At 41.5% G+C, this 72089-nt stretch overlaps 2 protein-coding genes and 1 long non-coding RNA gene across 6 annotated transcripts; 2 read left to right on the top strand and 1 right to left on the bottom strand.

The window, feature by feature from the left end:
- The first annotated feature begins 11347 nt into the window (after positions 1-11347).
- On the top strand, positions 11348-12633 carry fdx1b (ferredoxin 1b). Its single transcript, XM_064979217.1, has 4 exons — positions 11348-11514; positions 11873-12000; positions 12158-12287; positions 12528-12633. Exons 1-4 carry the CDS (start codon positions 11348-11350, stop codon positions 12631-12633), a joined length of 531 nt encoding a protein of 176 aa, XP_064835289.1.
- A 2821-nt stretch (positions 12634-15454) lies between these two features.
- On the bottom strand, positions 15455-58698 carry LOC135550524 (rho GTPase-activating protein 20-like). Of its 4 annotated transcripts, XM_064981430.1 has the most exons (16): positions 58330-58698; positions 51571-51653; positions 46308-46397; positions 35243-35407; positions 34848-34997; positions 34709-34750; positions 34487-34571; positions 34214-34288; positions 33736-33802; positions 32257-32442; positions 25066-25238; positions 24735-24896; positions 24436-24545; positions 20629-20818; positions 18462-18576; positions 15455-18356 (listed from the first exon to the last, which is right to left on the bottom strand). In XM_064981430.1, exons 1-16 carry the CDS (start codon positions 58402-58404, stop codon positions 16738-16740), a joined length of 3387 nt encoding a protein of 1128 aa, XP_064837502.1. In that variant the 5' UTR covers positions 58405-58698; the 3' UTR covers positions 15455-16737. The 4 variants fall into 4 exon arrangements, with proteins under 4 accessions (XP_064837502.1, XP_064837505.1, XP_064837504.1 ...); XM_064981433.1 differs by lacking the exon at positions 51571-51653; XM_064981432.1 differs by lacking the exon at positions 46308-46397 and having other exon boundaries at positions 58330-58697.
- Positions 58699-64783: 6085 nt separating this feature from the next.
- LOC135550523 (uncharacterized) lies at positions 64784-67821 on the top strand. The gene is made up of 2 exons (XR_010457119.1): positions 64784-64912; positions 65275-67821. It is a non-coding gene; the product is annotated as an uncharacterized LOC135550523 (long non-coding RNA).
- Positions 67822-72089: the final 4268 nt, after the last annotated feature.

Genomic DNA, 72089 nt, shown 5'->3' with positions numbered 1-72089 from the left:
ACAAACATGGTCTCTTTTTTGCTTTCTTGAGTAAAGCAGCTCCGAAATGCAGGTATTTCAGCCTAGCTCAGTGCTTTCTGTGGTGGTGAGGCAGTCCGTGGAAAATACGGAGCGTAAGGGTTGGTAATGTTCTCTAGTTGTGCCGTGATTAGGTCAGTGTTCTGTCACTCATGGGGACACTGCATTTACGGGGATAGGTAAAAAAATTCACCTCCCTTGGGTGCTGCCATAGATTTACATGAGAAATTCCCATACAAGAAGGCTCAAGGTCATTGGCCACAGATAAAATGACGTCAAATCACGTTACATCTACTGTAGCTTTGATTGGACTGATCATGTCAACATCATACTTTCAAAATCTTAGCTAGCCAGCAAGTCATTATCATGAATCAAATTGACAATCTACTGTCAAATCCTTTTCAATCCTTGTCATATGACGAGAAATTACAGATAAAATGTATCAGTGCTCATCGGCCGTTTGACATAAACATTACACAACAAGTTGGAAATCGCAAATTCAGCAACGAGTGGTTTGGAAGGAATCAGTGGCTAACTGCAAGCGGGACAAAGCAATCACTAGCCTGCTATTCAGTGGAGTGGGTGTGTGGTCCAAATCTGAGTTTCCAAGCTTAAAAGGATTAACATTCCCATGCAACGCCTTGGGTCAGAAAAGGTTGAATACATTGGGCATGCTGTCAATCCAGGATGACTTCTGCAGCGTTCAAAACAACTGAAAATTCGGAACTGCGAAATCTCTGACTTCAATTAGCTCAAGACAACTGGGAAAATACGTTTTGAACGGTCATCCAACTTAGAATTCCAAGTCGCTTTCTAGAGCTCAGACCTGAAGATCACTGACGTCATGATTTGACCTTGTTTTTCATAGTTCCCAGTTGTCTTGAAAGCACCATAAATCTTGAGAATGTCAGACTTTGAAGACAAAGTTTGTGCACAAAGGACTGCCGCACCGCCTTCCTATTCAAGTGAACACAGCACAACAAGGTGAGTCCAAAAATATATTCTATTCTGCTGCATAAATTATGTAATATGCCAGGGAGATATGTATACATTAGCTAAGAAAGTAATACTAAGTGTATGTTGTGTAGTAAGCTGTTAGTAGCCCATGTGCCTCACCCTAATCATTTGTTCCATTTCCCTCTCCTACTGTTCTGACTTGGTGGTGCACATGTAGTCTATAGCCTGTTTTAGAGAAATGTAATCATTGAGAGCTTTTATTGTCTGCTTACATGACTCTTTTATTTATTCTACGGTTCTGACTTGGTGTAGATGGAGAATACTGTAGGAACGGCCCATGTTCTGAATTCTTTCGCTGTACATTTCAAAAGGGCTACACAAATAGTGATATTGCCTACGTCCTTCCTAGCTCGCTGATTAATGTCTTAATTGAAATTACGGATAGCCTCTTATCTGCTCATCATTCCCTTATGCCATGGAAGTACAGTGCATTCGGAAAGTATTCAGACTCCTTGATTTTTCCACATTTTGTTACGTTACAGCCTTATTCTAAAATGTATTAAACTGTTTTTTCTCTCTCATCAATCTACACACAATACTCCATAATGACAAAGCAAAATCAGCTTTTTAGGAATTTTAGCAAATGTATTAAAAATAAAACACTGAAATATCACATTTACATAAGTATCAGACCCTTTTTTCAGTACTTTGTTGAAGCACCTATGGCAGCAATTACAGCCTCGAGTTTTCTTGGGTATGACTCTACAAGCTTGGCACACCTGTATTTGGGGAGTTTCCCCCATTTTTCTCTGCAGATCCTCTCAAGCTCTGTCAGGTTGGATGGGGAGCGTCACTGCACAGTTATTTTCAGGTCTCTCCAGAGATGTTTGATTGGGTTCAAGTCCGGGCTCTGGCTGGCCACTCAAGTATATTTAGGGACTTGTCCCAATGCCTCTCCTGTGTTGTCTTGGCTATGTACTTTGGGTCGGTGTCCTGTTGAAGGTGAACCCTCGCCCCAGTCTGAGGTCCTGAGCGCTCTGGTGCAGGTTTTCATCAAGGATCTCTCTGTAATTTGCTCAATTCATCTTTCCCTCGATCCTGTCTAGTCTCCCAGTCCGTGCCACTGAAAAACATTCCCACAGCATGATGCTGCCTCCATCATGCTTCACCGTAGGGATGGTGCCAGGTTTCCTCCAGACGTGATGCTTGGCATTCAGGTCAAATAGTTCATTCTTGGTTTCATCAGACCAGAGAATGATGTTTCTCATGGTCTGAGAGTCCTTTAGGTGCATTTTGGCAAACTCCAAGTGGGCTGTCATGTGCCTTTTACTGAGGAGTGGCTTCTGTTTGGCCACTCTAGCATAAGGCCTGATAGGTGGAGTGCTGTAGAAATGGGTGTCCTTCTGGATGGCTCTCCCATCTCCTCAGAAGAACTCCGGAGCTCTGTCAGATTGACCATTGAGTTACTGGTCACCTCCCTGACTAAGGCCCTTGTCCTCCGATTCCTCAGTTTGGCCGGCGGCCAGCTCTAAGAGGAATCTTGGTGGTTCCAAACTTCTTCCATTTAAGAATGTTGGAGGCCACTGTGTTCTTGCGGACCTTCAATGTTGCAGATATTTTTGTAGGTACTCTTCCCAATCACAATCCTGTCTCGGAGCTCTACAAACAATTCCTTTGACCTCATGACTTGGTTTTTGCTCTGACATGCAGTGTCAACTGTGGGGCCTTATATAGACAGATGTGTGCCTTTCCAAATCATGTCCAAACAATTGAACTTACCACAGGTGAACTGCAATTAAGTTGTAGAAACATCTCAAGGGTGATCAATCGAAACAGGAGGCACCTGATCTCTATTTCGAGTCTCATAGCAAAGGGTCTGAATACTTACGTAAATAAGGTATTTCTGTTTTGTATTTTGAATAAATGTGTCAATATTTCTAAAACCCTGTTTTCGCTTGGTCATTATGTTGTACTGTGTGGAGATTCATGATGGAAAACAATTATTTGATCAATTTTAGAATAAGACTGTAACATAACAAATGTGGAAAAAGTCAAGGGGTCTGAATAATTTCCAAATAAGTGGCCGGTGATTTTAATATATTTTTTATTTATTAGGACCCCGATTAGCCGACGCCAATGGCGACAGCTAGTCTTACTGGGGTCCGACATAACGAAAAATACAATACAGACAAAATACTTTACAATTTACATACATTTAAAAACATTAACATGTAGTGTATTGTGTGTGCATCTATCAGTTACACCTTCAGTACATACACACGACAAGTAATAATCTATTAATTTATTCAGTGATGTTCTGCTTTCTTCTATGTGTTTATTCATTCACAACTAGGATGGGTAATACTTTATATTAGGATTGGTAATATTTTATACTAGGATGGGTAATACTTTATTTTAAGGCTACGTTATAAACCATTCATAAGGCATTTATAAATTGTGTGTTCATCATTTATTAATTATTACTCCCACATTAGTAAACCATTTACTAATGATTAGTAAAGTATTTTTGCAGTCCTTAATCTAAAGTGAGTGCTTTTTATATTTTATAAATGTTTTGATTGACCAGTGTAATTTCTCTCAAAAAGATGGGCATGCCATTGGTAGCCATTCCTGCAGTACCTCGTAAAAAGAATAAGCACACAACACATGCTGTTTAAGGAAAATACACACTGAGTATACAAAACATTAAGGACACCTGCTCATTCCATGACAGACTGACCAGGTGAGTCCAGGTGAACGCTATGATCCCTTATTGATGATTTTTAAGCCCCGAAACAACTGAGACATGGATTGTGCATGTGCACCATTCAGAGGGCGAATGGACAAGACAAAAGATTTGAGTGCCTTTCAACTGGGTATGGTAGTAGGTGCCACCGGTTTGTGTCAAGAACTGCAACGTTGCTGGGTTTTTCACGATCAACAGTTTCCCGTGTGTATCAAGAACGGTCCACCACCAAATGGACATCTGGCCAACTTGACACAACTGGAGACATGGAGTGAAAACGGACCAGCATCCCTGTGGAACGCTTTCGACACCTTGTGGCCCCTGGTCTTCTTGCACCAGTTCTGTGGGAAAATATGTTAGGCTTAGCTCAGAGATGAGTGCAGTTTGGCCACACACTTAGAAAGCAAGGTGCTATCTAGAACCTAAAAGGGTTATTTGGCTGTCCCCTTAGGATAACCCTTTGAAGAACCATTTTTGGTTCCAGGTAGAACCCTTTTTGGTTCCATGTAGAACCTTTCCATGGAGGGTTCTATCTGGAACCAAAAAACGAGTTCTCCTATGGGGACAGCTGAAGAACCTTTTTTAAACCCTTTTTTTCTAAGAGTGTAGGAAAAAACATAGACACAGATGTACTGCTAGTTCCTTAAAATGTTGGCTCTATATGTAATAGCAATGTACACTTAGGAGTGACAGACAGAGTGAGACAGACAGTATGACACAGTGTCAAAGAGTGACAACAGAAGAGCACAGGGAGAAGCACAGACAGATAGAGACAGAGTGACTGCAGAGAAGATGCAGAGACAGACTACACTACAGGGAGGCAACAGAGACACAGTTATAGTTGTGTTGTATCTCCAGCTGTGTTTTTACCTGTTGTATTTGTCTTAAAACAGGTGCTGGTCAAAAATAAGTGGTTAAAAAAGGAGGAGGACTATGTTTCACCGGTCCCTGGTACAGTAAAAGTTGATAAATGCTGTACTATAGTGTACTGCCTATGTTATGTGTCAGTAGCATTACTACCTGTGTGTTTAAGTAGCGTGGAGTTGGGGTTTTGGTTGAATCAATGGCAATGTGAAACCAATACAATGTAACATATTATCAAACTCTGATTTGAATTATAGCTCCAAACTATGTGTGAAAATGCCCTTAGAAGTGTCTGGACCAATTTCTGGTCCCAGTCCGTTCCTGTCTGCTTTCATTTTGGCCTGCATGTAAGAATGCCCTTGGAATAAACTGAACAAAAATATAAACGCAATGCAACAATTTCAAAGATTTGACTGAATTACTGTTCATATGAGGAAATCTGTCAATTTAAGTAAATTAATTAGGCCTTAATCTATGGATACAGATGTGTATCTGAAGGTCACAGATACCTTAAAAAATGACCTCACAATGGGCCTCAGGATCTCATTGCGGTATTTTTGTGCATTCAAATTGCCATTGATAAAATGCAATTGTGTTCATTGTCCGTAGTTTATGCCATACCATAACCCCACTGCCACCATGGGGCTCCCTGTTCACAACTTTGACATCAGCAAACCGCTCGTCCACACAACACCATACACGTGATCTGCAGTTGTGAGGCTGGTTGGATGTACTGTCAAATTCTCGAAACCTAATTGGAGACAGTTTATGGTAGAGAAATTAAATAATCTGGCAACAGCTCTGGTGGACTTTGCTGCAGTCAGCATACCAATTTGCACGCTCCCTCAAAATTTGAGACATCTGTGGCATTGTTTTGTGTGACAAAACTGCACATTTAAGCGTGGCCTTTTATTGCCCCCAGCACAAGGTGCACCTGTGTAATGATCATACGGTTTAATCAGCTTCTTGATATGCCACACCTGTCAGGTGGATGGATTATCTTGGCAAAGGAGAAATGTTCACTAACAAGGACGAAAACAAATTTGTACTCAACATTTGAGAGAAATAAGCTTTTTGTGCTTATGGAACATTTATGACATCTTTTATTTCAGCTCATGGAACATGGGACCAACACTTTACATGTTCAATTTAGTGTAGATGCAATATACTTCAAGGAATGCAACATCCTGCAGGGACACTAGAGGTCCTTGGTTGACCAATAATTGTATTCAAAACTTCAGAAAGTGTTTAATTGTCAGCACGCTGTGGAATCTTAGAAAAGTCTTCTCTTGTTTGCATGTAGGCTACCAGAATATGTTAAACCGCTAAATCAAATCCTGTTTTAACACTTGGACAGATGACTTGTTGACTTATGGTTCAGCTCAATATAATGATTTGTATTAATTAAGTGCAACCTCCTTTTCTTCCAGGAGTGGCCATATACATCATGCATCTAAAGTATTCTCACATCAAACCAAATAGGGAAACATATATTTTGGACACTATTTTCTGCAGCATAAAGAGATGTCTCCAGGCAAAATCTTTACGAAATATAAAATCGGTAACACTTTATATGAAGGGGGAATATATTACATAACACCTTTATGATACCAGTCATACCACTTTTAGGAATGTTGCAGTATAAATCGTAACAACCATCACAACTCATTTATTCAACATCATTCATATTTTTTTAATGTTTAAGTTCCCTTGAATTAAATTGTATTAATCCTTTGTACAACAAAAATGTGTATATTTACTGTCACAGTACCCAACCTCCTAACACACTATTAACTCAACAGGCTGGGAGAAGCACAGGGTTGGCCTAATAGCATAACCTTGTAGGTGTGAAATGCCTTGCTCAAGGCCACAAGGATGGTATGGAATGGCACCAGCCCTGGGTGTAGATCTTTTATATACATTAGCTAACTGGGCTTGATTGAGCTTGCTTGGCACAATGGATCAATTGATAAGTCCCGAAAGTGCAAACCCCACCCGCCCATCTGGCAATCCAGGCAGGCTCAAGCAAACGCTAAAAGTATTTGAAAGATTTCAAGTACTATTTGAACCAAGGTCTGGGTGGCAACAGAGCAATTATTTGCCATTGTATTGTGGTAGTATACAACCTTAGCTGAGAAACTGAAGACATACACTAGCTCCACAAACGAATGCCTAGCCCCTAGCTCAGCCGGCTAACACAGTCTTGTGGTACGCAGAAGACCTGAGCTTGAACCCACCTAGTCAGTAACCTAGCAACCATCTCATGTACCACCATCAACCAGGTTTTTTGTTGTTGTACTATAATGAAAAGGGACTTTTATTTTCAAAGACCGCTTATGAATTATGTTGAAAATATGTGTTATGAATGTTGCATGAATGATACTGCCACATTCATAAAGGTATCATGACTGGCTTTATAAAAATGTTGTGAATAACTTGTGGATACCCTTCATATAAAGTGTTATCATCAAAGCAACATAACACAAACGATGTACGTTTACTACTTCTTCAATGGATGGTAAACATCAGTATGTTGGGGGGGAAATGAAATATGACACATAGAGAATGTTGATTCAATTATGCATTTTTACCTGGTAGGATGAGAGTAGTTGATCCAGTGTTACAGACACTGGTATATGGGTGCATAAGATGTGTGCATAAGATCTGGACCCAGAAAGATACTCTCCTGTAGTTATTTTTTGTTTTGCAGTGAGTTGAATGGAAAAACATAACTGGAGATAATTTCTCAACATGCTGAAATACAGGGCTGTGTTATCTGATGTCTTGTCTTTGAAGGTTATTGCATTCAATATCCTGCATCACGGCCTGTTGTAGTTCCCCCCACAAATGTCAGTGAGTACATATAGTAGCACGTGCATATTTCCACACGTCATTGTGCATCACATAGACGCAGCTGTAATTTGTACGTAAATTATGTTTTGCTTATGCTGCCTCGTGTTGTTAACCTTTAGCAAAACCTGCTGTAATGAGTCTCCTATTTATGAGAGGGGAGAGGTGAAAAACATAAACATACTTCTATTAAAAGTCCATGCTATGCCAATTTATTAAAATCACCGCCTACAGTCCCACAAAGTCAAAATATAAAGACTGTACTCAACTATAATTACCTAATGAAGTGTAAAATCAATGTTTTGTTAGGATGTTGTTATCATTGAGCAAGTTTGTCAGGGATACTGAGAACTCCATAGACCTTGGTCATGAAGGACAGGGTTGCATGGTAACAAGGACACCAGTTGCCATCAATGATTTATTGTAACGGCGTTCTTCGTTTGTCGCAAGAAAGTCGGACCGAAATGCAGCGTGGTGGTTACTCATGTTTTTTAATGAATGAATCGCGGTACATGAAATAACTGATACAAAATACAAAATACAAAACAACAAAACGGAACGTGAAACCTAATTACAGCCTATCTGGTGAAACTACACAGAGACAGGAACAAAACCCTCACGAAATACACAGTGAAACACAGGCTACCTAAATACGGTTCCCCATCAGAGACAACAAGAATCACCTGACTCTGAACCGCCTCAGGCAGCCAAACCTAAACTAAACACACCCCTAATCAACCACAATCCCAATGCCTACAAAACCCCCAATACAACAACACAATAACATAAACCCATGTCACACCCTGGCCTGTCCAACTAATTAACTAAAACACAAAATACTAAGACCAAGGCGTGACATTTATATACAGTACCAGTCAAAAGTTAAGACACACCTACTCATTCAAGGGTTTTTCCTTATTTTGACTATTTTCTACATTGTAGAATAATAGTGAAGACGTCACAACTATGAAATAACACATATGGAATCATGTAGTAACCAAAAAAGTGTTAAACAAATCAAAATATATTACGTTAAGTAGCCACCCTTTGCCTTGATGACAGCTTTGCACACTCTTGACATTCTCTCAACCAGCTTCATGAGGTAGTTACTTGGAAGGCATTTCAATTAACAGCTGTGCCTTGATCAAAGTTAATTTGTGGAATTTCTTTCCTTTTTAATGCGTTTGAGCCAATCAGTGTGTTGTGACAAGGTAGGGGTGATATACAGAAGATAACCCTATTTGTTAAAAGACCAAGTCCATATCATCGCAAGAACAGCTCAAATAAGCAAAGAGAAATGACAGTCCATCATTTCTTTAAGATATGAAGGTCAGTCAATCCGGAACATTTCAAGAACTTTGAAAGTTTCTTCAAGTGCAGTCACAAAAACAAGCGCTATGATGAAACTGGCTCTCATGTGGACCGCCACAGGAAAGGAAGACCCAGAGTTACCTCTGCAGCAGAAGATAAGTTCATTAGAGTTACCAGCCTCAGAAATTGCAGCCCAATTAAATGCTTTGAGTTCAAGTAACAGACACATCTCAACATCACCTGCTCAGAGGAGACTGCATGAATCAGGCCTTCAAGGTCGAATTGCTGCAAAGAAACCACGACTAAAGGACACCAATAATAAAAAAAACTTGCTTGGGCCAAGAAATATAAGCAATGGACATTAGACCAGTGGAAATCTGTTGTTTGGTCTGATGAGTCCAAATTTGAGATTTTTGGTTCCACTGCAGTGTCTTTGTAAGTGAACAGAGGATCTCTACATGTGTGGTTCCCACCGTGAAGCATGGAGAAGGAGGTGTGATGGTGTGGGGGTGCTTTGCTGGTGACACTGTCTGTGATTTATTTAGAATTCAAGGCCCACTTAACCAGCATGGCTACCTCAGCATTCTGCAGTGATACATCATCCCATCTGGTTTGCGCTTAGTGGGAGTATCATTTGTTTTTCAACAGGACAATGACCCAAAACAGGGCTATTTGACCAAGAAGGAGACCAAAAAGGAGAGTGATGGAGTGCTGCATCAGATGACCTGGCCTCCACAATCATCTGACCTCAACCCAATTGAGATGGTTTGGGATGAGTTGGACCGTAGAGGGAAGGAAAAGAAGCCAGTGCTCAACATATGTGGGAACTCCTTCAAGACTGTTGGAAAATTATTCCAGGTGAAGCTAGTTGAGAGAATGCCAAGAGTGTGCAAAGCTGTCATCAAGGCAAAGAGTGGCTACCTTGAAGAATCTCAAATCTAAAATATATTTTGTTTGTTTAACACATTTTTGGTTACTACATGAATCTATGTGTTATTTCATAGTTTTAATGTGATAACTATTATTCTACAATGTAGAAAATAGTAAAAATAAAGAAAAACCCTTGAATGAATAAATGTGTCCAAACTTTTGACTGGTACTGTATATACTAGATGACTGTTAGGGTTTGAGGTTTTGAAGCCACTGCACCTCCATCTTGGCACTCCCCCACTATTGTAAATAATATTATAGAAATTAATTTATTAATAGCTACATTTGTTTTCAGGCACCTTTAATGCATACTTTAAAATGATATGCTAAACATACCAATAAAAAATGTAATATATTTAAAAAATATTTTCCTTAAAGTATGTTTTGAAACTACTAATGTTACTGTCCCCGTGACAACAAAAAATACTTAAATATATGAAATTTTGACCTTGAAAAATTTAATTGAAAAACTGTAGAATTCCATTCATTCCTATGGAGGACCGCTCCGGGCAATACCAATATGGCCGACCGGTGTTTCAAAGCCTCTCCATGGCCAAAACATAACATCAGCAATTCAGGGTTTGTATACATCATTGGTTGCCATGAAAACCTGTCCTTAGACAAAATGTATTGACACAATACTGCTCTCACATTGAGCATGACATGTTCATCCATTTACAAAGCAGTTGGCTTAGTGGAATAATTTTGTTGTTAGATATGCATTTTCTAAAATGATGTGGTCAGATTTGCTGTGAGCTCGTAAAGGTCCGAGACACCCTCAGTTTGAGGACCATAATAAAAAATGTCTTGACCTGGTAAGTTAAAGAACAATAAGGTAATTTGTTTAGTTGTTTGAGATTCTAGTTGCCTGTCCTGCCACGGTGTCCTTGCTCAAGGCACTTAACCCCTAAACTCCTCCAGGGGTGCTGCACTGTGGTTGACCCTATGGCTGACCCTGCTCCAACCTTTGTGTGGATGTGTGTATATTGTCTAGCCTTAACAAACATTAAGAGCTAAACCTGACCATTGTACAACCTAATGTGCACATAATGTACTTGTATATACATACCTGGAAGATGATATGTGGGCCAGTTTTCTGTGAGCTCCTGTGAAAATGTGTTCCCTCCAGCAACAAGAGTAGATGTTACATTTTTGTAAGACATTCTAAAACTTAAAGCAGGTTTGCAATGGCCACACATCATCATACAGACAGTAGTTGAGACAGATGTTCAACATCTTGTAGGTAATAAAGTCTTATAGGTTATCCATAAAGTCACATAACAGGTGGCTGCTCCAAATGCAATTAAATTAGTTTTATAACTAAGTTTTCTGGACAGAGATCGCATTATTTTTTTCAATGAAAAACAACAGCATATTCTTATGAGGAACAAATAGCTCTCATCAGAGGTCAAAATGGGCTAATTGTGTTTAAACAGTGTAGGAAGCCATTGAGGATGCATACTTGAAGATCTACGATGACCTTAGGGTTGATGAGATGTGTAATTCTTATAGATGTTAGCTAAACCATTCTCTGCCATCTGCAGAGCTGAGGTTAGGTTATCTATGCTAGGCCTTGGCCCTTCTTGTGGGCTGAGTTCTACTCAAGGCTGATGGTATTCACCAGAGGCCCCCTTTACCACTGAGTCCACAATCGACACGCCACAGGCCAACATGGCAAGGTGTTTGTATCTCGGCTCCTTCATTTTCACTAAGATGGTCAATACACCCCGTATCTCAATGGGAGTCAAAACTTGCCTCATTAAAACCTGGACCCCACACAGCCAAGCCAAAGCCATCACCATCCACTCGGCCATACACTCCGACTCTGAAAATAACAGGTAGGTGATTTGAAATTGCTTGTAGGACCATAACATTATCTGCTAAGGTTAGTTTATAGGTCTCTTGAAACCATATATTTTATAATCTGCTGTACATTTTAATTATGTATTCATACTGTTCTTTCTCTATTCTTACCCAGAGCCATATTATAGTGAGTACCTCTACAATGGGTGATAATATAATAACTGCTGATAAATGTTAATTCAGTTGGCTGAAGATTAAAATATTTTAATAGGTTTTGATACAATACATCCAGAAAGACCGCTAAATGTTCGAACTTTTCAAACATATTAAGATAAATGATATGTACTCTTTATCTGGAAAGTCATGGCTTATAACAAGTTTTGATTTTTACAGCTTGTCTGAGGAAAAAGTCATAATACACTTTATTAACCAAGATGGAATCAGAACCACCACTGCTGTTACTGAAGGACAGACCCTGTTGGATGTTGTTGTAAACAAAAACTTGGACATAAGTGGTTTTGGTACGTAAACAGGAAAAATAGACAAGTAAAATATGAATATCTTTAGCAAATATGTATCACTGTATGTTGCATTTACAGTATAAAAGCCATCTACTATCCAGGTGTCTTTAAGGATTTTCACATATGTCCCTTTATCGTCTCCTCTGTTGTTCTTCAGGTGCATGTGAGGGGACATTAGCATGCTCCACCTGTCATCTCATTTTTGACAAGACATTTTATGAGAAGATGGAACCAACGGTGGATGAGGAGATGGATATGCTAGATCTAGCTTACGGGGTTACCAAGACGTGAGTTTCATTTTGAAATGATAAAGTGTCCTTCGCTGTCCTTTGCTTGTGGAAATGTTATGATTTACATACGCAATCACAGCTCAATCAAAACAGTCACACACAATAAATGTTGATTTAATCCGGTCAAAACAGAAACAAGTGGTAGGGCCTCACTGCTGAACTGACATAGACACAACAAAGTGCAGGAAATTCGGTAATTCATCATCTGTCTGCCTCTAATCTGCTTCTGATTGACAGGTCCCGTCTTGGTTGCCAGGTGACAGTGCAGAAGTGGATGGATGGTATGACTGTCCAAGTGCCCCAAGAGGTGAGGGATGCTGTGGGATCTAAAGGCAGCCAGTGATCCTTCATGCAACCTGCTACACCTCTCACCTACTGTACCAAGTCTAATCATCATCATAATCAAACATCTCCAGAAACATATCACTCAGGACCACTCTGACATGTATTTACCCTTTGCCCTACCAATCAACTAACTTCTGTTGGAGAATCGGTTGTAGCAATTACATATTACCTGTACTTAGCATACAAAATGACCTAAAGTGACATGCATTATAAATAGTAAGTTATTAAATGTTACAAACATTGCCTGTAGTTCAATGACATGTCACCTGGCATGCTGGCTTTATAAAAGGAAACCATTGGAAATATGGAAGCACATTAAAGTGGACCATCTTTATTCAGCAGTTCTCTGCAAAGTGCCTTCAGAAAGTATTCACACTCCTTGACTTTTTCCTAAATGTGTTGTGTTACAGCCTGAATTTAAAATTGATTAAATTGAGATGTTATGTCACTGGCCTACACCCAATTCCCCAGAATGTCAAAGTGGCATTGTGTTTTTTAAATTTAAATTTATACAAATTAATATATTTTTAAAAAGTGAAATGAATCAATATGTACTTCAAATCCTTTGTTATGGCAAGCCTAAATAAGTTCAGGAGTAAACATTTGCTTACCAAGTCACATAATAAGTAGCATGGACTCACTCTGTGTAAAATAATAGTGTTTAACATGATTTTTGAATCACTACCTCATCTTTGTACCCCACACATACAATTATCTGGAAGGTCCCTCAGTCGAGCAGTGAATTTCAAACACAGATTCCCACCCAAAAAAACAGGGAGGTTTTTGAATGCCTCACATTCTATTAGTAGATGGGTAAAAAAAAAGCAGACATTGAATATCATTTTGAGTATGGTGAAGTTATTAATTACACTGGTGTATCAATACACCCGGTTGCTACAAAGAAACACACGTCATTCCTAACTCAGTTGCCGGAGAGGAAGGAAACTGCTCAGGGATTTCACCATGGGGTCAATTGTGACTTTAAAACAATTAGAGAGTTTAATGGCTGTGATAGGAGAAAACTGAGGATGGATGAATAACATTCTAGTTACTCAACAAAACTAACATAATTGACAAAGAGAAAGGAAGTAAGCTTGTACAGAATAAAAAATATCCAAAATATGCATTCTGTTTGCGACAAGTTCTAAAGTAATACTGTAAAACATGTGGCAAAGCAATTAGGTAAATGTGATATTTCTGTATTTCATCTTCAATAAATGTTCAAAAATTAAAATATGCTTTCACTTTGTTATTATGGTGTATTGTGTGTAGATGGGTGAGAATTATTATAATTTTTAATTCCTTTTTAATTTAGGCTGTAACACAACAAAATGTGGACTAAGTCAAGGAGAATGAATACTTTCTGAAGGCACTTTCTAAACCACATAAAATTCCCTTTAAGTAATAATAATTGTAAATAACTGTGTTTTCATCCAATTACATTGTGTGAAATGTGACCCACTAATCTTTGTGCAAAACATTAAGTTGTTGCAATTAATAACCCTGCATATTTTAAATAGGATGTCTAGAAAGTTGGGACTGAGAAGGCATGGAAAAACACATGCAGAGAGTTTTGAGGGCAAACATGATTTATTATAGGTGGTGCAATAAACATAGGCATATACAGGTTTGTAGCAACTGATAATGTAATAACTGCCAATAATGTAATAGCGGCTAATAATGTAATACATGTTGCATTCATTATGTAATAAATTGCCAATAACCTAATAACGTTATATATCTAAAAAGCTTTTATTACATTATGCATTGATGAATACATTATGGAGTGGGTAAAAGCTTTTTCATTAATAGTGTAATAACTTTAACCAATAATGTAATAACAACTTTAAAAATAAATACTAAATCTATATTCACTCTTTTTCACGCATATCAAGTGTCATGTAATAGCTGACTACACACCAAACCACATTCCTGAGTCGTTATTTGATATTACTAAGGGAATGTAACCAGTGGGCTAATGTTGAAGAGCTCAAATTCATGTTTCTCAACAGACATAAACAGGCAGATCGTGGTATTTAAATCCTGACACACTTAGATATTGCAGATAATACAGTCCCAAAATGTTGTCATATCGACCAGAACATGTCAAATGAAGCTGTGAGAGTAACTTTGTATTAAAACATTTCTTGTACTGGTTGACCTGAAAAAGAAAAATGTGTAACACTTCCATATGTGGCTCATAAGGGGACTGTAAAGGTAAATACATTAAAGTAGTGGAAAAAAACACAGATTTCGGCCTTGGTCCAATGGGTTATGTGTGAGTGAGTGAGTGAGTGAGTGAGTGAGTGAGTGAGTGAGTGAATGAGTGAGTGAATCAGTCAGTCAGTCAGTCAGTCAGTCAGTCAGTCAGCCAGTCAGCCAGTCAGCCAGTCAGTCTGTCTGTGAGTGAATCAGTGAGTTTGTCTGTCTGTCTGACATGAGTTTGGTTCCATCTCCACTCTGAAAGACAAAGTAGCCTGGTCAATCCTGGGATAAGGAGGAGTGGATACTTATGTAAATAAGGTGTTTCTGATTTTATTTTTAATACATTTGCAAAAATGTCTAAAAAACTACTTTTGCTTTGTCATTATGGGGTATTTTGTGTAGATTGATGAGAATAAAATACAAATTGAATCCATTTTAAAATAAGGCTGTAACATAACAATACGTGGTAAAGTCAAGTGTTCTGAATACTTTCCGAAAGCACTGTATCAATGCATCTATCTATCTATATATATGGAACACCTTATGTACACTGTGTGTGTGTGTATATATATATGTCACGGTCGTCATATGGAGGAGACCAAGGCACAGCGTGGTAAGCGTACATACTTCTTTAATCAAAGAAAGAATACTGAACAAACTATACAAAACAACAAAACGAACCGTGAAGCTAATATGGCTAGTGCAGACAGGCAACTAAACATAGAATAAGAACCCACAAAATACCCAAGGAATATGGCTACCTAAATATGGTCCCCAATCAGGGACAACGATAAACAGCTGCCTCTGATTGAGAACCAATCGAGGCAACCATAGACATATAAACACCTAGACTTATATAAACCACTAAACATACAAAAAACCCTAGACAATACAACAACTAAACAATCCACCCTCGTCACACCCTGACCTAACCAAAATAATAAAGAAAACAAAGATAACTAAGGTCAGGGCTTGACAATATACACACACAGTGTACATAAGGTGCTCCATTTTACACATGCAAAATGGCACTGAACTTTTAAAAAACATATATATTTTTTTTTAACTCAATGCCGATTTATGTTGATATTCTTTTTTAACGATAAAAGTTAGAATCAGGAAAATGTGAACACCATGCAATCGCTTGACAGTATTTGGAACTCAGTTTGGATAATATTCCATCTCATGTATTTACATTTTTTACAGCTATTTTGTGTGTTAGCTGAACTATATTTTTTATAAGTGTTTGCTCGTATACAAATTGTGCATGTTATACCTAATTTGCCTCACATTTGTATTTTTTCCCTGACATATTATCCCTATCATCTTCTTGAACATGTCACAGTCCCTCCAGTAAACACACACATGACATTGAAGGCAAGATGTCTGGTCCTTATTCATAGCTTCAGCCATTTGCTATGCAAAAGCATTAAGCATCCCCATTCAGTTGGAGGAGGTGCTCTGTCTGAGTGGTTTGCATAAATGCCATTCATTTCCTCTAAGCAACAACCCACAGGACATTGCACAGACTGTTGAAATTGCTTATCAAGCTGACTAGTTTGACAAAATGAACTGCAAGTACTAACCCATTGAGTCTTTACCATCTGACACGGTCTTACTTCCTTGCTTAACTTTCATTACACATTCATCATACATTTATCTGCATTCATCACGAATCCTAATTCCTGCATTTAATCTGCACCATTCTTAATTTAGAATTTAGCAAGAAATATGTAGATATTTACACACAGAGGGAGGTAAAGTAATCCTTGATTATCTACATTCTGATAACCCACTATAAAAAACCAAGTGATGAGCATTTGTACAATCAGACAACTGATTCCTCACCGTGTCATAGCTTTGTGGCATTTTCTGTTGGTTCAGCCATTTTACTTTGCTACTGGAGTTTACTTACAAGTTTTTTTTCAATTGCTTTTGCATCCGAGTTGCCATTCTTGTTGTCACCTGAGCTGAAGTATTCTCTCACAGTGTTTCTGACAGTTGCTGGCAGTTTTATTCTTACAGTGTGGCTGATTGTGCTTGCAGTTTTGGCATTGGTTTTAGATGATGTCTGGGAGAGAGGGGTGCATCCACCACCCAACTGTTCAGGGACCACCTCACCACAGTCAATCTCTGTTTTAGTCTTTGCTCCTTTCTCCTTGTTGTTGACAGATTGTCTGATTGACACAGACTGAAGGACCAGTGGAGTGTTTTGACCATAGAACACTGTCTGGGGTATGTGGACCTGCACACTCTGACCGAGAAGTTCCTCGTTTTCCTTATGTTCTCTCCCTGTGTCAGACACCAGAGAGACGCCACACTCTTCCACAGATTGATCAGACTGTTTCTTCACCAGCATTCTGTTAGAGGAGGTGTAAAATGTAATTTTTGTCCTCTTCACCTCTTCTTTGTTGACTGCCTGGTTGTTTGTTTTTCTCAGCTGTATGTGTGTAATGGATATTTCTTTGGTCTGGCCTTTTGACTCTGATGTCTCAAACACTTTATCCTTCTGGCTCTGGTGCACCTGCTCCCCACTCCAATCAGATATACAAGTCTCACTGTCATCTGGTTGAGAGACAGGGCTTTGACTATTCTCACCTTTTAAACTATAGAGGCTTTGCGTACGCAACTGGTAGTCTTCTCTATTCTGAATGCTATTAGAACGGTAATGCTCCTTGTCTTCTTCTCTCTCATCATACTTATTATACAAGTCCAAAACCTCGGGTGCCTGAGCCACTGCCACTGGGAATGTCATGCTCCAGTCTTTTGGGAATTTCTTCGGGGTGTCTGGGGTGAGAGGGAGTAACCGTGCCGACGTGCCGAACAGGAAGGGTAGGGAGCTGGGCTCGTTGGGAGAGGACACAGAGTCAGAGCAGAAGGAAAAGGCACTGTCTATGGAGCTCAGAGAGGAGGCAGATGGTGAGGTGGCTGCGGAGGACAGGCTGGAGAAACTGGACCTGTTGGACATGGCCAGCCTCTGGGCAGGGTGCCAGAACCTAGAAGCTACCTGAGGGGACCTCCAGAATGCATACCTAGATCTGCTGCCACCTACCCTGGGGCTGCTGTCCCCCTTTAGTAGCCCCTTAGCGTGGGGTTTGTGTGTGTGTTGGGAGTGGTCTGCACAGCCACACATCACTGCTGCATCGCAGCTGGACTGACGGGCAACAGGAGTGTGAATCTGGCTTTGGGACCCTGACTGGGGAGAAGCCAGAGACACACTGGGTTCTGAGGAGCAGCGGGCTGAGCGAAGACTCTGGGTCCCCATCAGGGAGCATATAGACCCACTGGACAGTGAAGACATAAAGTCTAGATTTCCACAGCTATAAGCACTTTCCTCACTCACATATTGCTTTTTCAAGGAGTCAACCTCATTCAGAAGGCCCAAAATCTCTTTCTCCTCTTTCAAGACCAGTTTCCCTGGAGACAGGAATAAAGGTTCCCTGTTAGGAGAGTGAAGTCCTCCTTGCTTCTCCCAGTCCCAATCATCAGACAAGTAGAGCTGCTGGTAAGACTCCACTGAAAGAAAAAACACAAGAGGATCAAAGCGAGACCACATGGTTACTGTGAAAATGCAAAAAAAGAAAAGAAAATCAACCATATGTTATCTAACAAAGATCTCACCCATGACATCGTCTACAGTTCCTTGTTCACAATTTGTCTCAGTAAAAATGCACTCAACATCTTTACCAAAAATGGCCGGGGTGTTTTCAATGAGTAGCTGGATGAGAGCTGCAACCTGCAATGGAGACATGAAAACACATTGAGGCAGAAAGCGTTAACAAATAGGGGATACAGGAGATGAACATACACTATCTGCTCATGCTAACTACAACACCAGTGTCATTAATGGGGTCCAATGAAAATGACTTTCAATTCAGTGTATTATTCCAATTTACACAGAACATAAACAATTTATACAGTGAGCTCCAAAAGTATTGGACAACAAATATTTGTTGTTGTTTTGGCTTCAGATTTGAAATGATTAAATGATGAGGTTAAAGTGCAGACTGCCAGCTTTCATTTGAGTGTATTTTAATCCATATCGGGTGAACCGTTTAGAAATTAGAGCACTTTTGTAGATAGTCCCCCCATTTTAGAGGACCAAAGGTATTGGGACATATCTACATTATGTGCATTATTAAAGTAGTAGAATGTTACTTATTTGGTCCCATATTCATAGCACGCAATGACAACATCAACTTATGACTGTACAAACGTGTTGGATGCATTTGATGTTTGATTTGGTTGTGTTTCATATTATTTTGTGCCCAATAGAAATGAATGGTAAATAATGTATTGTGTCATTTTGGAGTCACTTTTCCGTAAATAAGAATATAATGTTTCTCAACACTTCTACACTTATGTGGATGCTACCATGATTATGGATAATCCTGAATGAATGGTGAATGATGAGTGAGAAAAGTTACTGAGGCATAAATATCATGTGATATTTGTGCATCTGTAACTTTCCCACTCATAATTGTTCACGATTCATTCAGGTTTATCCGTAATCATGGTAGCATCCACATAAGTGTAGAAGTGTTGAGAAACATTATATTCTTATTTACGGAAAAGTGACTCCAAAATGACACAATACATTATTTACCATTCATTTCTATTGGGCACAAAATAATATGAAACACAACCAAATCAAACATCAAATGCATCCAACACGTTTGTACAGTCACAAGCTCAATGCTTAATGCAATCATTGCGTACTAGGAATATGGGACAAAATACTTAACTTTTTACTACTTTAATACACAAGTGAATTTCTCCCAATACTTTTGGTCCCCTAAAATGGGGGACTATGTACAAAAAGTGATGTAATTTCTAAACGGTTCACCCGATATGGATGAAAATTCAAGCTGACAGTCTACTCTTTAATCCTTATAGTCCTCATATCCAAAGTGTTGGAGTACAGAGCCAAAACAACAACAAAATGGTCACTTTGATGTTTTAAGAACTCCTGAGAACTGTTTTTTTTTAATCTTTGTGATGTTTCACAGCAACACAAACGTCAAACAGTCATTCAATGTTCTGACGTTTAATTGGCATAAGAATCGCATTGGCCAAATTGTGTCGCAGACAAAAATGTACCAGTTAGACTTTTTTTGATCCTCTGCAAATTAAACTTAATTGATTTCTTAACCTTGACATCATGTTGCCTTTTAAAATGATTATTTTAGCAATAAGCTACTGAAGAGATGATGCCTATTCCAAAATGTGATGATGCCTATTCCAAAAGCTGCACCGAATACGAAACCACTGGACACACACTGGTTGAATCAAAGTTGTTTTCATTTCATTTCAATAAATGACATTGAACCAACATGGAATAAATGTTGAATTGACATCTGTGCTCAGTGGGAACTGACAATTTCAGCATATACTGTATACATTGAATTGTATATTTTGCATAATCATTATATTTTGCATTAATACATAAACTCAGCAATTCACTAGGGATTTATTACTGCATTTGTGTGTTTCATTGAAGCCTTAATAAAATATTATATATTTGACTATATTTATAAAATAGAATAATAGATAACATGCTCACTCTCATATTATTTTTCAGAAGTTGTCGGGTGCTAGATTCTCATAGTCCATAGCAATAGAGATGGTCTGCACACAATAAATAATCTTCAATAATTCATTTATTTATCTGTGTAAGAAATACAGAGAAATAATAGAATACATTAATTATTGAAGATTATTTATGGTGCTTATAAAATGTCAGTAGGGTACTATTGTTGTTGGGCAGGGGATCCCTAAGCAGATCTACCTTTTTAGTGGACTGACTCTCCTCCTCTGGCCCTTTGGGCACGGGCAGCCACAGCATGTTGGGAGCGATACAGAGAGACAGGTTCAAAGCGTTCATCTGGTTCTCCTGCGAGCTCTCCTGGATGTGATAAAGAATGGCGAACAGGTAGCGGAGCAAGGTAACATTATCCTCTGGAAGCTGGCTCAATAGCCTGAAGGGGACAGACAATGGAGTGCCATTAATACCCTAGCGGCTAATTGAGGCCAGTAATGTAGAGAGGAATGGGTGAGTGGCTGATGCAAACACCCTAGTGAATGTGTTCTGACGTTCATATACCATTCTTTAGTCTGTCTCTGTCTTTAGTAAATTCCACTTCTGCACAGTACATACAGTAAATTTACTTGGGGAAGAACACATCAATAAATATATCTCTTCATGTTGTTGAAGTTGCTCTAATGTGCCGAATGTGTGTTTTTCAAAGATATTAAGATAAAGAAACAGATATTGAATGACTTTGAAACAGGACATGAAGTGCTGAGAAGGCTATTGGAATTAAAAAACAAGCAATACAGTTCTGTGTGTTTTTCTAGATGCACAAAACGATTTAATGAATTTAGCTGAATTGCAAACCACTGCTCTTCTATTCTATTGAGGGCATTTAGCCTCTATTAAAGACAATTCTTTGATATGTCCTTTTTTTCACTTTTCTGCCAGTCACAGGTTTCAAGATTTAAATTATTGTGTGCATTCTGTTGTACAATTTTCAAAATTGTTCTGTTTCTGCTCACATCTATAGCTCAGTGTTACCCAAATGTTTCCTATCTATTTATTGGCAATTTATTACATTATCAGCATTATAAATGTAAAAATTATGAACCGCTATTACATTATTGGCAGTTATTTCATTATCGGTTGCTACATTATTGGCAGTTATTTCATTATCAGTTGCTACAAGATCTGAAAAGAGCAATTATTTCCCTCCCTGATTGTTACACAGTGATATGAAGGTTCACACCATATTGGATTCTTGTTAACAGTTGCTGTTCTTAGTGTTCTAGGATAAAACATGCATAAAAACAGACAATGATTAAAGTGGTGCAGTATACATGCATTATAAATAAAGGTTCAAATCCAGGCATGTCACATGATTGCACAAAACACAGGGTCCTAGTTATTACTGTATGTGTTTAAGACTGTTATACAGTGCATTCGGAAAGTACTCAGACCCCTTGACCTTTACCACATTTTGTGACGTTACAGCTGTATTCTAAAATTGATTAAATCATCCCCCCCCCCCTCAATCTTTACACAATACCCCATAACAAAAACATATTTTTAGAATTCTTTGCAAATGCATAACAGATAAAAAACTGAAATATCACATTTACATAAGTATTCTGACGCTTTACTCAGTACTTTGTTGAAGCACCTTTGGCAGCGATTACAGCCTTGAGTCTTCAGGGAAATGACGCTACAAACTTGGCACCACTGTATTTGGGGAGTTTCTCCCATTCTTCTCTGCAGATCCTCTCAAGCTCTGTTAGGTTGGATGGGGAGTGTCGCTGTACAGCTGTTTTCAGGTCTCTCCAGAGATGTTAGATCGGGTTCAAGTCCGGGCCCTGGCTGGGCTACTCAAGGACATTGGCTGGGCGGCCAGCTCTCGGAAGAGTCTTGGTAGTTCCAAACTTATTCCATTTTAGAATGATTCAATGCTGAAGACATTTCTTGGTACCGTTCCCCAGATCTGTGCCTCGACACAATCCTGTTTCTGAGCTCTACGAACAATTCCTTCGACCTCATGCCTTGGTTTGGCTTTGACATGCACGGTCAACTGTTGCACCTTATATAGACAAAGGTCTACCTTTCAAAATCATGTCCAATCAATTGAATTTACCACAACCAAGTTGAAGAAACAGCTCAAGGATAATTAATGGAAACAGGATGCACCTGAGCTCAATTTCGAGTCTCATAGCAAAGGGTCTGAATACTTATGTAAATAAGGTGTTTCTGTTTTATTTTTAATACATTTGCAAAATTGTCTAAACTATTTTTGCTTTGTCATTATGGGGTATTTTGTGTAGATTGATGAGAATAAAATACAAATTGAATCCATTTTAAAATAAGGCTGTAACATAACAATACGTGGAAAAGGCAAGTGTTCTGAATAGTTTCCAAAAGCACTGTATCAATGCATCTATCTATCTATATATATGGAACACCTTATGTACACTGTGTGTGTGTATATATATATATATATATATATATATATATATATGTCACGGTCGTCATATGGAGGAGACCAAGGCACAGCGTGGTAAGCGTACATACTTCTTTAATCAAAGAAAGAATACTGAACAAACTATACAAAACAACAAAACGAACCGTGAAGCTAATATGGCTAGTGCAGACAGGCAACTAAACATAGAATAAGAACCCACAAAATACCCAAGGAATATGGCTACCTAAATATGGTCCCCAATCAGAGACAATGATAAACAGCTACCTCTGATTGAGAACCAATCTAGGCAACCATAGACATATAAACCCCTAGACTTACAAAAAACCCTAGACAATACAAAAACTAAACAATCCACCCTCGTCACACCCTGACCTAACCAAAATAATAAAGAAAACAAAGATAACTAAGGTCAGGGCTTGACAATATACACACACACAGTGTACATAAGGTGCTCCATTTTACACATGCAAAATGGCACTGAACTTTTCAAAAACAACATAATATTTTTTTTTAACTCAATGCGATTTATGTTGTAATTCTTCTTTAACGATAAAAGTTAGAATCAGGAAAATGTGAACACCATGCAACCGCTTGACAGTATTTGGAACTCAGTTTGGATAATATTCCATCTCATGTTTTTACATTTTTTACAGCTATTTTGTGTGTTAGCTGAACTATATTTGTATTTGTATTTATTTATGTGTTTGCTCGTATACAAATTGTGCATTTAGCTTCTATTAAAGACTAGTCTTTGATATGTCCTTTTTTTCAGTTTTCTGCCATTCACAGGTTTCAAGATTTGAATTATTGTGTGCATTCTGTTGTACAATTTTCAATATTGTTCTGTTTCTGCTCATATCTATGGCTCAGCGTTACCCAAATGTTTCCTATCTATTTTTAAATTAATTTTTTACCCTGTTTTCTTCCCAATTTCATGGTATCCAATTGGTAGTTACAGTCTCGTCTCATCGCTGCAACTCCCGTATGGACTCGGGAGAGGCGAAGGTTGAGAGCTGTGCGTTCTCCGAACCACAACCAAGCCACACTGCTTCTTGATACAGTGCCCACTTAACCCGGAAGCCAGTCAAACTAATGTGTCGGAGGAAACACTGTGCACCTGGCGACCGTGTCAGCGTGCACTGCGCCCGGCCCGCCACAGGAGTCTCTAGTGCGCGATGGGACCAGGACAACCCTGCTGGCCAAACCCTCCCCTAACCCGGACGACACTGGGCCTATTGTGCACCACCCCATGGATCTCCCGGTTGCAGCCGGCTGCGACAGAGCCTGGACTCGAACCCAGAATCTCTAGTGGCACTGCGATACAGTCCCTTAGACCGCTGCGCCACTCAAGAGGCTCCAAATCCCATAGAATAGGTAGCCACCGGACAATCATTCAAGCAGGAAAATCTCAATAAAACAATTGTAAGCAGATCCATTATATCAGAGGTGGGTGCAGAGGGTGGAGTCTTTTGTTTCATCCCTGCTCTAACACAATTGTCTCAGTTCATCAAGGACCATATGACGACTCCTTTATTTTAGCCACTAATCTATTGTTGGTAAACAAATAAACAGATGTATGAATCTCTCACCCTTTTATCAACTCAATCTTGTCTTCAATATCATCAGCCGCCATGACCTCCATCCACTTCTCATACAGAACAGTACTTAGCACACTGCCAGGGATGTTGCGCAGAAAGTCCTGTTCATTCAAATATAAGTCCCAGCAATCAAAATCTATACAGTACAGTATGAAAATAGTTAAAAAAACAACTTTTGGTCCTCCATTTTAACATGTTACTGTTACTGTTGGCCATAATATTTCAGTTTAAAATCCAATGCAGTCTAGTAAATAATCTAAAACACAAGTGAGACTTCAGAAAGCAATTACAGTGATGACTGATGCAGCAACAAACACAGACTCCCCCTCCAGCTGAACACTGTTGCCAGAGTTCAGTCTTTCCTTCAGTTCCCGGCATGTCTTAGCATTGGCTGAGCGCCGGAAGATCCCTGTGGTGGTGGGGCCCTCATGATACAACAGATACAGCATGTCCTGTATGGAGAATAGACCAGACATGTAGTAGTTTGCAGGCGCAATTACAAGCTGTGAATAATTTGCCCACCATGACTGATATTATCCTAATCTTCCCATCATGATTGGAATTATCCTCACTGCTTTCCCAGCATTAGAGATGAATAATTTTGATGGGATCAGAACTCACCATGATGGGTCTGGGTAGATTTCCATGATGACAGATGGAGGACAATGAAAGACCAAAGAGCTTATGAGGAGTTGTGGGGGATTCAGGATATCCACCTCCTTGGCTGCCATGTCCTCTTCTCAGAGCCCAGTCTAACAGAGACTTCTTTCTCTTTATGTGTTTCTGAAAGGAATCTGTTGGAAATTATGAACAGCGCATTCTTTAGAAACTCTGAGCGACAGATATGTGGTTGTCATTCAATCAGACCTGCTTTCAGCCAAACAAAAATATTAAAATGTAATTTTGAGTAACAAATCTGTCACGGCTTCAATAAGTAATGAGTGCAGGAGTCAGGCGCAGAGAGCAGGGTCGTTCAAAAGATGTGGATCTTTACTATTCAAAAAAAAACAAAGAGACGGTCACGCCACACACACAAGGGCGCGTAAAGTCTCATAATCAAACACCATAAACAGAAAAACAACTGGGCCTACTGGGTTTAAATAGCCCACAACCAACCGTAAACACGAAACAGGTGCAACAAATCAGACACAACTAAATGAAACAGAAAAGGGGATCGGTGGCAGCTAGTAGGCCGGCGACGACGACCGCCGAGCGCCACCCGAACAGGAAGAGGCACCATCTTCGGAGGGATTCATGACAAAATCAGCTCAATTCCCAGAGGAGAACACACAAAAACATTTATATATAATGTATATAACGATAACGGAACTCTTTTTGGTGCTACAGTAAAAACTGTAGAACCCTTTTCAAAGATTCTGAAAAGAACCATGTTCATAAGGTTCTATATGTAACCTTGATTTGTGATGTAAAGAACACTTTCCTAAGGTTCTATAAATAACCATTACCAAAAGTTTCTATACTGAACAAAAATATTAACGCAACATGTAAAGTGTTGGTCCCATGTTTCACAAGCTGATATAAAACATCCCAGAAATGTTCCATATGCACCAAAACTTATTTCTCTCAAGTTTAACGCACAAATTAGTTAACAGATAATCCATCCACCTGACATGTGGCATATCAAGAAGCTGATTTAACAGCATGAACATTACGCAGGTGCACAATGCTGGGGACAATAAAAGGCCACTCTAAAATATGCATTTTTGTCGCAAAACACAACGCCACAGATGGCTAAAATTTTGAGGGAGTGTGCAGTTGGCATGCTTACCGCAGGAATCTCTACCAGAGCTTTTGCCAGAGAATTGAATGTTAATTTCTCTACCATAAGCCGCCTCCAACGTCGTGTTAGAGAATTTGATAAGTACGTCCAACCGGCCTCACAACCACAGACCAAGTGTAACCACGCCAGTCCAGGACCTCCACATCCGGCTTCTTCACCTGCGGGATCATCTGGGACCAGCCACTCGGACAGCTGATGAAACTGTGGGTGTGCACAACCGAAGAATTTCTGTACAAATTGTCAGAAACTGTCTCAGGGAAGCTCTCTCCGCGTGCTCGTCATCCTCACCAGGGTTTGGACCTGACTGCAGTTCAGCATCGTAACCAACATCAGTGGGCAAACGCCCACCTTCGATGGCCATTGGCATGCTGGAGAAGTGTGTTTTTCACAGATGAATCCCGGTTTCAACTGTACAGGGCAGATGGCAGAAAGCATGTATGATGTGGGCGAGCGGTTTGCTGACATCAACGTAGTGAACAGATTGACCCATGTGGCGGTGGGCTAAAGACAACGAATACAATAGCATTTTAACGGCGGCAATTTGAATGCACAGGGATACCATGATGAGAATCCCATTGTCATGCCTTTCATCCGCCTCCATCACCTCATGTTTCAGAATGTTAATACACTGTCACAAGGACATGAACACAATTCCTGGAAGCTAAAGGTCCCAGTTCTTCCATGGCCTGCATACTCGCCAGACATGTCACCCATTGAGCATGTTTTTGATTGCCTTGGATCAACGTGTACGACAGCGTGTTCCAGTTCCCACCAATATCCAGCAACTTCCCACAGCCATTGAAGAGGAGTGGGACAACATTGTACAGACCACAATCAACAGCCTGATCAACTCCATGCAAAGGAGATGTGTCTCGCTGCATGAGGCAAATAGTGTTCACACCAGATACTGACTGGTTTTCTGATCCACGACCCTACTTTTTTTTTAAATGTATCTGGGAGCAAGAGATTCATATCTGCATTCCCAGTTATGTGAAATTAATAGATTAGTGAATAATACATTTATATATTTCAATTGACTGATGTCCTTAAATGAACTGTAATTCAGTAAAATCTTTTAAATTGTTGCATGTTGTGTTTATATATTTTTTGTTCTGTTGTTACAACCCTATTCTGGTACTACAAAATGTATATATAATTTGCATGGTGCTGTAAAGTACACTTTCTTATTAAGGTTCTCTAAAGAACTATTCTCAATTTCAAAGGTTCAATAAAAAGTTTCTGCCATATAATATTGTTTTGTGTTGAATAAAAAATCCATAGATGTTATTTTTGTGTTGGTTGACAAGTTGAATCAGGTGTGCTAGCACTGGAATAGATCAAATACATGGAATGGCAGGCTGTCGCCGAGGAGAGGTTTTGAAGAACTTTAATATCCTACAGTTTCTCTGAACCTTAGCTGAACAAGGACATAGATAATAGCTTTTTTTCTGTGCATCGGCAGCACAGAACGGCAGCGTCGGGTAAGCTCATGGGGGTGGTGTGTGTCTCTTTGTTAACATCATCTGGTACGCAATCTCTAATATTAAGGAAGACTTGATGTTCTGCTCGCCTGAGTTAGAATACCTCATGATAAGCTCTACACCATACTAAGAGTTCTCATCTACATTGTTGGTAGCTGTCTAGTTACCAGCACAAAGCGATGCTGGCACTAAGATCGCATTGATCAAGCTGTATGAGGCCATAAGTAAACAAGAAAATGCTCATCCAGAGGTGGTGCTCCTAGTGGCCGGTAATTTTAATGCAGGAAAACTGAAATCCGTTTTACCAAATTTCTACCAGCGTGTCACCTGTGCAGCTAGAGGTGAAAAAACTCTAGATCACTTTTACTCTTCACACAGATATGCTTACAAAGCTCTCCCGTGCCCTCCTTTTGGCAAATCTGACCATAACTCTATCCTCTTAATTCATGATTACAAGCAAAAACTCAAAACAGGGAGTACCAGTGACGCGCTCAATACGGAAATGGTCTGATGAAGTGGATGCCAAGCTACATGACTGAAAAATGTTCTCGGAACTCATCTGATGGGTTTGAGGAGTTTACCACATCAGTCACTGGCTTTGTTAATCAGTGCATCGACCACGTCATCCCCCAAGTTACCATATGTACATACATATCCCAACCATAAGCCACGGGTTACAGGCAACATCCCCACTGAGCTAAAGGCTAGAACTGCCTCTTTCAAGGAATGGGATACTAACCCGACGCTACAAGAAATCCCGCTACGCCCATCAAAAAAGCAAAGCATCAGTACAGTGGCTTGCGAAAGTATTCACCCCCCGGCATTTTTCCTATTTTGTTGTCTTACAACCTGGAGTTTTTGGGGGGTTTGTATCATTTGATTTACACAACATGCCTACCACTTTGGAGATGCAAAATATTTTTAATTGTGAAACAAACAAAAAATAAGACAAAAAAATGAAAACTTGAGCGTGCATAACTCTTCACCCCCCCCCCAAAGTCAATACTTTGTAGAGACACCTTTTGCAGCAATTACACCTGAAAGTCTCTTGGGGTATGTCTCTATAAGCTTGGCACATCTAGCCACTGGTATTTTTGCCCGTTCTTCAAGGCAAAAATGCTCCAGCTCCTTCAAGTTGGATGGGTTCCGCTGGTGTACAGCATTAAGTCATACCACAGATTCTCACAGATTCTCAATTCTCAATCTCAGTCCCAGTCTCGAATTTCCGGAAGACTGAAACAGGTCTCCCCTCAAGAATTTCCCTGTATTTTGCACCACCAATCATTCTTTCAATTCTGACCAGTTTCCCATACCCTGCAGCATGATACTGCCACCACCATGCTTCACTGTTGGGATGGATTTTCTCGGGGTGATGAGAGGTGTTGGGTTTGGGCCAGACATAGCGTTTTCCTTGATGGCCATAAAGCAACATTTTAGTCTCATCTGACAAGAGTACCTTCGTCCATATGTTTGGGGAGTCTCCCACATGCCTTTTAGCAAACACCAAACGTGTTTGCCAGCTTCCAGCTTCCTAAATCAAGTTTTACAGAGGGCAAGATACACAAACTAATAGTATAATAGAGAAAACATGTGGGTTCATATTTAGAAGCAGTGGAAAGCCGCATTGTTATATATATATATATATATATATACACAACCATGAAGATGTCTTGCTCTCAGCATTCTGTAAATTAATGCATATGTTCATGCTACAGTATATACAGTATATACTGTAGCATGAACATATGCATGAATTTACAGAATGCTGAGAGCAAGACATCATCATGCTTGTGTGACACTTGAATGTTGGTCAAAAGGGAAATAAATTAAATAATTCGCTAGCAGGAATGACACCGATAAACAGCGTTCTTCGCTCTCTGCCTGCTGAACACCTGCTCTCACCGTCGTTAACAGAGCTGCTGGAAAACAGTGGAGTATGCTAGTTACCGACACCATGTGCAAACACCGTTTACTAGCACAGTGTTGCTCGAGCCTCCCTCCTGTTGTGTACCGAAGAAAACTGTGCCTGACAGGTAAGGACAAATGACACTGTCTACCGGTCATCCCCACCTCTCGATAGCACAGCAGACGGAAGGCTAGGGCGACATGTGTACTAGCTAGCTTGATAGTTATTGACACAGTGTGCTAGCGAGCTTGATCGTTAGCAACACTGTGTGCTAGCTTGCTAGTTAGCCTCCCACCTAGTGTGTACCAAAGTCCTCCTTGGAGCTAAGCAATCAGTGTGTCTGTCACTCCAGCCTGACAAACACCTGCCCTCGTCATTGTTAACAGAACTGTGGGAAAACAGTGCCCGATAGGCAGGGGAGACAGACACTGTCAAATTAAGTGGACACTTCTGATGACGTATCATGGCGTCTGATCAGTATACACTTGCAGGGCGGAATGAATGATTTTAAAATGGAAATTGGACAGAAATTCCTGACTCGTTCTGCGATGATGCGATGATTGTGTTTTCAGCCACCGGTAGCTTGTGGGTGCTTTATATGCACTACAGTCAATTATAAGTGTATGTCTGTCTACTATAATTATTAATATACGCCTACTGTATGATAGCTAGCAAATTAATTAGCTAACTAACGTTAGCCTGCCTAGCTGGATCTTCTGAAGAAGGAAAATGTTTCATTTCTACAATTTCCAAAAGATAACCAAACAAAAACGTTTTTTTACATTACGTGTTTGTGCCGTCATGTGCATTAGTAGCATCATTTATAACTTATTTGCATTCGTTTTTTCTTACACTTGTATGTTGACTTCTCCATTGAAGTGTTTTTTAAAGTTTTTGCTGACTTTTCTTAGCGGATGTACAATCGTCGCGAATTGAATTATGGAGAGTTTCAGGCCCTGGAGTGAACATAGTTGTGCACTAGCAAAGACGACTAAATACAAGGGCTGAGGGGCTTACGTTGCAAACTTCCCTTGCTTGGCTAATCATTTGGACCACCCTCGGAGATGGCGACGGGAATTCCTCCAAGGGCATAAGGTGAGGTAAGGTAAGTGGATGAGGGTGTGTATTTTAAATGTTTGGACAGCAACCACTGTCCACTGGTATATGGCTAGCTAGCTAGCTAACGTTGTCGCCCCCGCCCATTCTTCTGTGGGGTTTATCTGCAACTGGAATCCAACGTTATTGTGCATTATGCCACCTACTCTGCTGGAGTGCCCCTGCCTAAGTCTGTCCTAAATAAAACGTCTACCAATATAAGTATAAAGAGCAGGAATGCCCTGAATTTCCGTTCACAATTGCACCCTTCTCTGGAGGAATTGTGTGCTACTTGCATGAGTGACAGAGGGTGGCGCTTGCTGTGTGTGGCCTAGGAGCATAAAGCAAGCAACGACGGGAGACATCCTGTCTTGTTTGAGCAGTATAGAGAAGAGTGTTTTTTTTCCACTGGTGCTCCCAAAATGAAACTCCAGGTCTCACAGCTAAATTACCACTTAAAGAGTCATTATGGTTGCACATAGAACCATCACCCTTACCAAATAACTCTTGAAGAATCTTGTTTTCTAAGTCCAGACACAGACAGGGAGAATACAGCCACAAAGGCATACATGAAAAGACAGGGATGTTTGGAACTGATGTGTGTATACAGCCCTTAGACGTGGTATATTGGCCATATACCACAAACTCTTGAGGTGCCTTATTGCCATTATAAACTGATTACTAACGTAATTAGAGCAGTAAAAATAAATGTTTTGCCATACCTGTGGTATACTGGAATGTTGGCCAATCAGCATTCAGGGCTTGAATCACCCAGTTTATAATCATGAATGAATGATGATGAGACCTGGATGGTCAAGTGGTTAGTGCTGCTGCTCCTGGTACACATACATACCGCTGTCACAGTAGGACTGAATCCGGCATATACTGCTCTGTGACCATTATAATTTGTTAAATTAAATACATGTTTCTTGCCATAAATTGTTCATTAGAAAATGTTGACATTACAAGACAGCTGCTGAAAACACCGTTAATAAGGCATCATGCAGAGAAATCTCCATGCATGGTTTTTCAGATATACTTTCCGCATTTGTGCATAGAAATGACTGTGCAAAACAATTCAATTGGCATTTGAGAATACATGATTCGTTATAAAGAGCAGCAAAAAGGTCAGCTATTTGTAAAAAAAAAAATCTCACAATTTTATGCCATGACAGAGAGACAGTATGCTATCACAGAGAGACAGTATGCTATGACAGAGAGACAGTATGCTATGCCTCCAACAAGAAATGGAACATTTAGAACACTGTAATTATTCTAATTACAGGAAGGATATTCTGATAACATCTGTAGAACTACATGTGCTAGCGTGACAGGAAGTTATTTACTATCTCCATTATGAATAAACCACTTCTGTAAAGAGGGCTAGATAATTGACTTGTAGAAACAAAATGCACTAAAGAAAATCACATTTGTTTACCCCTGTGGTGTATATCGGTGGAACCTAAAAATCAATACATGCCAGCATCTCTTTCTCTCTCTCTCTCTGTGAAAGTTAATGAATGATTCACCTGCTCGACCATGTCCTCCCCCCTCAGCCTTTAGCCTAAGGATGAAGCGAGGGCCGGAAGCATCTTTAAGAAGGTGATCAAGGTAGAGGCTCCCATCTACAGTCAGAATGTTGTTGGTGACTGTCAAGGCTTGGCGGTCCATTTCCCTCAAGGAGTTCAGAATAATACTGAAGGGATGCTCATGACCTGTCAGACAAGACACGTGTAGATCAGATCAGGTTTTTTTGTATAGAATTGGAAAATGCATTCACTCCCTGCTGCTACCATTTCTGTTTTAAGGAATAAGGCACAAAGGGATGTGGTAATGGCCAATATACCACAACTAAGGGTTGTTCTTATGCACGACGCAACGCGGAGTGCCTGGATACAACCCTTAGCCATGGCATATTGGCCATATACCACAAACCCTCGAGGTGCCTTATTGCCATTATAAACTGGTTACTAACGTAATTAGAGCAGTAAAAATGAATGTTATACCTGTGGTACACGGGAATGTCAGCCAATCAGCATTCAGGGCTTGAATCACCCAGTTTATAATCATGAATGAATGATGATGTGACCTGGATAGTCAAGTGGTTAGTGCTGCTGCTCCTGGTACACGTACATACCACTGTCACAGTAGGACTGAGAATGGCCTATACTGCTCTGTGACCCATTATCATTTTATCTTTCCTGGTAATCTATCATTAGCTTACTATTTGTTCAAATAAAACCAAAAAATCGAAAGGAGTCAAGAGGCAAGAAGACAAAAATTGAAAGGAGTGATTCAATTATATGAGAGATGCATGATGAATCACAACCCCCTTATAATTACATGGGCTTAAAGAAAAAGCAAATGTTATATAAAAATGCTTGTAGTACCAGTCCTTAGCTATTTTTTTTCAAACTGAGATCACCTCATCATTTCCCAGAGTCTATTTTGTTGCTGCTGATTTAAATGCAGTCCAGTGTATCTCAGTTGGTAGAGCATGGTGCTTGCAACGCCAGGGTTTTGGGTTTGATTCCTACAGGGCACCAGTATGAAGTTGTATACACTCACTACTGTAAGTCGCTCTGGATATAATATAATATACTAATGAGCATTGACTAAATTATATATTTTTCTACCAGCATTGACTTGAGAAAAATAGGTATCTGCCCTTTAGACAGAATAGCATTCGGTTGTATGAGACATGAATTCCAGACACACAAAGGCCCTCATGAATCCCTCTTCCGATCCCCAGGATTCCTAACATGCCTTGGCTTTGTGAGAGGCTCCTGTAGCCAGGTCGCAAAGATTACAGTTTCAAGTCACAAACACTCCATGTGAACACACTAAGATGAGTACAGACAGAACCTGCCTGACTGAAATATTGGTTTGGGTAATCCTTTGACGGGACAGAAACTATGGTCTAAAATCCAAGCCAAGTGTGACTTCATCCTGACTGTTTTTGGAGGCGTGTTTCAGTGCATAGTGATAGTACTATCACATTTCCTCACCGATAAGAGGATATAGGGCTTCCTCTCTCCCTGAGACTACCCAGAGGCGGTAGTCAGTGGGTCTGCCCTATGGGAGTAGAAAAATTATGTTTAGGATGAACATCAGAGTAATCTATAAGCCTAGGCACAGTCAGAGACATGAAATTATAATGTAAAGCATAAAATGTTGTCAATGATCCTTGTGTTCCTTTTCTGATACTCTTTCTGTCTTTTCTAAAGATCTATGAGTAAACATGTAGGCTAGTAGTAGTAGAATTTGATCTAAATTCTAAAGAGTAAACCTTAAAAAAATTGTTTTTAAAAGATTTACAACAGGTGTAATATTGCAGAGCTTGGTAATAGTAATAATAATAATGATATATTACTCTATAATTATAGTAAAATGTTTGTCCATACACATTCTAAACAGAACATTTGGATTACTTATAATAATAGAACAAAGACATAATTAATACAGAAATTGGTGGCAACAACTCACAGTGAGTTTAAATTGTTGGGTGAGGATCCTGATGACTTTGTCAACATCACATGTATTGTCCACATTCACAGTCGTCTAGATTAAAACACAAATAATTCCTTCATAATTTTATAGAATTGGAAAATATTTTCTGAGGTTACTTGAATAAATGTTATGTTAACTAGAAATAGTCATACATGTAATCATATATCATTTAGAATGTGAACATTTGGGGAAAATAATGAATAAGCATCTGAGAAGTATCAGTAGTTGTAGATGAGTGAATTCTCTTACCGTTGCACTATTTCCAATGTCCACGAGAACAACCTTCATGGTGAGATTACTGAGATATTCCACTTCCTTGGATTTGGTGATGTGCCTGTGCCAAATAGCACATGTGGCATATATTAGTGCTAATGTGCGTGCATCAGGTAGGTACAGTACATAATCCTATACATTTAATTTCAGAAGTCATTTTCTATATTGCACATCTGGGTTTTGTAAGTATTTCCTTACCATTGTAAAGTGGTAAGCCACTTCTCCTTTGACTCCGATGAACTGATAGGGAAAACAAATGCCATCTTTATTTCCCCAAAATAGGAATTTAATTAAATGTGAAGTACTAACCAAAAATGATTAGATTGGTGTAGCCTACCTGAGAGTTACCACGTAATTGGTGGTAGGCCAGCCAATGACAAAGGAGTTCTTTGAGCACAGTTTTCTCTCTGCAACCTCTTCCATGCAGGAAGCCAACCATATCTCACACAGCCTCACTCTCTCCTTCCGTTTGCGGCTTGTGGAAGACCTGCAAGACAACAGGATAAATACAAAGATATCAGCAATCTATCAGGACAAATGCAACAGTAATTGCAATCATCAATTCCACTTTATATTTTCATTTTGTTGAAGTGCCCCTCTTGTCCTAAGATACATCTGTACAATTTACATAATGGAGAAAATGATAACTTCTATTACGTCATTGTTAGTTCTCATCTATTTAATTCATCTTGTTCAGTAAGTGAACATTATTTTTATATGCTGAGGACTAACTTTGATTTAGCGATGATGAGTGTGTCACTGAAGAGGAACAAGTGTCTCTCCTGGGTCTGCAGTCCAGTGCTGAGCTGCACGTGCTCTTCCATCACAAACTCTGCACTCTGGGATGTTAGGTTCTGGATCAGCGCTGCTCTTGGTGATGGGACTGGGACGGCATCCCTAAAGACAAAAAACACTCTGTAAAGGGGGTATCATGTCTCTGGCAATGAGACATGCTACTGGACGTTGTTTCCCATCAAACAGGCATTTACAATACGTTCATCACATCACACAAAAAATACACAGGTGTTACATACAGTGCCTTCAGAAAGTATTCATACCCCTTGACTTGCAGTGCATTCGGAAAGTATTCATACCCCTTAACTTGCAGTGCATTTGGAAAGTATTCAGACCCCTTCCCTTTTTCCATATTTTGTTGTGTTACAGTACAGCCTGAATTCAAAAGAGATGAAATAAATAAAAAAATCTCACCCGTCGACACACAATACCCCATAATGACAAAGTGAAAACATAATTTTACAAATGTTTGAACATTTATTGAAAATGAAATACAGAAATATCTCATTTACATAAGTATTCACATCCCTGAGTCAATACATGCTAGAATCACCTTTGGCAGCGGTTACAGCTGTGAGTCTTTCTGGGTAAGCTTTGCACACATGGATTGTACAATACTTGCACAGTATTCTTAAAAAAAAAAATCTGTCATGTTGTTTGTCGATCATTGATAGGCAGACATTTTCAAGTCTTGCCATAGATTTTCAAGTCCATTTAAGTCAAAATTGCAACTAGGCAACTCAGGAACATTCAATGTCGTCTTGGTAATCAACTTCAGTGTATATTTGGCCTTGTGTTTTAGGTTGTTGTCCTGCTGAAAGATGAATTTGTCTCCCAGTGTCGGTTGAAAAGCGGACTAACTAGGTTTTCCTCCAAGATTTTGGCTGTGCTTAGCGCTATTCTCCATTAATTTATTTTGAAAAACTCCCTAGTCCTTGCCAATAACACGCATACCCATAACATGATGTAGCCACCACAATGCTTGAAAATATGAAGTGGTACTCAATGATGTGTTGTGTTGGATTTGTATTCAGGACATAAAGGACACACATGTTTTGCAGTTTTACTTAAGTGCCTTATTGCACACAGGATGCATGTTTTGGAATATTTTTGATTCTGTACAGGCTTCCTTCTTTTCACTCTGTCATTTAGTATTGTGGAGTATGCTGATAATCCATCCTCAGTTTTCTCCTATCACAGCCATTAAACTATGTAACTGTTTTAAAGTCACCATTGGCCTCATGGTGAAATCCTTGAGCTGTTTCCTTCCTCTCCGGCAACTGAGTTAGTTATAGTATCCAAAGTTTAATTAATAATTTTCACAATGCTCAAAGGGATATTCAATGTCTGCATTTGAAAAAAAAACTTTCTACCAATAGGTGCCCTTTGTGAGACATTGGAACACCTCCCTGGTCTTATTAGAGATAATTGTGTGGGGTACAGAGATGAGGTAGTTGTTAAAAAAATCATAATCTTAAACACTACTATTGCGCACAGAGTGAGTCCATGCAACTTATCATGTGACCTGTTAAGCAATTTTTACTCCTGAATTGTTTCATGCTTGCCATAACAAAGGGGTTGAATACTTATTGACTCAAGACATTTCAGCTTTTCATTTTTTATTAATTTGTACAAATATTTCTAAAAACATAATTCCACTTTGACATTATGGGATATTGTTCGTAGGCCAGTGACACAAAATCTCAATGTAATTTTAAATTCAGTCTGTAGCGCAGCAACATTTTGAAAAAGTCAAGGGGTATGAATGCATTTTATACTTTGTAGATGAGGGGAGTTCTTTACTAATTAGTGACCTTAATTTATCAATCAAGTACATGGAAGGACCTAACACTCAGCCCTCCATGGAAAGAGTTTGTCACATGTGCACTACACTCAGGATCCCGAGTGGCGCAGCGGTCTAACATGCTGATTCAAACATTGCACCTACACTCAGTGGTGGATTTATGTATAGGCAACATGGGCAGCCGCCCTTGCGGCGGCACAGGGCACCCGTAATAATAATATTCGTAATGGTGACATTTGCGCGATCAGTTTTCTATCGCTCATTTGCACATCACGTCAATGATTTCATGTCACCGTGTGGGACTGTGGGTCAATTAACCTTGTCGGAGTGGGCACCCTGATTCTAGTTTGTGAGCTAGGTAGGCTACTGTCTGGGAAGGTCTCCCACTCAGAAGTATGAGATGGGGAGGGGGGCGGGGGTAGGTTGACCTCAGGTCTCTCCACTGGAAGCCCGAGGAAGGGGGAGCGGGGGAATCTATCAAATAGCGCACCTCTAACTTTGTACACTACTAATGCAATTAGTTGTGCAATTTAGTTTGTGTGTTTCTGTGGAATAGTGGAATAATCAGGTTCTCTTCTTTATAAGTGTGTTATTCTATTTGTCTATTTGAGTGATATAGGATTTGTGCAATTTAGTTTTATTTGTGTGTTTTTTGTTAGCAATAGGGTAATAGTTTAATAAGTTGATTATCTTATTTGTGTTTATAAACTACAATTTGTTTCTATTTGTCTTTGTTGCTTATTTTTGATATTTATGAGTCTTATTTTTGTATAGATTTTTATATTTAAATCCTTTGGTTTTTATTTGTGGCTTAGAACACTCTGCAAGTAGCCTAGTGGTTAGAGCTTCCTCAGGTAGCAGGAAGCCTAGTGGTTAGAGCGTTGGGCCAGTAACCGGAATGTTGCTGGATTGAATCCCCGAGCTGACAAGGTAAAAATCTGTCTTTCTGCCCCAGGAGCAAGGTAGTTAACCCACTGTTCCCCGGGTGCCAAAGACATGGATATTGATTAAGGCAAGCTAGCAACAGCAAGCTAGCTAAATAGGAAAAATGAGCTTTTTAAAATTTCAAATGTTTTTATTTTATTTTAACCTTTATTTTTATCAGGGAGTCATACTGAGACGAAGGTCTCTTTTACAGATGAGCCCTGAATTACATAAATTACTGTCACGACTTCCGCCGAAATCGGCTCCTTTCCTTGTTTGGGCGGCATTCGGTGATCGACGTCACAGGCTTCCTAGCCATCGCCACTCCATTTCTCATATATCCATTTGCTTTGTCTTGTTCCATACACACCTGGTTTTCATTCCATAATCACTGCATGTATTTAGTCCTCTGTCCCCCTCAATGTCTTTGTGTGTAATTGTTTATTGTTATGTGGATATTGTCAGGCGCCATACTTTTGTTATGTTCCGTGTTTTTGGCACGTTTATGTTTTTATGTGCTATCATTTTTGGACTGGAATTAAAGTGTGCCTGTTTACTACACTCTGCTCTCCTGCACCTGACTTCGCCTCCTGTACACACCCCTAACAGAATTACACACCCACCATGGAGTCAGCATGAGCAGGTACCCCGGTTAGAGGAGTCGAGGAGCGCGTCCAGGAACATTCTGCTATGTTACATCATCTTGGTGCCATGATGGATCGCGTTGTCCAGACTATGGACCTTAGGGAGAGACAGGAAGTCTCCGGGGGAACGACTTTTCCATTTGAGGCAGGGAACGAGGAGCGCCCAGGTATTCGCCCTGGAATTCTGGACCTTGACCACCGGAGCAGGCTGGAACAACAGGGCCCTCATCGACCACTATCAGTGCAGCCTGCGCGAGGACGTCCGACGTGAGCTGGCCTGCAGGGATGCGACCATCTCCTTTGACCAACTGGTGGATTTGTCCATCCGGTTGGATAACCTGTTGGTCACCTGTGGACGTCCAGAGGGGGCTCTGTTGGTGCCATCTTCCAGCACCCCAGCTCCGGTGCCCATGGAGTTGGGAGGGGCTGCGCATAGGGAGACTGGAGGAGGAGCCATCACGTGCACCATCTGAGGCCACAGAGGGCACACTGCCGGGTGATGCCATGTCGGTTCCTCTGGGAGTCGAGGCAACAGGCAGGGCAGTCTGGCGTCACCCCAGGTAAGTCTGCACCACACTCATCCAGAGTCCTCTGTTGACCACCTGTTTGTTTCCCTGATTTTCCCCCGCATTCCCAGCATAAGGCGCTCGTCGATTCAGGCACAGCTGGGAATTTTATCGACAGAGCGCTGGCCCTTAGTTTAGTTGGCCCTTAGTCCCCATTATTCCTGTAGTTAGACCTTTCCCGGTTCACACTCTGGATAGTCGACCATTAGAGTCCGGGCTAATCAAGGAAGCCACCATCTCCCTGGCCACGGAGACACAGGGCGGTCACAAGCAGAACATCAGTCTCTTCCTCATTGACTGTCCTGCATTTCCCGTGGTACTAGGCCTTCACTGGTTAGCTCATCATAACTCCACTATTTCCTGGCAACAGAGGGCTCTCACGGGGTGGTTGCGAGAGTGCTCGGGGAGGTGTGTAGGGGTTTCCATTGGTGCTACCATGGTGGAAAGTCCAGACCAGGTCTCCACCATGCGCATCCCCCCAGAATATGCCGATTTGGCTCTCGCCTTCTGTAAACTCAATTACCACATCATCGACGGGGGATTGTGCGATAAATCTCCTGGCAGACGTTCACGAAACTGGATCTCAGGAGTGCGTATAACCTGGTGCATATCTGGGAGGGAGACGAGTAGAAGACAGCGTTTAGTACCACCTCAGGGCATTATGAGTACTTAGTCATGCCGTACGGGTTGATGAATGATCCATCAGTTTTTCAATCCTTTGTAGACAAAATTTTCAGGGACCTGCACGGGCAGGGTGTAGTGGTGTATATCGATGATATTCTGATATAATCCACTACACGCGCCGAGCATGCGTCCTTGGTACGCAAGGTACTTGGACGACTGTTGGAGCATGACCTTTTTAGGGTTTCCCAATTATTACCGGAGAGTTATCCGGGGTTTTGGCCAGGTGGCTGCTCCCATTACCTCACTGCCGAAGGGGGGGTCCCGTATGGTTGCAGTGGTCGGTTGAGGCGGACAGGGCTTTTGGGCAGCTAAGGGCTCTGTTTACTTCGGCTCCCATGCTGGCCCATCTGTATCCCTCTTTGGTGGATGTGGGGGTGGACGTGTCCGAGGCTGGGATAGGAGCCGTGCTCTCACAGCGCTCGGGTACGCCACCAAAACTCTGCCCCTGTGCTTTCTTCCCGAAGCTCAGCCCAGTGGAGCGTAACTATGATGTGGGGGACCGGGAGCTGTTGGCTGTGGTTAAAGCGTTGAAGGCATGGAGACATTGGCTTGAGGGGGCTAAACACCCTTTCCTCATCTGGACTGACCACCGCAACCTGGAGTACTTCCGGGCAGCGAGGAGACTGAATCCTCGTCAGGCAAGGTGGGCCATGTTCTTTACCCATTTTGTGTTTACCCTGTCCTACAGACCAGGTTCCCAGAATACGAAGGCAGACACACTGTCCCGGCTTTATGACACAGAGGAGCGACCCATGGATCAGACTCCCATACTCCCGGCCTCTTGCCTGGTAGCGCCGGTCATGTGGGAGCTGGACGCGTTCCGTCTGCTGTCCGTGACCAGTTGATCTATTGGTCCCACACGTCACCCTCCTCTGGTCATCCGGGGATTGGTCGGACGGTGCGCTGTCTGACTGGGAAGTACTGGTGGCCCACCTTGGCTAAGGACGTGAGGGTTTATGCTTCCTCCTGCTTGGCGTGTGCCTAGTGTAAGGCTCCGAGACACCTGCCCAAAGGTAAGCTACACCCCTTACTCGTTCCACAACGACCTTGGTCACACCAGTCTGTGGATTTTTTAACCAATCTACCTCTTTCACAGGGAAACACTACGATCCTGGTCGTCCTGTCGTCCTGTCGTCTCCTCCCTCTGCCCGGTCTTCCTACGGCCCTACAGACTGCGGAAGCCCTGTTTACTCACGTCTTCCGGCACCATGGGGTGCCTGAGGATATAGTGTCTGATCAGGGTCCCAGTTCACGTTGCGAGTCTGGAAGGCGTTCATGGAATGTCTGGGGGTCTCGATCAGCCTTACCTCGGTAACGGGCAGGTATAGAGAGTCAACCAGGATGTGGGCAATTTTTTGCGGTCCTATTGCCAGGACCAGCCAGGGGAGTGGGCGGTGTTTGTGCCCTGGGCCGAGATGGCACAGAACTCGCTTCGCCACTCCTCCACTAACCTCTCCCCCTTTCAGTGCGTATTGGGCTACCAGCCGGTCCTGATGCTGTGGCATCAGAGCCAGATCGAGGCTCCTGTGGTGAACGACTGGTTCAGGCGTGCGGAGGAGACATGTGAGGCCGCCCATGTTCACCTCCAGCGAACCGCGCTTCGCCAAAAGACAAGCGCGGACTGTCGCCGCAGTGAGACCCCGGTGTTCGCACCGGGGGACCGGGTCTGGCTTTCGACCCGAAACCTGCCTCTCCGCCTGCCCTGCCGGAAGCTGGGTCCGCAGTTTGTGGGGCCATTCAAAGTCCTGAGGAGGGTGAACGAGGTGTGTTACAGATTACAGTTCCCTCTGATTACCGTATTAACCCCTCGTTGCATGTGTCTCTCCTCAGGCCGGTGGTGGCTGGTCCGCTCCAGGAAGCTGAGGTGCGGGAGGTCCCTCCGCCCCCTCTGGACATCGAGGGGGCCCCAGTGAACTCCGTTCATTCCATCCTGGATTCGAGGCGTTGGGCAGGGGGCCTTCAGTAACTTGTGGAGTGGGAGGGGTACGGTCCGGAGGAGAGGTGCTGGGTCCTAGTTGTGGATGTTTTGGACCCCGAACTGCTGCGGGAGTTTCACCATCGCCGGACGGATCCCCTGCACCTCGCCCTCCGGGTCATCCCCGAGGCCAGTGTCGGTGCGCCACTGGAGCCGCACGTCAAGGGGGGTGGGAGGGGGGGTACTGTCATGACTTCCGCCGAAGTCGGCCCCTCTCCTTGTTCGGCGATTGACGTCACCGGCTTTCTAGCCATCGCCGCTCCATTTCTCATTTATCAATTTGTTTTGTCTTGTTCCATACACACCTGGTTTTCATTCCATAATCACTGCATGTATTTAGTCCTCTGTTCCACTCCATGTCTTTGTGTGTAATCGTTTATGGTTATGTGGATATTGTCAGGGGCTAGACTTTTGTTATGTTCCATGTTTTTGGCACGTTTTATGTTTTTATGTGCTGTCATTTTTGGACCGGAATTAAAGGGCACCTGTTTACTACACTCTGCTTTCCTGCGCCTGACTTCGCCTCCCCTACACACCCTTAACAATTACAGAACATACACACATCAACATATAAATACAAAGAAAGAAAGTAAAACGCGGTCCTAAAATACAAACAAATTCATCAGTAATAAGTTGCTCAATCAGCTTTCTGAATTGCCCTCGTGGCACCAGAACATCACATTTAAGAACATTTTGAAGATTGTTCCATAAATAAGGTGAATGAAAACTAAAAGCTGATTTACCTAACTCAGTAAAGACCAAAGGAATTTCCAGAGTGTGGTAACTCGTATGTCTAAAGTTTAGTTATGATGTTAGGTGCAGTGGGGCTTGATGTTAAAGGGATTTATAAATGAAAACATAGTAATGTACATGACATCAAAGACAGCCATCCAACATTCTGTTTGAGAATGCAGTGATGAGTACTAAAATTGTCTCCCATAATAAAGCGCAGTGCGCTACATATAGATGTTGCCGCCATAGTCGGAGCGATAGGAACATTAACTAAATAATCTGCTTTCTACTATTTAGCGAGAGGCAGGACCTGTTTCTATAGAAGAAGCCCATTTTTATTCTCAGCCTCTTAACTAACTCAACAATATACGGTACTATCCAGATATTTGTAAGCGTGGACAAGATATACAGTGCCAAATAAAATACAATTTCATTGGTCACATACATATATATAGCAGATGTTACTGCAGGTGTAGCGAAAGCGAGAGTGTGCAAAGCTGTCATCAAGGCAAAGGGTGGCTACTTTGAAGAATCTAAAATAAAGTATATTTTGATTTGTTTCACACTTCTTTGGTTACTACATGATTCCATATGTGTTATTTCATAGTTTTGATATCTTCACTATTATTCTACAATGTAGAAAATAATAAAAATAAAGAAAAAACCTTGAATGAGAAGGTGTGTCCAAACTTTTGGCTGGTACTGTATATACAGTGCATTCGGAAAGTATTTAGACCCCTTTACTTTTTCCACATTTTGTTATGTTACAGCCTTATTCTAAAATTGATAAAATAAATATACATGCAATACCCCATAATGACAAAAGAAAAACAGGTTTTTAGAAACGTTTGCAAATTTATAAAAAACAGAAATACCTTATTTACATAAGTATTCAGACCCATTGCTATGAGACTCAAAATTGAGCTCAGGTGCATCCTGTTTCCATGAATCATTCTTGAGATGTTTCTACAACGTGACTGGAGTCCATCTGTGGTAAATTCAATTGATTGGACATGATTTGGAAAGGCACAGATTGTCTATATAAGGTCCCACAGTTGACAGGGCATGTCAGAGCAAAATTAATTGTCAGTAGAGCTCCGTGACAAGATTGTGTCGAGGCACAGATCTGGGGAAGGGTACCAAAACATTTCTTCAGCATTGAAGGTCCCCAAGAACTCAGTGGCCTCCATCATTCTTAAATGGAATAAGTTTCGAACCACCAAGACTCTTCCTAGAGCTGGCTGCCTGGCTAAACTGAGCAATCGGGGGAGAAGAACCCAATTGTCATTCTGACAGAGCTCCAGAGTTCCCAATGGTCACTCTGGTCTGATGAAACCAAGATTAAACTATTTTGCCTGAATGCCAAGTGTCACGTCTGGAGGTAACCTGGAACCATCCTTACCTTGAAGCATGGTGGTGGCAGCATCATGCTGTGGGGATGTTTTTCAGCGGCAGAGACTCAAATACTAGTCAGGATCGAGGGAAAGATGAACGGAGCAAAGTACAGAGAGATCCTTGATGAAAATCTGCTCTAGAGCACTCAGGACTTCAGATTGGGGTGAAGGTGCACCTTCCAACAGGACAACAACCCTAAGCACACAGCCAAGACAATGCAGGAGTGGCATCTCTGGACAGACCTGAAAATAGTTGTGGAGCGTCGCTCCCAATCCTACCTGACAGAGCTTGAGAGGATCTGCAGAGATGAATGGGAGAAACTCCCCAAATACAGTGGTGCCAAGCTTGTAGCGTCCTTTTCCTAAAGACCCAAGGCTGTAATCGCTGCCAAAGGTGCTTCAACAAAGTACTGAGTAAAGGGTCTGAATATTTATGTAAATGTGATATTTCAGTTTTACATTTTTTATACATGTAATCAATTTTAGTACAAGGCTTTAACGTAACAAAATTTGGAAAAAGTCAAAGGGTCTGAACAAAGGGCCTAGGCCAATTCAGAAAAGCCTCTGAATTAGCAGTGAGTGATCAACAGTATCTAAAGCCTTTGACAGGTCAATGAAGAGAACAGCACAATGTAGCCTTCTATCCATACAGTTAACATCTGTATGGATTTATAACTGTCACGTCTGCTCCCGTAGAGGGTGCCAGGTTGCCCTGCATCACAAACTCTTATCCTCCATTATGCACACCTGCCTTCCCTCGTCACGCGCATCAGTGATATTGGACTCACCTGGACTCACGCATCACCTGTTATTACCTCCCCTATATTTGTCAATTCCCCAGTCAATTTGTGTTACTTGTTTGCTGACGCTGTTCCTGTCTCGTTCCATGTCCGTTATTTATTAAATGTTTGACTCCCCGTGCCTGCTTCGTCTCTCCAGCGTCATTCCATGTGACAGAATGCAGAAGCCAACACACAAAGCATCGGAGAGTACTGACGTTCTGGTTGGTATGGTGTCATCGGCTCTGGGTCGCCACCGATGGAACCGGGGATGCCTAGCCAGCTCGCCGGGCTTCCACGCCCTAGCTGACTCGAGAGGTTTCCTTTCCCCGGTTGGCTCGGATGGCGCCCATCCCACGTTGGGCCTCAGCCGGGATAGTCAGTTCTTGTTCACCCAGCCGGTCCAGGAGTTTTTTTTGTTTGTTGGTGACGTCGGGGTGGATTCCGCCGCCAATGGAAACGGGGGTGCCTAAGCCAGCCCGTCGAGCTTTCATGCCCCGGCTGGCTCGAGAGGTCTCTTTACCTCAGTTGGCTTGGTGGCTTCACATCCCACTCACACTCCACCGGATCTTCGGGCTCCCTCTGCAGCGGGATCGACAGGCGTCTTGCCTCAGCCAGTTCGTTGGGCTCCCATGCCCCAACTGGCTTGCTCAGTGCCCAGGTCTCAGTCAGTTCGCCCAGGTGGGACTCCTGGTTGCACCCCAAGAGGGGGGGGGGTTACTGTCACATCTGCTCCCACATTCCCCCCGGCGCTTAAGGGCACCAGGCTGCCCTGCATCACGCACTCACGCATCAGCGATATTGGACTCACCTGGACTCACTCATCAGCCGTTATTACCTCCCCTATATTTGTCAGTTACCCAGCTCTGTTCCCCGCTTCTGCATTGATTGTCTTTTGTTTGTGTTACTTGTTCGCTGACGCTGTTCCTGTCTCGTTCCATGTCCGTTATTTATTAAATGTGTTTGACTCCCCGTACCTGCTTCGTCTCTCCAGCATCATTCCATGTGACAATAACTAAGGATGCAACAGAGATAGCGATATTACCTGGTCTAAAACCCGACTGATGTATATTTAGATTACACTGCAAAGATAAAGATCTTAGCTGAGAATGAATCAAGAAAACAAATATTTGAACTAAGCAAGAACGTTTAGAAATAGGCCGATAATTATTTAGGACACAAGGGTCATGTCACGCCCTGACAAGGGCCTTTTTATGCCTCTATTTTGGTTTGGTTAGGGTGTGATTTGGGTGGTCATTCTATGTTCCATTTTCTATGTTTTTGTATTTCTTTGTTTTGGCCCGGGTATGGTTCTCAATCAGGGACTGCTGTCTATCGTAGTCTCTGATTGGGAACCATACTTAGGCAGCCCTTTTTTCCCACCTGTGTTTGTGGGTAGGTAACTTTGTTTGAGGCATTGTGCCCTGTAAGCTTCACGGTTGTTTTCGTTTGTTGTTTTGTTGGCGTCATTTTTATAATAAAAGGAAAATGTACGCTCACCACGCTGCACCTTCGTCCGCTTCTTTCGACAGCCATGACAGATCACCACCTTTTCTTTGTGAAGGGGGAGTACAGGGCCACCTTCCAAACCTTGGCGATAGTACCAGATATAATCGTCAGGTTAAAAATATGGGTTAATGATTCAGCAATAAGGGAGGCAGAGAGTTACAGAAAAAATGGATCAAGCATATCAGCTCCCGCATCTAGCACATCACAGATAGTAAATTGTTCAAATAAAAACAGAGATTCGCTATAAGTTGACAGGTTAACCATCGTGTCAGCTAGAGGCTGGCAGAGGGAAGAGCAGTCGATTGATTGACAAAATAAAAAGCCTGCCGAGATAAAACAATGATTAAAAGCAACACTTATCCCATTCTTCTCAGTTATGATGCCAGAGTCAGACAGAACTTGCTTAGGCAGGGAAGAAGAAGAATTTGGACATTAAAGTACATTTACTGTTTTCCCAAATTTTTAACATCTGTTTAGAGTGTTGGGCCTGTAACCGAAAGGTTGCTGGATCGAATCCCAGAGCTGACAAGGTAAAAATCTGCCGTTCTGCCCCTAAGCAAGGCAGTTAAACCACTGTTCCACGGGCACCGAAGACGTGGATGTCGATTAAGGCGGAAGACGCATTTCAGTTGAAGGCATTCATTTGTACAACTGACTAGGTATCCCCCTTTCCCTTTCTCAATTGTCTGAAAGATTGCCAGTCCACTACAGTCAGTTTCTCTTGCTATGGCCCAGGTCTGATTTCTCCTCTGAATGAGCTCAGATAATTCAGAAGAAAACCAAGGGTTCGATCTATCTTTGACTCTGAATTGTTCAAAGGGGCATGTTTATCTGCCAGATGAATAAATATGGAGGATATATTTTCTAAAGCCAACTCAGGGTCAGAAATACAGGAAATAGTGTCTAAATCAGTTCAACAAACTTTTTAATATGTATCTTCTTAATTAAATGATGATTAGTATTTGGCTGTTTTGTATCTCTAATACATACAATGGGACAATGATCACTGAGATCATATGCAAATACTCCACGAGACACATATTTATGGGGGTTATTAGTAAGAATTTAATCAATCAATGAAGAGTTAACAGGATTTTTCATATTTAGTGATGTGGGTTTTGATATCAATTGAGTCAGATAAAAATCAATGCATATACTGGTAAATTATTAATACACTGCTCAAAAAAATAAAGGAAACACTTAAACAACACAATGTAACTCCAAGTCAATCACACTTCTGTGAAATCAAACTGTCCACTTAGGAAGCAACAGTGATTGACAATAAATTTCACATGCTTTTGTGCAAATGGAATAGACAACAGGTGGAAATTATAGGCAATTAGCAAGACACCCGCAATAAAGGAGTGGTTCTGCAGGTGATAACCACAGACCACTTCTCAGTTCCTATGCTTCCTGGCTGATGTTTTGGTCACTTTTGAATGCTGGCGGTGCTTTCACTCTAGCGGTAGCATGAGACGGAGTCTACAACCCACACAAGTGGCTCAGGTAGTGCAGCTCATCCAGGATGGCACATCAATGCGAGCTGTGGCAATAAGGTTTGCTGTGTCTGCCAGCGTAGTGTCCAGAGCATGGAGGAGCTACCAGGAGACAGGCCAGTACATCAGGAGACGTGGAGGAGGCCGTAGGAGGGCAACAACCCAGCAGCAGGACTGCTACCTCCGCCTTTGTGCAAGGAGGAGCAGGAGGAGCACTGCCAGAGCCCTGCAAAATGACCTCCAGCAGGCCACAAATGTGCATGTGTCTGCTCAAACGGTCAGAAACAGACTCCATGAGGGTGGTATGAGGGCCCGACATCCACAGGTGGGGGTTGTGCTTACAGCCCAACACCGTGCAGGACGTTTGGCATTTGCCAGAGAACACCAAGATTGGCAAATTCGCCACTGGCGGCCTGTGCTCTTCACAGATGAAAGCAGGTTCACACTGAGCACGTGACAGATGTGACAGAGTCTGGAGAAGCCGTGGAGAACATTCTGCTGCCTGCAACATCCTCCAGCATGACCGGTTTGGTGGTGGGTCAGTCATGGTGTGGGGTGGCATTTCTTTGGGGGGCCGCACAGCCCTCCATGTGCTCGCCAGAGGTAGCCTGACTGCCATTAGGTACCGAGATGAGATCCTCAGACCCCTTGTGAGACCATATGCTGGTGGGGTTGGCCCTGGGTTCCTCCTAATGCAAGACAATGCTAGACCTCATGTGGCTGGAGTGTGTCAGCAGTTCCTGCAAGAGGAAGGCATTGATGCTATGGACTGGCCCGCCCGTTCCCCAGACCTGAATCCAATTGAGCACATCTGGGACATCATGTCTCGCTCCATCCACCAACGCCCCGTTGCACCACAGACTGTCCAGGAGTTGGCGGATGCTTTAGTCCAGGTCTGGGAGGAGATCTCTCAATAGACCATCCGCCAACTCATCAGGAGCATGCCCAGGCGTTGTAGGGAGGTCATACAGGCACGTGGAGGCCACACACACTACTGAGCCTCATTTTGACTTGTTTTAAGGACGTTACATGAAAGTTGGATCAGCCTGTAGTGTGGTTTTCCACTTTAATTTTGAGTGTGACTCCAAATCCAGACCTCCATGAGTTGATACATTTTCTTTAAAGTCACAGAGGGCTATTGAAAGAAACAACACTTTAATACTTTTTTGAAGAGTTTGAAATTTGGATCCTTTGCTCCGGACAAGGGTAATTCCAAGCATAAAGCTGACAAGGAAATTACTAATATTGAAAGTATTTTGAAAATTCCCAAAACAAATCTTTTCCCTATAAAATATTAAGCTCAAATAATGCAACAAAATATTTTTTCAATTCTACAAATAAAGTTCTCCTGCCGGACAAGGATTGTCCAGACTTTAAAGAATCCCTAAGCTAATTTCCTGTCATTCTAAACATTTTTTCATGGTTTATGACCTGCTCATATGCTATCTGGGCCCCCAAAAGCTTGTGCGGGGTGTGTCCTATGCCAGTGACTACAACGGAGCTACCAGTACCACCTGGGACTACCAGTACCACCTGGGACTACCAGCACACAAAGGTGTCAAATGACAATGATAGAGAAGGGGTATCAATGTTGAAATCTCTATGATCGTTGCTGCAAATACAGAAGCATGTCCTACAGTGTTCATGACTATGAGACAAAAAGGGCACAGTGATGGAGGGAATCTAAATGTCTACAGAATAAAGTGTCGATTAATAGTGAACTTTTGAAAACAAAGCCAACCAAAAGGTAGATGGAGACTAAATAATCTTCATTTCTTTTGTAGGAGCTAATCCGAGATGGCAAGAGCCCCACAGGCCGTATTTCACAGGGGTTGTTTTTGTTACTCCTCACTATTTAGCTGCTGTTACCATGATAGAGAAGATCTGAGACCAAATAAAGGCAGGAATTCTTTGCGGATGGCAGCGCTAAAGACCTTGGGACTGTGGAGTGCTGTGTGCGTTATGCGTCATTGAGACTTTGAGCTAGAGCAGAGCTTGGAGAAGAGAGGTTCAAACATGGGAACAAAATGCTAGCCCCTCGACAGCTCAAGAGCAGTACAAACGTCATTGGAAAAAATAAATAGATTAAAATGAGAGAATAGTAAACCACATCCATAGGCTATCCATAGGTCGTATAGCTGCAGGAAGTAGTTGTTGGGGGGGGGGGGTTAAAAAATGTTTGCCGGTGCTACAGACATTTATATCAGTCCACTAATACAGGACTAGTAAAGGCCCAGTGCACTCCTTTTTGGAGAAAAAAATAAAAATAATAATTGCATGTTGCTGTACACTAACAAAATTTACTGTACCATATCATATCCAGTATGGCATAATGTCGTTCAACAACTCATGACAACATAAGCCTGTCACCAGTCTGCTTCTAGTTTGCTTTCTTGGTAAATGCAGCGACAGGGCCTGTGCAAAGCTGCCAGTAACAATTACAATGGCTGGAAAAATGTACATTTTCCTGTCAGATGAGACAGTTATTATGGCTGAACCATGAGTAAACACAATCAGTCACTGACATGAGAAAAAATGGAGCTATGAAAACAAATACACAATATATACAAAAGTATGTGGACACCCCTTCAAATTAGTGGATTCGGCAATTTCAGCCACACCCGTTGCTGACAGGTGTATAAAATCGAGCACACAGAAATGCAATCTCCATAGACAAATATTGGCAGTAAAATGGCCTTACTGAAGAGCTCAGTGACTTTTAACGTGGCACAGTCATAGGAGGCCACCTTTCCAACAAGTCAGTTGGTAAAATTCCTGCCTTGCTAGAGCTGCCACGGTCAAATGTAAGTGCTGTTATTGTGAAGTGGAAACGTCTAGGAGAAACAACAGCTCACAGTATGGGACCGCCGAGTGCTGAAGTGCGTAGCATGTAAAAATCATCTGTTCTCGGTTGCAAGACTCACTACTGAGTTCCAAACTGCCTCTGGAGAAATGTTAGCAAAATAACTGTTCATCGGGAGCTTCATGAAATGGGTTTCCATGGCCAAGCAGCCTCACAAAAACCTAAGCTCCCCATGCACAATGCTAAGCGTTGGCTGGAGTGGTGTAAAGCTCACCGCCACTGGACTCTGGAGTGATGAACCAACGATTCACCATCTGGCAGTCTGATGGATGAATCTGTGTTTGGCGGATGCCAGGAGAAGGCTACCTGCCCCAAATGGTCTGGGGGTGTTTTCATGGTTCAGGCTAGGCCCGTCAGTTCTAGTGAAGGGAAATTTTAACGCTACAACATACAACAACGATTCTATGCTTCCAATTTTGTGGTAACTGTTTGGGGAAGGCCCTTTCCTGTTTCAGTATGACAACGCCCCCGTGCACAAAGCGAGGTCCATACAGAAATGGTTTGTCGAGATCGGTGTGGAAGAACTTGACTGGCCTGCACAGAGCCCTCTCCTCTACCCCATCGAACAACTTTGGGATGAATTGTAACGCCGACTACGAGCCAGGCCTAATCGCCCAACATCAGTGCCTTACCTCCCTAATGCTCTTGTGGCTGAATGGAAGCAAGTCCCTGCAGCAATGTTCCAACATCTAGTGGTAAGCCTTCCCAGAAGAGAGGAGGCTGTTGTGGCAGCAAAGGGGGGACCAACTCCAGATTAATGCCCATGATTTTGGAATGAGATGTTCGACAAGCAGGTGTCCACATACGTTTGGTCATGTAGTGTAGCATGAGTAAAAAGGGAAAACAAGTGTGCAGACAGACAGACATAAGGTTTGGCATTATTCATATGGCTGACCTCCTGTGGCCCTTTGGTTTGCTGAATGCCTTTGTGATGGCTGATTGGCCAGAATGTCTTCGCTGAAGTGATGTCCTCATTTTCTGTGAGAAAAACATAGATTTTCCAATCAGGGATGAAATAAACAGATCATTCATTCATGGAGCCAAAAGTGGCTTGGTAAAGGGGTAGTTCCTCCAAATTAACAACAACAGATGATTCCCTACCGTGAACGTAGTCTATGGAGAGACTGTTTACATTTAGGAGAGACTGTTTACATTTACAATTTAGTCATTTAGCAGATGCTCTTATCCAGAGCGATTTACAGTTAGTGCATTTTGTTATTATTTCATTATACATGACCAACCTTCAAAGCATTGGATTGTGTTTCATAATGACTTGGTTTGCAATGACCTTCATCTATCTAATTTTACCAAGGAGAGCCTTGATTTGACCATGTACTGTAATTTATAACAACGCAGCAGGAAAATAAGTTTGTAGTCAGTGGAGGAGAAGTAAAGAAATATGAACTACAGACTACATTCTCTCCTGGCTATAATTGAGAAAATCTATGCATGAGACATCATACTTATGGAATTTGTAGTGAAGTCCAGCAGTCATGGTAAGCTTGATGTCTTTTTAACCAATTTTGCCCACTGGGTTGAGCTCTTGTAAAATAGTTAGTACCAGGAATTGATATCTGTCGGCCTACTCGGTACATGGTTAGTCATATATTTTTCCTCATCATCCATGTAGGCTACTGCATCTCATAAAATACAATACAATATAATTGTAGCACTGCATAAATAAATAAATAAACATGTTTTTTACATAAGTGATGGAAAGCAGAATGTGGTATAGTTGCATCTGTTTCCTGCCTCTGCTAGGCAGCTGTGGGGTGAAGGAAGCCCTCTCCACCATATCAGTATTATTAGCCTTTGGGGTAGAGCTACACAATGCTGCAGGGAGGTTCTAAACTCCTCAATATGGAATTTGTGTGGTTGAGATATTGTGTTATGTGCTGTGCAAGTATTTTCTATGGTATTGCAAATCTATTTACATTTGATTTATTCACCTTCATTTTCTTTTTCTATTCTTAAATGAAAGTGGCAAAGTGGGTGGGGTTATATCCTTCCTGTTTGGCCCTGTCCGGGGGTGTCCTCGGATGGGGCCACAGTGTCTCCTGACCCCTCCTGTCTCAGCCTCCAGTATTTATGCTGCAGTAGTTTATGTGTCGGGGGGCTGGGGTCAGTTTGTTATATCTGGAGTACTTCTCCTGTCCAATTCGGTGTCCTGTGTGAATCTAAGTGTGCGTTCTCTAATTCTCTCCTTCTCTCTCTCGGAGGACCTGAGCCCTAGGACCATGCCCCAGGACTACCTGACATGATGACTCCTTGCTGTCCCCAGTCCACCTGGCCGTGCTGCTGCTCCAGTTTCAACTGTTCTACCTTATTATTATTCGACCATGCTGGTCATTTATGAACATTTGAACATCTTGGCCATGTTCTGTTATAATCTCCACCCGGCACAGCCGGAAGAGGACTGGCCACCCCACATATGCTCTCTCTAATTCTCTTTCTTTCTCTCTCTCGGAGGACCTGAGCCCTAGGACCATGTCCCAGGACTACCTGACATGATGACTCCTTGCTGTCCCCAGTCCACCTGGCCGTGCTGCTGCTCCAGTTTCAACTGTTCTGCCTTATTATTATTCGACCATGCTGGTCATTTATGAACATTTGAACATCTTGGCCATGTTCTGTTATAATCTCTACCCGGCACAGCCAGAAGCGGACTGGCCACCCCACATAGCCTGGTTCCTCTCTAGGTTTCTTCCTAGGTTTTGGCCTTTCTAGGGAGTTTTTCCTAACCACCGTGCTTCTACACCTGCATGGCTTGCTGTTTGGGGTTTTAGGCTGGGTTTCTGTACAGCACTTTGAGATATCAGCTGATGTACGAAGGGCTATATAAATAAATTTGATTTGATTTGAAGTCCAATATTTCCTCTGTTGGTTCATCCATCTGCATGATTACCACATGCAATTTAAACCTTTCCTACTTTACAATCCAGCTGGTATGCGGTATAAGTGCACATGGATTGTTATATAGAAGAATTCATTGGGTAAGTTTGTGTAGCGTTTTCATAGTGTCTTCTCCAACCGTTTATATATACAGTGCATTCGGGAAAGTATTCAGACCACTTTACTTTTTCCACATTTTGTTACATTACAGCCTAATTCTAAAATTGATCAAATATATTTGTTTTCTCATCAGTCTACACACAATACCTCATAATGACAAAGCAAAAAAAGTTTTTTATAATTTATTGCAAATGTATAAAAAAATAAAAAAATTGAAATATTTAATTTACATAAGTATTCAGACACTTTACTGTGTACTTTGTTAACACACCTTTGGCAGCGATTACAGCCTTGAGTCTTCTTGGGTATGACGCTACAAGCTTGGTACCCGTGTATTTGGGGAGTTTCTCCCATTCTTCTAAGCAGATCCTCTCAACCGCTGTCAGTTTGGATGGAGAGTGCACAGCTGTTTTCAGGTCTCTCCAGAGATGTTAGAACGGGTTCAAGTCCGGGCTCTGGCTGGGCCACTCAAGAACATTCAGAAACTTGTCCCGAAGCCACTCCTGCGTTGTCTTGGCTGTGTGCTTAGGGTCATTGTCCTGTTGGAAAGTCGCCCCAGTCTGAGGTCCAGAGCACTCTAGGGCAGGTTTTCATCAATGATCTCTCTGTAGTTTGCTCCGTTCATCTTTCCCTCAATTCTGACTAGTCTCCCAGTCCCTGACGATGAAAAGCATCCCCAAAGCATGATGCTGCCACCACTATCCTTTTACAGTAGGTATGGTGCCAGGTTTCCTCCAGACGTGATGCTTGGCATTCAGGGCAAAGAGTTGAATCTTGGTTTTATCAGACCAGAGAATATTGTTTCTTATGGTCTGAGAGTCCTTTAGGTGCCTTTTGGCAAACTCCAAGCGGGCAACCATGTGCCTTTTACTGAGGAGTGGCTTCCGTCTGGCCACTCTACCATAAAGGAATGATTGGTGGAGTGCTGCAGAGATGGTTGTCATTCTGAAAGGTTAGCCCATCTTCACAGAGGAACTCTGGAGCTGTCAGAGTGACCATCGGATTCTTGGTCACCTCCCTGACCAAGGCCCTTCTCCCTGATTGCTCAGTTTGGTCGAGCGGCCAGCTCTAGGAAGAGTCCAAACTTCTTACATTTAATAATGATGGAGGAACCTTCAATGCTGCAGAAATGTTTTGGTACCCTTCCCCAGATCTGTGACACAATACTGTCGTCTCGGTGCTCCACGGACAATTCCTTCGACCTCATGTCTTGGTTTTGCTCTGACATGCACTGTCAACTGCGGGACCTTTATATGGACAGGTTGGTGCCTTTCCAAGTCATGACCAATCAATTGAATATACCACAGGTGGACTCCAATCAAGTTGTAGATACATCTCAAGGATGATCAATGGAAACAGTATGCACCTGAGTTCAATTTCTAGTCGCATAATAAAGTGTCTGAATACCTGTGTAAATGTGAGAAAAAAATATATAAATATTTTCTGAATGGTGTTTTCCTATTTTGTTTCATTACAACCTGTAATTTAAATGGATTTGTTCTTGGATTTCAATGTAATGGACATACACAAAAGTCCAAATTGGTGAAGAGAATTGCAAAAAATAGCTTGTTTCAAAAAAATTATACAAAATAAAAAACGGAAAAGTGGTGCGTGCGTATGTATTCGCCCCCTTTGCTACGAAGCCCATGAATAAGATCTGGTGCAACCAATTACCTTCAGAAGTCACAAAATTAGTTCAATAAAGTTCACCTGTGTGCAATCTAGGTATCACATGATCTCAGTATATGTACACTTGTTCTGAAAGGCCCCAGAGTCTGCAACAGCAGTAAGGGGCACCACCAAGCAAACGGCACCATGAAGACCAAGGAGCTTTCCAAACAGGCCAGGGACAAAGTTGTGGAGAAGTACAGATCAAGGTTGGGTTATAAAAAAAATATCAGAAACTTTGAACATCCCACAGAACAACATTAAATCCGTTATTAAAAAATGGAAAGAATATGGCACCACAACAAACCTGGCAAGAGAGGGCCGCCCACCAAAACCCACAGTCCAGGCAAGGAGGGCATTAATCAGAGAGGCAACAAAGAGACCAAAGATAACCCTGAAGGAGCTGCAAAGCTCCACAGCGGAGATTGGAGTATCCGTACATAGGACCACTTTAAGCCATAGACTCCACAGAGCTGGGATTTACGGAAGAGTGGACAGAAAAAAGCCATTGCTTAAAGATAAATAAGCAAACACGTGGAAGCAGGTACTCTGGTCAGATGAGCCTAAAATGTAGCTTTTTGGCCATCAAGGAAAATGCTATGTCTGGCCCAAACCCAACACCTCTCATCACCCGAGCACACCACCCCCATAGTGAAGCATGGTGGTGGCAGTATCATGCTATGGGGATGTTTTTCAACGGCAGGGACTGGGAAACCTGTCAGAATTGAAGGAATGATGAGGGGAAACCTGTTTCAATCTTCCAGAGATTTTAGAATGGGATGGAGGTTCATCTTCCAGCAGGACAATGACCCTAAGCATACTGTTAAAGCAACACTCTAGTGGTTTAAGGGGAAACTTTGAAATGTCTTGGAATGGCCTAGTCAAACCCCAGACCTCAATCCAACTGAGAATCTGTGGTATGACTTAAAGATTGCTGTACACCAGCAGAACCCATCCAACTTGAAGGAGCTGGAGCAGTTTCGACTTGAAGAATGGGCAAAAATCCCAGTGGCTAGATGTGCCAAGCTTATAGAGACATACCCCAAGAGACTTGCAGTTGTAATTGCTGCAAAAGGTGTCTCTACAAAGTATTGACTTTGGGGGTGGTGAAGAGTTATGCACGCTCAAGTTCTGTTTTTTCTTTCTTATTATTTCTTGTTTGTTTCACAATTAAAAATCTTACCACAAACAAATCCATTAACATGTTAAGTAAGTGAGGATAATACATTGAGACTGCCATTGTTGATATGGTTCTTTCAGGAAGTGTTCACATCCTTTGACTTATTCACATTTTGTTGTGTTACAGGCTGAATTCAAAATGGATTCAATTGATATTTCTCGCCCATCTACACACAATACCCCATAATGAGAACGTGATTTTTTTTTTTTTGATGAACTTTTAGCAAATTTATGGAAATTTAAATACAGAATATCTGATTTACATAAGTATTCACACCCGTGAGTCAATACATGTTTGAATCATCTTTGGCAGTGATTACAGCTGTGAGTATTTCTGGATAAGTCTCTGAGCTTTGCACACCTGGATTGTAAAATATTTGCCCATTATTCTTTAAAAAATTCTTCAAGCCCTGTCAAGTTGGTTGTTGATCATTGCTAAACAGCCATTTTCTAGTCTTGCCATAGATTTTCAAGCTGATTTAAGTCTGTAACTAGGCCACTCAGGAACATTCAATGTCATCTTGGTAACCAACTCCAGTGTATATCTGGCCTTGTGTTTTAGGTTATTGTCCTGCTGAAAGGTAACTTTGTCTCCCAGTGTCTGGTGGAAAGCAGACTGAACCAGGTTTTCTTCTAGGACTTTGCCTGTTCTTAGTTCTTCTCAGTTTATTTTCATCCTAAAAAAACACTCCCTAGTTCATGCCGATGACAAGCATACCCATAACATGATGCAGACACAACCATGCTTGAAAATGTGAAGAGTGGTACTTAGTGATGTTGTGTTGGATTTTCCCCAAACATAACGCTTTGTATTCAGGACATAAATTCATTTCTTTGCCACATTTTTTGCAGTTTTACTTTAGTGCCTTATTGCAAACAGGATGCGTGTTCTGGAATAATTTTTAAAAAATTTAGTTTAGTATTGCGGAGTAACTACAATGTTGTTGATCCATCTTCCGTTTTTCTCTTATCACAGCCATTAAACTCTTTCATGGTGAAGTCCCTGAGAGGTTTCCTTTTTCTCCGGCAACTGAGTTAGGAAGGACACCTCTATCTTTGTAGTGACTAGGTGTAGAGGTACACCATCCAAAGTGGAATAGTCAATGTCAGCTTCTATTTTTTTTACCCATCTACCAATAGCTGACCTTCTTTGCGTAGCATTGGAAAACCTCCCTGGTCTTTGTGGTTTAATCTGTGTTTGAAATTCACTGCTCAACTGAGGGACCTTACAAATAATTGTATGTGTGGAGTACAGAAATTAGTTAAACACTGTCATTGCACACAGAGTGAGTCCATGCTACTTATTATGTGACTTGTTAAGCTGATTTTTACACCTGAACTTACTTAGACTTGCCATAACAAAGGGCTTGAATACTCATTGAGTCAAGACATTTCAGCTTTAAATTTTTAATTAATTTGTAAACATTTCTAAAAATATAATTCCACTTTCGCATTTTGGGGTATTGTGTGTAGGCCAGTGACACAAAATCTCAATTGAATACATTTTCAATACAGGCTGTAATAACACAAAATGTGTAAAAAGTCAAGGAGTGTGAAGGCACTGTACATCTTCATTGTAGGACATGTTATATAAAAGCCTGATACAGCTTTCAGCTTGGTTTACAGAAATTAATACAAAACATTCTTCTACATTCTAAACATTAATCAACTCTTTGACAAATAACTTTGACGATGTACGTGCATCCTAACACACATACACACACACAAAAAATGATTTGAGATTGCACAGTACCTAATGTAGAAGGTGAAAGAAAATGAAGTAATAAGAACTTACCTTCTCCTTCTCTGGAATCCTTGACTCATTGCAGTTTACTTTGGAGTTGGAGCCAATGCTTTGTTGAGGGGTCATCTTTTTAAGCCCAGCAGGTCACAAACGCAGTCAGTGTAATGTCCCGGTGCACTTCGATGCTGCCGTTCACTACAGAGGAACGTTTTTAAAGGTAGCAAAAAATCATAGTCACACTTTGTTTGACAAAATAATTTGCTTGTACTGAGAGCCCTTTAGAGTGGTACCGTAAGAGGCACCCTTTTCCTGCCCTTTCCCAAATCTCACTGCTTTCTGAGCTGGGCCTCCCTCTTTCCACCTCACTGACTAAATAAGGATATCCCATCCCAGTCTCCTCACACAGTAGCCAGTGTGCAGCACACTGAGGATGGGGCAGACAGTCGGTCAGGAGGACCTTCTCGGGTTACACTTTATTATCCAGCCTTCACCCAGGGGGCACTAAGGAGGGAGTTGTGGTGAGTTGAGGCTGCACAGTGCTCTCAACCTCTTCCTGTGGTATGACTGAGGTTGGAGAGGATTCAAGTTCCTAATGCAACAGGTACAGCTTATAGGGTTACACTAGTACAGTCCATTAAGGTTGGTTGGCACATAAACGACTTGTGATTGTACTAACCTTCATCAATGCATCAATTGAAATATAGAAAATGTATTGTAGCTTGGTATCCCTTACAGAAAAACCACATTTCACATGTGGAAAATCACACGATTTCACATGAAATTTCACATGTGAAACCATGTGTATTTTGAACACTTCACATGTGGTTCACAGATTCCTGTGTTTTTTCATAAAGGATCAAATAATTTATTCGCAATTTAAGCTTACACTAAAGTCAAAATTAACAGTAAATTCAATTTTAACAACGAACTAAACTTTCCAAGTAAACCTTATTCAAACTACAGTTACAGCTGATGAGAATCAGTTAGTGAATTTGCTGGAATACAATCCTGTTTGTGTTCTGTGTACTAATGAGAGAGGGTATATTGATATTGCCTGATGACTCAAACTGAATTCCACTACTCTATGTTCTTTATATATTTCAGTCTCAGACTGCCATTGTTGAAGTTGCTTGTGGTGGTGACGTCAAAATGAGGGTGGTTGTACAAAACAAAGTAATCAGTGACTTTATCATCTCTAACCAATAAGAGATTATTTTTCAAAACACAGCTTTATTATGTATTATTGACTGTATGTTTTGTTTATTCCATGTGTAACTCTGTGTTGTTTTATGTGTCGAATTGCTACGCTTTATCTTGGCCAGGTCGCAGTTGCAAATGAGAACTTGTTCTCAACTAGCCTACCTGGTTAAATAAATGTGAAATAAATAAATAAAATAAATAAAAAAGTACACATCCTGGTAATCTGTCTGGCCCAGCGGCCTTGTGACTGTTGACCTTTTTAAAGGTCTTACTCACATCGGCTGTGGAGAGCGTGATCACACAGTCGTCCGGAACAGCTGATGCTCTCATTCTTGTTTCAGTGTTATTTGCCTTGAAGCGAGCATAGAAGTCATTTAGCTCATCTGGTAGGCTCGTCACTGGGCAGCTCTCGGCTGTGCTTCCCTTTGTAGTCTATAATAGTTTGCAAGCCCTGCCACATCCGACGAGTGTCGGATCCGATGTAGTACGATTCGATCTTAGTCCTGTATTGACCCATTGCCTGTTTGATGATTTGTCAAAGGGCATAACGGTATTTCTTATAAGCTTCCGGGTTAGAGTCCCGCTCCTTGAAAGCGGTAGCTCTACCCTTTAGCTCAGTGTGAATGTTGCCTGTAATCCATGGCTTCTGGTAGGGGTATTTATGTAGTCACAGTGGGGGGGACGTCCTCGATGCACTTATTGATAAAGCCAGTGACTTATGTGGTGTACTCCGAAAATGCCATCGGAAGAGTCCAGGAAGATATTCCAGACTGTGCTAGCAAAATAGTCCTGTAGTTTAGCCTCTGCTTCATCTGATAAATTTTATATAGAGTGAGTCAAGAGGATAGAATTATGGTCAGATTTTCCAAATGGAGGGCGAGGGAGAGCTTTGTATGTCTTTGCGTGTGGAGTAAAGGTGGTCTAGGATTGTTTTCCCTCTGGTTGCACATTTAACATTCTGATAGAAATGAGGTAAAACTGATTTAAGTTTCCCTGCATTAAAGTCTCCGGCCACTAGGAGCACCACCTCTGGATGAGCGTTTTCCTGTTTGCTTATGGTGGTATACAGCTCATTGAGTGCGGTTTTAGTGCCAGCATCGGTCTGTGGTGGTATGTAAGACAGCTACGAAAAATACAGATAAACTCTCTAGGTAGATAGTGTGGTGAACAGACATCACCCCCAAAGCCAATTCCTCCTTTGGTCGTCTTTCCTTCCAGTTCTCTGCTGCCCATGACTGGAACAAATTGCAAAAATTTCTGAAGCTGGAGACTCACATCTCCCTCACCAGCTTACAGATCACTGCACCTGTACATAGCCCATCTATCTACCTACCTCATCCCCATACTGGTATTTATTTTGCTCCTTTGCACCCCAGTATCTATACCTGCACATTCATCTTCTGCCAATCTACCATTCCAGTGTTTAAATGCTATATTGTAATTACTTCGCCACCATGGCCTATTTATTTCCTTAACTCCTTTATCTTACCTCATTTGCACTCACTGTATATAGACTTTTTGTTTTCTTTTGTTCTACTGTATTATTGACTGTATGTTTTGTTTATTCCAGGTGTAACTCTGTGTTGTTGTATGTGTCGAATTACTACGCTTTATCTTGGCCAGGTCGCAGTTGCAAATGAGAACTTGTTCTCAACTAGCCTACCTGGTTAAATAAAGGTGAAATTAAATAAATAAAATAAATTGTCATTTAGAGTATTTATTTGCAGAAAATCACAACTGGTCAAAATAACAAAAAATATGCAGTGTTGTCAGACCTTGAATAATGCAAAGAAAATAAATTCATTTTCGTAAGTGCGACATAGGCTGATGCGGTAGATTGAAACGCATCCAATGTGAAAAAGATATCTCTAGCTTAAACTGACTGGTGCGTCAATTGGGTTATTGTAATTTTCACCGAAAATGTACAACTACGGCATTAACGTCTACCAGTTTTATATAAAAGAAAATACTAACCATTACTGAATGATTCTGAAAAGTCTCGCTTTAGTTTCTAGCCACAAGCATAAACAAACTACCTGGGGAGGGCTCATGAGAACGACTGACTGAACTGAATCCGTTCGTCCCAACTCAACTCACTGCACGACATATAAAATACATTTTTGCCACCAGGCGTGTCCAAATAGCCTCTCCCTTCTAGTTATCATGCTAGCTAGCCCGACTGCAACATTCAAAATAATAGTGCTTGCACTAATAACAGCCAAGTTTCATCTTAGCGACTGTCTTAAACAGTCCAAACAACATCTAGGTCTGTTAGAAGAACACAACATTTATTTTGAAATTTACAGGCCAGCCATTACGGAATTCTAGTCTCTCAGCCTGTTTAATTGGCTTTGGTGCTCACGTTAGCATTACTAGCTAGCTAAACCTGCTGCATCTGAAATAAAGTGTTTTCATGATACCAGACAAATACAGCCTCAGCGACTGTCCAAGAAACCATCCAACAACATTGAAGGCCTATTGGAACTAATAAAAAGCATGACATTTACAAGTAATTCAATATGACAATATAGGCTAATTGGGAAAGGACACAATTGCTGCCGGAGCTGCAACCCAAGTGGGAGTGGTTTTGCCGAATGGAATCATGGTAGTTTGAGCCTTGAACAATAAAAATATTGGAGCAAGCTGACGATAAATATCATAGGTTTAAAAATATTTACAGATGTTATTAGACAAAGACAACCACAGAAACATATAGCAGGGAGTTGATCAGAAAACTACAGACGGGTTATAGAGTTCGCTGTAAATGACTGTCCAAATTTCTTGCTAGTCATCTCAGGGATTCTATTTGAAAATGTCACAGAGAAGCAATTTCTGGTTTTGCCCATCACTAAGCAGTCAATAGACATGAAATCCCAAAATTACACTAAAATGGTGTAGGACATCACTAAATACTTTATAACAATCCAAATGTTAAAAGTGGAGGCGTTGTCCTTTAAGTATTTACTTCAACCAAACAGTGTTTTAAGAGAGGGAAGTGAATGTTCTGAGGAAGTGTTTTTTCTTTTAGATGTTAACTGACTGTTCGCACTCACACACCCTGTGAAATGAAGCTGTGAGTTTATTTATGTATCCCTGACACATTAAAACCTACAAATATTCAGTTGCCATGGATGAAGCTGCTTAAAACATTGGCCATTCATTATTGCCATTTCGTAGTATCGCCTCAAATAAGGGAATTATATAAGTTAAAAAGCAGGCAACTGAAAGATAAAAACAGTGGAAGCTGCTAACCTGTACCTGACTACATATTCATTTTGACAGTTGTATGATTGTGGTATCATTGATTTAAAAAATCACCAGGATAATAAGCAGGGTAATTCTATAGCTATTTTGACCTTCTATGGTTCAATATACAGTGCATTCGGAAAGTAATTTTCACATTTTGTTACGTTACACCTTTATTCCAAAATGGATTTAGAAAATACACACAATAACCCATAATTACAAAGCACAAACAGGTTTTTAGACTTTTTTTGCAAATGTATTAAAAATAAAATCTGAAATATTACATGTACATAAGTATTCAGGGGGCTCCTGAGTGGCGCAGCAGTCTAAGGCACTGCATCGCAGTGCTAGAGGTGCCACTGCAGACACCTTGGTTTGAATCCAGGCTGTATCACAACAGGCTGTGATTGGGAGTCCCATAGGATGGTGCACAATTGGCCCAGCATCATCCGGATTTGGCCGGTGTAGGCCATCATTGTCAATAAAAATTTGTTCTTAACTGACTTGCCTAGTTAAATAAAGGTTAAATCTAAAATTCAGACCCTTTAGTCAATGGTGGTCACACCAGTTACTGACGGGTTTTCTGAACTACGCCCCTAAAGGTATCTATGAACAATGAGATGCATATCTGTATTCCCAGTCATGTGAAATCCATAGATCAGGGCCTATTGAATGTATTTCAATTGACTGACTTCCTTATACGAACTGTAACTCAATCAAATCTTTTAAAATGTTGCATGTTGTGCTTATATTCTTGTTCAGTGTATATTATATTACTTGCATGAATGTCATGGTGCGGCCAGTTCATTATGTACACCACCCCATTCACTCCTACAGACAGCGAGTCATTTGGCCATGCTATGCTATACAGTATACTGAACACAAATAATATAAAACGAAACATGCAACAACTGCGACAATTTTTTCCCATGACTGGGCAGGGGCGCAGCCATGGGTGAGCTTTGCAGGGCAGGCTCACCCACTTTGGAGCCAGGCCCAGTCGATCAGAATCTCCTTTTCCGTGCAAAAGGCCTTTATTACAGAGAAATACTCCTCAGTTTCATCAGCTGTCTGGGTGGCTTGTCTCAGATGATCCCACAGGTGAATAAGCCACATGTGGAGGTCCTGGGCTGCCGTGGTTACATGTAGCCTGCGGAAGTGAGGCCGCTTGTACGTACTGCCAAATTCTCTAAAAACACGTTGGGGGCAGCTTATGGTAGAGAAATTAACATTCCTGCAGTTAGCATGCCAATTGCACGCTCCCTCAAGACATCTGTGGCATTGTGTTGTGTGGCAAAACTCCACATTTTAGAGTGGCCTTTTATTTTCCCCAGCACAAGGTGCACCTGTGTAATGATCACACTGTTCAATCAACTTCTTGATATGCCAGGACAGGTGGAGGGATTATCTTGGCAAAGGAGAAATGCTCACTAACGGGGATGTAAACCAATTTTTGTACACAATTTGAGAGAAATAAGCTTCTTGAATGTATGGAGCATTTCTGGGATCTTTAATTTCAGCTCATGTAACATGGGACCAACACCTTACGTGTTTTGTTCATATTTGTGTTTAGTATAATTAAGTACCAATAAAATGACTTGTGTTGTGTTGAATCTGACATGTTGACACAAACACAACCCACACTATCACCAGTGTATTGAGTCCCTGTAATGTTATTGCATTGCATTGACAAATAGTACTTCAATGACTGCAAACAAATAAGCAATATATTGTTTGTCACAATAGCTATGGACTGAACAGTGAACACAGGAGAATGAAAAACATAAACAGTGTGCTTTTACTTTCATCAAGAGATAATTTGCTTTCCACGCTATATGCATGGATCTCTGAAACTGAATTGACAAAGTGACTTAAATAATGGAATACTTTGTCAAACTATGCAATTGGCCTTAACTAAATTTCAAACTGCCAACTGAAGCATTTCACAACCATGACATGTTGTCACTTTGGTTTCAGATATTTCCTGCTAGCTAGCCTTGCCGCTATCTTCCTCATTTTAGCTTCCTCTTTGTGTCAAGGCTTAGTTATTAACGATCAGACGTGTTGTTAGATGCACAGTATCATCAGTGTCTCTGTCCCTGTTTGGTCAAAGGAGAGAACTCGACGAAGAAATCATTGGGGCATGCACTAAACATCCACCTTTTCAACTAGAGGTCCGGTCACAAAGGTATGACATGATATTGTTTCATGGTTTTATTGATAATTCATTCAATTGACATAACAAATCTGTACAACTTTGGAATACATTATACAGTATAATGTATTGATATTTCCAAATGTAATGGCTCTTTGGTTATTGTTTCTATTGGATTTGTGCTTTCACAAAAAATATCAATGGAACTGTTATCTACCCTAAACAAACATTTGATAGTGGGAGGTCCTGGATACTCCACTGGTTACAGTCAAGTACCCCAAAACAAAAAAGGTAATCAGGACAAAACATCACCTGGAGCCTGGAGGTAAATGTTTGGTCAGGGAGTATTTGAATGTTTAAACATTACACAAATGTCCATTATTTCCTTACTACAGGTTCGTCGTCTGCAACTGTGAGAGAAGGCCCCCCACTTAGTGTATTTGACAAGCTGAGTTGGACACTCAGTATGACAGGGTGTCAGTTTGTCAAATACCCCAAGTGAGGGGTCACTTGTCTGCTGAGCATCTCCCACCAGACTGACTTCAAAGAAGATCACTTCATAAACCTTCAAGTGACTTTCACTGTTACCCCGTTAGACTTTCTCAGGCAAAACATTTGATTGTGTGAAAATGTACTGTGATAGTGTACATGATCCTGCACTGTCACTAATGTCTCATGGATTTGTGTAAGTTTGTATGATGACACTTGGTACACTGTGTAACAAATGTGTGTGTCCCTGTTTTAAATACTGTACTGGGTAAACTTGAGGTCGCTAGCATATGTAAAGACGATGTGTATAGACAAATACATAGAAATGGAATAGAGATTGCATTTCTATAGGTAACTTTTCATCAGGTTTCTAAGCACTTTTTGTAGGCCTAAATTAAGTACATAAGGGTGACTGACCCACTACCGATGTCAAGTAATCACTGGGTGACAGACTGGTATGGTGAGCGATGGCACATTGTTCTACAATGCGCAGCACAAATTGGTTATCATGGAAGAAATTAAAGGAGAGTTTATTCTAATATTGAACAAAATGTTGCTTTAAATTAAGGGAGATATAGAGCAGTTGGAGATATATAACTTATTTATAGGGCGACATGTTTCCTAGCGATTTGAGCCTTAGACCTGAGCCAACGAGGTGAAAAATCTGTCGACGTGCCCTTGAGCAAGGCACTTAACCCTAAATGCTCCAAGGTTGCTTTTGATAATGGCAGACCTTGGCTGTGACCACACTCTGATGGTGTTTCAGGGAGAGATGGTATATGCACATTTACAATTCACACATGCTTATTAACATGTGAAATAGGACAAATATAAGCATGTACCAAATTATTATTTATCTTGCAATCTATGCTTTTACAAGGCCTATTGTTATGTTCAATAACCTGCCTTTGGATATTTCTGTAAAATACCACCCTTTATCTGTCAGACCCACATGCCTTCCTGTGCTCACAAAGCCACATGCGCTTGAGTAAGAGCGGATGTCTGTACTATCTTGTGATTAGATAGCAGTGTTTGACTCACATACTGCATAGCAACGGCAGTCAATAAATATGGATCGATTGATTATTTATTTTGAAAAAAGATGCAACCCAGGGGATAACACATTAAAGCAAAATTAACTTGTTTCCAACGTAGTCCAAGATGGAATATACAAAATGCAGATAACACATACAAAAATAGTAATCCCTACAGTACATGGAGCTATCTACCACCCATCATTATCATTTGTCATCAACACTGAATATCATTGTATTCTACCGACATGGTACCAAAACAACCCAGTATCACTACACTGTACACTGGGTGTACAAAACATTATGCAAGTGAATCCAGGTGAATGCTATGATCCCCTATTGATGTGAATTTTTACATCCACTTCAATCAGTGGGGAAGGGGAGGAGACAGGTTGACGAAGGATTTTTAAGCCTTGAGACAATTGAGACTTGGATTGTGTATGTGTGCCATTCATAGGGTGAATGGGCAAGACAAATGTAAGTGTCTTTGAGCAGGGTATGGTAGTAGATTCCAGGCTCACCGGATTATGTCAAGAACTGTAATGCTGCTGGGTTTTTCACACCCAACAGTTTCCCATGTGTATCAAGAATGGTCCACCACCCAAAGGACATCAAACCAACTTGTGGAACGCTTTCAACACCTTGTAAAGTCGATTCCCCGACTAATTGAGGCTGTTCTGAGGACTCCTGTGTGAACTAGTGCTCTACTACTCCTGTATGAGAGGACAAAAAATGTAACAAATACAAATATGGGACTAAGTCACAAAATTCAACAACCAAGACTTTACTCATTATAGCTTATTCAGTCATTATCATCATTTCACTTTAATGGGAATAGTGTTGCTTGCCACATTGTGATAAAGAAGCAGATGCATTCTGTCACATGTTTGTTTATTATTAATTTGTCAGTTGCTGATTTAATGGTTACTCTACTCAACACTTCTTTTATTCTGGTAAATTATCTCAGCTAAATAGAAAATGTCACATATGGGCTATACCTGTTTATGACTGTTAGTTGTTTTTAAGTGCATCATTTCTGTGCAGTCTTTAAAACAACAGTCTGTATTTTTCTGTAATTATAAATAATTAAATATATTTAGATTTTGTAGAGTAGGCTTTGACTTATACAGACCTTATTAAGATTAGTAACCTACAACTGTCTTACTCTACCAAAATACCAAGGACCTAGAACCTCATGAACCTACATGTTCATATCTGGGCGGCAGGGTAGCCTAGTGGTTAGAGTGTTGGAGTAGCAACCGCAAGGTTGCAAGTTCAAACCCCCTGAGCTGACAAGGTACAAATCTGTCATTCTGCCCCTGAACAGGCAGTTAACCCACTGTTCCTAGGCTGTCATTGAAAATAAGAATTTGTTCTTAACTGATTTGCCTAGTTAAAATAAAAATATTTTTGTTGTCACTGGAGAATTCCTTCACACATATAGCATCAAGAAGTCTCTGTTACAGCTCTCAATTTGAGTCCCTGTTACAGCTCTTACTCTCTACTGTTACACTGGTGACAGAGTTGGGATTTGTCCCATCTTTCTCAGGCATCAGGGAAGTGTTCTCAGGTTCAAAGGCAGGGTTTTGTACTTGAGGACTTTTGTGCTTGAGAGAGGGGGAATACTGTAACAGGTGTACAGTATTTGAAAGTTGTACTGCCTCACAGAGGTCCAGGTTTTTGTGGCAGGCTGCAGACTGTTAGGCACTCATCTCTGCACCGTAGGGGATACAGTTCAGTCCCTCTTATAGCTTTCACTCTCTCTGTTAAACTCTATCACCTCTTGTATCTTTCTCATAGAGGTGATGAATTAGTCTTTGATTAAATGCAAATCAACTGCATAATGATCAGCATGACATCTGTGCCCTGGGGGTGTACGGCTACTGTGGCCAGATTATCTAATCGACTTATTATTAAAATACAGTGGGGAAAACAAGTATTTGATACACTGACAAATTTGCAGGTTTCCTACTTACAAAGCATGTAGAGGTCTGTAATTTTTATCATAGGTACACTTCAACTGTGAGAGACGGAATCTAAAACAAAAATCCCCAAAATCACATTGTATGATTTGGAAGTAATTAATAATAATAAAAAAAATTGACATTAGGATACACACTGTTTTTTCAACTTGCATATTGGATACACATTGTGTATGTTTATTTATACAGTAATTATTATTCAGCATGTCCTCACCTACCAAAATCAACTATTGTGTACTTTAGCAGGGCTTTCCTTCCTCCTGGGATTTGAACTCACAACGGCATTCCTATCTTCCTGCTTCGCCATCATGTCTTTTTCAATGACTGATTTCACGTGTATTCCTACACTATGGACTTCAAAGTAGATTTCAGCTTTGTTAAAAACACACTCAAAACAAACTATTATATTATACTGATTCAGAAGTACCGTTAAACCAAAATAATAGGCCCAATCAACATTAGGCAACTATACCGAAAACCCTAACATTTCTGAAATAACTAAATGATATCCATGAGAGAATAATCATAATAACTGAAATAAATAAAAAAATCTAAATAACAGTCAGTATCTGGTGTGGCCACCAGCTGCGTTAAGTACTGCAGTGCATCTCCTCCTCATGGACTGCACCAGATTTGCCAGTTCTTGCTGTGAGATGTTACCCCACTCTTCCACCAAGGTACCTGCTAGTTCATTTCTGGGGGGAATGGCCCTAGCCCTCACCCTCCGATCCAACAGGTCCCAGACATGCTCAAAGGTAATTGAGTTCCCGGATCTTCACTGGCCATGACATTCCTGTCTTGCAAGAAAATGAGCAGTATGGTTGGTGGCATTGTCATGCTGGAGGGTCATGTCAGGATGAGCCTGCAGGAAGGATACCACATGAGGGAGGAGGATGTCTTCCCTGTAATGCACAGTGTTGCAATTGCCTGCAATGACAACAAGCTCAGTCCAATAATGCTGTGACGACCGTCCACTTCCAAATCTATCCCGCTCCAGAGTACAGGCCTCGGTGTAACGCTCATTCGTTTGACGATAAACGCGATTTTGACCATCACCCCTGGTGAGACAAAACCACGACTCGACAGTGAAGAGCACTTTTTGCCAGTCCTGTCTGGTCCAGCGACGGTATGTTTGTGCCCATAGGCGATGTTGTTGACGGTGATGTCTGGTGAGGGCCTGCCTTACAACAGGCCTACAAGCTCTCAGTCCAGCCTCTCTCAGCCTATTGCGGACAGTCAGAGCACTGATGGAAGGATTGTACGTTCCTGGTGTAACTCGGGCAGTTGTTGTTGCCATCCTGTACCTGTCCCGCAGGTGTGATGTTCGGATGTACCGATCCTGTGCAGGTGTTGTTACACGTGTTCTGCCACTGCGAGGACGATCAGCTGTCTGTCCTGTCTCCCTGTAGTGCTGTCTTAGGCGTCTCACAGTACGGACATTGAAATTTATTGCCCTGGCCACATCTGCAGTCCTCATGCCTCCTTGCAGCATACCTAAGGCACGTTCACGCAGATGAGCAGATTTCTTTTGGTGTTTTTCAGAGTCAGTAGAAAGTTTTCATAACGGTGACCTTAATTGCCTACCGTCTGTAAGCTGTTACTGATTTAACGATCGTTCAATAGGTACACGTTCATTAATGGTTTATGGGTCATTAAACAAGCATGGGAAACAGTGTTTAAACCCTTTACAATGAAGATCTGTGAAGTTATTTGGATTTTTACGAATTCTCTTTGAAAGACAGGGTCCTGAAAAAGGGAAGTTTATTTTTTGTTGAGTTTATGTTCACTAGGCACTAGTTAACATTTTATGTTTCACCGAGATGTGGCTGAACGAAGAAACTGCCAATATTGAGCTGGCGGGATTTTCCATGCACCGGGCGAACAGAGAGGGGTGGGTGTGTGTGTCTTTTTGTCAATAACAGCTGGTGCGCAATGTCTAATATTAAAGAAGTCTCAAGGTATTGCTCGCCTGAGGTAGAGTACTTTATGATAAACTATCGACCACACTATCTATCAAGAGAGTTCTCATCTATTATTCGTAGCCATCTATTTTCCACCACAAAGTGAAGCTGGCACTAAGACCGCTCTCAACCAACTCTATAAGGCCATAAGCAAAGAAGAAAATGTTCACCCAGAAGCGGCGCTCCTGGTGGCCGGGGAATTAATGTAGGCAAACTTAAATCAGTTTTACCAAATTTTTACCAGCATGTCACATGTGCAACCAGGGGAAAAAATTCATAGACCACCTTTACTCCACACACAGAGATGCATACAAAGCTCTCCCCGGCCCCCCATTTGGCAAATCTGATCACAATTCTATCCTCCTGATTCCTGCTTACAAGCAAAAACTAAAGCAGGAAGTACCAGTGACTCGCTCAATACGGAAGTGGTCAGATGACATGGATGCTACACTACAGGACTGTTTTTCTAGCACAGACTGGAATATGTTCCCGGGATTCATCCAATGGCATTGAGTAATACACCACCTCAGTCATCGGCTTCATCAATAAGTGCATCGATGACGTCGTCCCCACAGTGACTTTACGCACATATCCCAACCAGAAGCCATGGATTACATGCAACATCCGCATTGAGCTAAAGGCTAGAATTGCCGCTTTCAAGGAGCAGGAGACTAATCCGGACGCTTATAAGAAATCCCGCTATGCCCTCAGACGAACCATCAAACAAGCAAATCGTCAATACAGGATTAAGATTGAATCCTACTACACCGGCTCTGACGTTCGTTGGATGAGGCAGGGCTTGAAAACTATTACTGACTACAAAGGGAAACCCAGACGCGAGCTTCCCAGTGACGCGAGCCTACCAGACGATCTAAATGCATTTTATGCTCGCTTCGAGGAAAGCAACACTGAAGTATGCACGAGAGCACCTGCTGTTCTGGATGACTGTGTGATATCGGTAGCCAATGTGAACAAAACCTTTAAACAGGTCAACATTCACAAAGCCACTGGGCCAGATAGATTACCAGGATGTGTACTCAAAGCATGTGCGGACCAACTGTCAAGTGCCTTCACTGACATTTTCAACCTCTCCCTGACCGAGTCTGTAATACCTACATGTTTCAAGCAGACCAACATAGTCCCTGTGCCCAAGGAACCGAAGGTAACCTGCCTAAATGATTACCGCCCTGTGGCACTCACGTCGATAGCCATGAAGTGCTTTGAAAGGCTGGTCATGGCTTACATCAACAGCATCCTCCCAGACACCCTAGACCCACTCCAATTTGCATACTGCTCCAACAGATCCACAGATGACGCAATCTCAATCGCACTCCACACCGCCCTTTCTCACCTGGACAAAAGGAACACCTATGTGAGAATGCAGTTCATCGACTACAGCTCAGCGTTAAACACCATAGTGCCCACGAAGCTCATCACCAAGCCAAGGACTCTGGGACTAAACACCTCCCTCTGCAACTGGATACTGGACTTCCTGACAAGCTGCCCACAGGTGGTAAGAGTAGAAAACAACACATCGCCACATCCTTAAGACTGGGGCCCCTCAGGGGTGTGTACTTAGTCCCCTCCTGTACTCCCTGTTCACCCACAACTGCATGGCCTAACAAGACTCAAAACACCATCATTAAGTTTGCTGACGACACAACAGTGGTAGGTCTGATCACCGACAACGATGAGACGGCCTATAGGGAGGAGGTCAGAGAACTGGCAGTGTGGTGCCAGGACA

This window comes from Oncorhynchus masou, chromosome 12 (genome assembly GCF_036934945.1).
Source record: "Oncorhynchus masou masou isolate Uvic2021 chromosome 12, UVic_Omas_1.1, whole genome shotgun sequence".
In the NCBI taxonomy this organism is placed as follows: Eukaryota; Metazoa; Chordata; class Actinopteri; order Salmoniformes; family Salmonidae; genus Oncorhynchus; species Oncorhynchus masou.
This window is presented reverse-complemented; position numbering and strand designations above follow the sequence as displayed.

What these genes read in the sequence shown, in the direction of transcription:
- fdx1b (XM_064979217.1), top strand. Translation starts at nt 11,348, where the DNA reads ATGGCAAGGTGTTTGTATCTCGGCTCCTTCATTTTCACTAAGATGGTC. An exon ending in CTTGGACATAAGTGGTTTTG is followed by an intron (nt 12,001 to 12,157) that starts GTACGTAAACAG and finishes GTTGTTCTTCAG; the next exon opens with GTGCATGTGAGGGGACATTA. An exon ending in GCTTACGGGGTTACCAAGAC is followed by an intron (nt 12,288 to 12,527) that starts GTGAGTTTCATT and finishes TCTGATTGACAG; the next exon opens with GTCCCGTCTTGGTTGCCAGG.
- LOC135550524 (XM_064981430.1), bottom strand. Translation starts at nt 58,404, where the DNA reads ATGACCCCTCAACAAAGCATTGGCTCCAACTCCAAAGTAAACTGCAAT. An exon ending in AAACCAAAGGGCCACAGGAG is followed by an intron (nt 46,398 to 51,570) that starts GTCAGCCATATG and finishes ACTATCGCCAAG; the next exon opens with GTTTGGAAGGTGGCCCTGTA. An exon ending in AACTGTAGACGATGTCATGG is followed by an intron (nt 18,357 to 18,461) that starts GTGAGATCTTTG and finishes TTTTTCTTTCAG; the next exon opens with TGGAGTCTTACCAGCAGCTC.